Source organism: Notamacropus eugenii, chromosome 3 (assembly GCF_028372415.1).
Source record: "Notamacropus eugenii isolate mMacEug1 chromosome 3, mMacEug1.pri_v2, whole genome shotgun sequence".
Taxonomy (NCBI): domain Eukaryota; kingdom Metazoa; phylum Chordata; class Mammalia; order Diprotodontia; family Macropodidae; genus Notamacropus; species Notamacropus eugenii.
In genome coordinates, this window is record NC_092874.1 from 425,688,703 (window position 1) to 425,760,791 (window position 72,089).

The following is a 72,089-nucleotide window of genomic DNA, read 5'->3' on the forward strand; positions in this document are numbered from 1 at the left end:
GGAGGATTTACTGTTTGAGGGGATAGGGGAGTGACAATGGTTATACCCACAGGACTGAAACTACTCTCTGAAAGGTGAGCAATGATCTAATTGCCAAATGCTATGGCTGTTTTTGGTCCTCATCCTTCCTGACCTCCTTGAAGCATCCAACTCTATTGAATAGCTTCTTCTTTTTCTCTCTTCCCTTAACTTCCAAGACATCACACTCTTCTGATCCTCCTTCCTAATAACTCTTTCTCTGCCCCCTTTGTTGGATCCTCACTCCCTTCACAACCTTAAGTGTCTGTCCTCCAGGGCTTCTCTCTCTACCCTCTCTGCCTTGGTAATCTCATTCACACTTAAGCTTCAGCTCTCTTCAGCATGTATATGGATAACTCCTTAAACAATATCTTTAGTCCTTCCCTCCCAAGTTCAGATTCACACAAGGGAGCTCAAATTCAATGTGTCCCAAACTGTGCCTGACATCTTTAATTATTCACAGAAGTCTCATTTACAAATGGCTCCTCCTTTCTATTCCCCTTTGCTGGCATAAAATAGGTCCTCATTACCACCAGCTTGTCAGAACAGTAACTAGGAGGAGACAGCTGGGGCTTAACCCCAGGGTAATGAATTCAAAGGTTGCTGGCAGCTCTTGTAGTCCTTCAAACAGAGAGCAACAATAGAGTTTAGCTTCTAGTTAGGCAAGGTAAGTTTCCCTTCTGCCCTCCCTCCTCCCTAATCTCTAATGAGGGTGAGCCACCTACCCCATGGCATGAAAATTCCTGGTTAGATTCTACTGCCTCAACTATTGCAATGGCTGCTTAACAGGTCTTTCAGCTTCTCCTTCAGTCACTCTTAAGTCATCCTTCCTACCACGACTGTTAGATTCAGCTTCCTTATGCATTAGTCTAGGTATGCCTCTTTTCTGCTCAGTACTATGCAATGGTCTTCCACTTCTTCCCTGGGGAAGTTCCAACTTAAAGTGCCCCCCCCCCCCACCTCTAGTGCTGCTCTATTGTTCCAGCCTTTATTCATGGAGGAGGAGGAAGAAGGAGAAGAAGGAAGGAGGAGGAAGAAGGAAATGAAGGAGAAGAAGGAGGAGAAGAAGGAGGAGGAGGAGGAGAAGGTGTTTTGCTGGGGGAAAGAAACACAGGAAGGAGAAGGAAAAGAAGAAGGAGGAGGAGGAGGAGGAGAAGAAGGTGTTTTGTGGGGGGAAGAAACACAGGAAGGAGTAGGAAAAGAAGAAGAAGGAAGAGGAGGAGAAGGAGGAGGAGGAGAAGGAGAAGAAGGAGGAGGAAGAAAAGAAGAAGAAGAAGGTGTTTTGTGGGGGGAAAGAAACACAGGAAGGAGAAGGAAAAGAAGGAGGAGGACAAGGAAGAATAAGAAGGAGAAGAAGAAGAAGAAGAAGAAGAAGAAGAAGAAGAAGAAGAAGAAGAAGAAGAAGAAGAAAGTGTTTTGTGCAGGAGGGGAAGAAACACAGAACTGATAAACACAATGATTGCCTATGAATCTAAAGAATTGGTGAGGAAGAATTCTTCCAACCCCATGACAAAGAGGTGATGGACTATATATACAGAATGAGACAGTTTTGCACATGACCGATCTAGGAATTTATTTTTTAAGACCATGGATATTTGTTACAAGGATTTTGTTTTTTTCTGTTCTTTGTTCTTTTTTCTTTTTAATGTGTGTGTTGGGGGGAGTAGGAGCAAGAAAAAGAAATACTTTTGAAGTGAAAAAAATTTTTTTTAAAGGAGACAGAACTCTGTTCCAGTCCTATCTCCGTGAAGTCTTCCCTTACAGCCCCAGCCAGAATATCTTCCCCTTTAAGAGGGAATACCTATAATGTTAATTGTTGTATCAAACCATTTAGGCATTTAATCATAGACTTTTTTCTGACCTAATAACTGCCTTTAAGTAACTGAAAGGCTGTCATGTGGAAGAAGGATTAGCCATGCTTTGCTTGGCCCCAGAGGGCAGAATTTAGAAGCAGTGGGTGGAAGTTGCTGAAAAGCAGATTTAAACTTGATGTCAGAAAAAGCTTCCTTATAATTAGAACTGCCTAAAAGTAGAATGAGTTGCCTTGGGAGTCTAGGGATTCCCCCATTACTGGAGGTCAAGTGGAAGCTGAATGACCACTTAGAAAGCACTTAATAAGTGTTTTTGAATTAAATTAAAGTAGATGTGGCAGTAGTGGGAATTTCCGCTTAGGCACCAGATGGATCAGCTGTGCTTCTGAGGTTCCTTCCAACTATCTGATACTATGACTTCCCCTAAACAGATTGTAAGTTAGGATAGGTTAAGGATGGTGCCTGTGTCATATTTCTTTTGTGCCTTGGTGTCTAACACATGGTCAAAACTCAAAAATTTCTTACATTTAGCCTAGCCTCAACCACAGACTAATATAAATTAGGGTTCAGGAAAGCTAACACCTACTCCTGGATCTACTACTTAGTAGCATCATGATTTTGGGTCTCAGTTTCATCTCCAAAATGAGGAGCATCAGAGTAGACAATCTCTGAAATACTTTTCAATCCTAGAGTCCTCAAAAGCCTCAGTTAAGCCCATGAGACAAAAATCTCTGGTTTATGGCAGACATCCATAAGTATTGCTACTAGTAAACCTGTTACTAATATTTCAATTAATGTGATTAATCTTTTCCTGAAACAGTCCTAAATACCTAAACTACATCAGTAAAACAGGATAACACACTATAGAGAAGAAATTTTAGAAACAGTGGAAACAGGACTCTTATTAAAGGTGACATTAATTTTTTTATAATTTTTGTGATGGTTTTAAATACTATGATTCTTGAGAACATATTAGTCAAAGTGACTGCAGATATTATCTGGTAGCATCCTCTCTGGGCACACCCTCTCAGCCTGCAATCCCACTTGCAGGTTGGTCCACAGAGGGATAACTGACTACTCTTTTTAAGGGTTCTAAGGCTCCTTCTACTACTGTTACTCAAGAGCCCCCATTGATGTGCTTCCCACTAACAATCAGCTAGTAGATTTAGCTTTTACAAAGTGTGAGGAATGATTAAAACTTTTGTTTCCACAGAAATTATGTAATACTGATACAAATATGTGACTGATGCCTAAACTGGGAAGAGCCAAAACTGAGGAAAAAAAAATTGTAGACCAATTTCCCTAATGAATATAGATGCAAAAACTTTAAATAAGATATTAGCCATAAGATTACAGCAACTTATCAAGAGAAAAATACAATTTGATCAGGTAGGATTTATACCAGGAATGTAAGGCTGGTTTAATGTCAGGAACACTATCAATATTATTGATCATATCAACCACAAGACTAACAGAAACCATATGACTTTTTCAATAGACGCAGAAACAGCTTTTGACAAAATACAACACCCATTCCCATCGAAAACATTGGAGAGCATTGGAACAAATGAAGCCTTTCTCAAAATAATAGTAATATCTACTTAAAACCATCAGCAAACATTACATGTAATGGAGATAAGCTAGACACATTTCCAATAAGATCAGGGGTGAAATAAGAATATTCATTATCACTAACTGTTATTCAAGATGGTACTAGAAATGTTAGCTTTAGCAATAAGAGAAGAAAAAGAAGTTGAAGGAATTAGAATAGGCAAAGATAACTAAGTTATCACTCTTTGGAGACAATATGATGATATACTTACAGAATTCTAGAGAATCAAATAAAAAACTACTTGAAATAATAAACAACTTTGGCAAATTTGCAGGAGACAAAATAAACTCACATAAATCATCTGCATTTCTATATATTACTAACAAAGCCCAATAGCAAGATATAGAAAGAGAAATTCCACTTAAAGTTGTGGTAGACACTATAAAATATTTGCAAGTTTACCTACCAAAAGAAGCCCAGGAAATATATAAATATAATTACAAAATACTTTTCACCCAAATAAAATCAGATCTAAATAATTGGAAAAACATCAGTTGCTTGTGGGTAGGCTGAGCTAATATTATAAAAATGACAATTCTACCTAAATTAATTTACTTGTGCAGTACCATAGCAATCAAGCTACCAAAAAAAATTTTATAGAGCTAGAAAAACAATATCAGAATTCATCTGGAAGAACAAAAGGTCCAGAATATTAAGGGAATTAATGAAAAGAAATACTAGGGAAGGTGACCTAGCCATACCAGATCTCAAATTATATTATAAAGCAGCAAGCATCAAAACCACTTGGTGCTAGCTAAGAAACAGATGGATAGATCAGTGGAACAGGTTAGGTTCACAAGACACAGTAGCCAAAGAATATAGCAGCCTGCTGTTTGACAAACCTCAGGACCCTAGCTTCTGGGATAAGAACTCACTGCTTGACAAATACTACTGAGAAAACTGGAAAATAATGTGGTGGAAAGTGGGCATAGACCAATGCTTCCCACCATATACCAAAATAAAGTCCAAATGAGTACACAATTTGGGTATAAAGGCTAATACTATAAACAAATTAGGGGAGCAAGAAATAGTGTATTTGTCAGATTTATGGAAAATGGAGAAATTTATGATCAAACAAGAGATAGAAAACATTATGAAATGCAAAATGGATAATTTTGATTACATTAAATTGAAAAGTTTTTGCACAAACAAAGCCAATACAACCAAGATTAGGAGAGAAACAGAAAATTGGAAAAGAATTTATATAACTAGTATCTGTGATAAAGGCCTCATTTCTAAAATATGTAGAGAATTGAATCAGATTTACAAGAATGTAAGTCATTCCCCAATTGATAAATGGTCAAAGGACATGAACAAGCAGTTTTCAGAGGAAGAAATTAAAGCTAACTATAGTCATATGAAAAACTGCTCTAAATCCCTATTGATAAAGAGATGCAAATCAAAATAATTCTGAGGTACCTCATCGCACCTATCAGATTAGCTAACATGACAAAACTGGAAAATGATAAATGTTGGAGAAGATGTGGGAGAGTTGGAACACTAATTCATTATTGGTTGTGAACTGATCTAACCATTCTGGAGAGCAATTTGGAACTATGCCCAAAGGGCTATAAAAATGTGCATACCCTTTGACCCAGCAATACTGCTTCTAGGACTGTATCCCAAAGAGATCATAAAAATGGGAAAAGGTCCCACATGTACAAAAATATTTACAGTATCTCTTTTTGTGGTTGCCAAGAACTGGAAATCGAGGGGATGTCCATCAATTGGGGAATGACTGAACAAGTTGTGGTATATGAATGTAATGAAATACTATTGTGCTATAAGAAATGATGAATAGTCAGACTTCAGAAAAACCTAGAAAGGTTTATATGAACTGATGCTGAGTGAAATGATCAGATCCAGGAGAATATTATACACAGCAACAGCCACAGTGTTTGAGGACTGTTTCTGATAGACTAAGCCCTTCACAGCAATGCAAGGACCTAAAATATTTCCAAAGGACTCTTGAGGCAAAATGCCATCCACATCCAGAAAAAGAACTATGGAATCAGTACATAGAATGACGCAGACTATTTTCTCTTGTGTTATGTTTTGTTTTGTTTTGGTTTTTCTCATGGTTTTTCCCATTTGTTTTAATTCTTCTAAGCAACATGACTAATGTGAAAATGTGTTTAATAAGAATGTATGTGTATAACCCATATAAGACTGCAAGCCATCTCAGGGAGGAAGGAGAGGGGGAGGAGGAGAAAATTTAAAACTTATGCAATTGTTGAAAACTGAAAACAAATAAATTAATTAAATTTTTAAAAATAAAAAAATTAAAAAAGAAATGATGAAGTGGTGGACTTCAGAAAAACCTGGAAAGACTTATATGAACTGATGCTGAGTAAAACAGAGCAGAACCAGGAGAATATTATACACAGTAACAACCACAGTGTGTGAGGACTGTTTATAATAGATTTAGCCTTTCACAGCAATGCAAGGACCTAAAACATTTCCAAAGAACTCTTGATGCAAAATGCCATCCACATCCAGAGAAAGAACTGTGGAGTTGGAACTCAGAATGAAGCAGACTGTTTTCTATTTTGTTATGTTTTGTTTTGTTTTTTTCTCATGGTTTCTCCCATTTGTTTTAATTCTTCTAAGCAACGTGACTAATGTGAAAATGTGTTTAATAAGAATGTATGTATAGAACCCATATAAGACTGCATGCCATCATGGGAAGGGAGGGGAGAGGGAGGGGTAGAAAAATTTAAAACTTATGGAAGTGATTGTTGAAAACTGAAAACAGAGAAATTAACTATTAACAACAAACAAAGAAATTACATATTACATGACTTATGAAATCTAGGGGATCCATACATACCAGAAAGTCTTTTGACTTGCAGCTAATACATGAAAATAAATTGTGAGGAAAGCAGTGGGGGATGTTGCTGAAATATTTTCACTCATCAGGCTAGTCATCATGCCTAAGAGAATTTTCTGCTAATGACTATTGAGAATGAGACATTTAAACAGGGACACTAACAATATAGATTAGCACTAGATTATCTTCCAGTAGAAGAAGAAATTGAGAAATATAGCAGAAAATTTTTTTCCATGAATTCAGAATAACAATCAGCAGAATGGGAGACATAAGGAAGGAGCTATGTCTCACACAGAAGATAACAGGTAAAGCAGGATCCAACTGGTTTTATCCTGTTTTGAAGCTAGAAGCCCATTAAGTAGAATAAAAGTTAAGTCTTGATTGGACTATTCATGGGTAATGAGCTCCTGAATATTAACTTTTCCTCTGGGAGGACTAAAGTTTCATTTTAATGATCATGTATTGCATGTAGCAGAAGGGGGGACAGATCAAAAGAAACTGTGTAATAGACGTATTGGAAAGTTGTACAACCTGTATTACCCAACCAATGGGGAGACAGGGGCGGGACTTTTCATTGGGGTATCAGTTTTTAAGGCTTGCTTTTGTTTCTGTAGGATATGTCTATTTTAAGAGACAACCACTGAAGCAATAAACTTATCTTTTATCTTCATCCCTCCCAAGCCTGAATGAGTTATTTCTCACAAAAGTAATGTGCTAAGATGATATTGTAAGAATTGTTAGTCTGAAATATTTCTCACAAAAGTCTGGGGTCCATTCCCTCTACCACACATATGCAGAGGTGCATGGGAAGAATAGGCTTGAACAGAGTACACCAGAAGTGAGGCATACATGTCAGGTGCACATACGGCAAAAGGATAACTCACAACTTCTAGAACTTTATGGCTAAGAAGTCCATTTTTGAATCCACTGTCTTTATTAAACTGCTTTCTATTTGGGTGACTGTCTCAGAATCTGTATCACTCTATTCCCATCTATATATGTCATCTTCTATTAGTCCATTTTCTTTGATCTCAGGTGGATGAACTATCTGCTACTGGTCCATGTTCTCTAATGACATGATCAGTAGAGGGAATCGGGGGAGGAGTGCGAAACAGCTTGACTCCCATTCTGAAAATGAAATCTTCAGTTCCTGACCTTGGAGTCCTCTACTAATAGACCAATTCACTGCTTGCCTGGCCAACTACTGAAATTCCTCTATTTAAAGCCCCCAGAGAATCATGGTTAGGTTGTTTGGTTAACCAATTTACTGTTCCCTTTTTGATACAAACAAAGAGGTTCACAATTCATAAAAAGATCATAGAATATGATCTTGGTTCCATATTCAAAATTTCATCTTGCCTTTACATTATACTAATATATTAGCTAAAATGTCTTTGCACTTTACAATATACTAATTACAATATACTAATTACATTATACTAATAATACTAATACTTTACACTATGCTAAATTACACTACACTATATCTGGTAGGGAATGCGAAGTCTCTTCCTTTATATTTCCCAAACCTGTACCTCTACTCTGGCCATTTCTTTCTCTTCTAACCTCCAGATTCACATTCCCAACCATCATTAAGACATTCTACTCCAAGAGTGGGGAACCCATAGCCTTGAGGCCACCTGTGGCCTTCTAGGTCCTCAAGTGTGGTCCTTTGACTGAATCTGAACTTCACAGAATAAATCCCCTTAATAAAAGGATTTGTTCTGTAAAACTTGGACTCAGTCTAAAAGCCACACCCAAGGACTGAGAGGTCACAGTTTCCCCACCCTTGTTCTACCCTAATGTCTCATTGGATCATCATGCTCAACATCTCAATATTAAAGATGCAGCACTGTACAGTAGAAAGAACAGTAGATTTGGAGTCAGAAGACCTGGCTTTGAATCCTGCCTCTGTTATTCTCTGTGTGGCCTTGGACAAATTACTACCTGGATCTCAGTTACCATATCTGTAAAATGGGAGTATTGGATTAGGAAGGTTTTAAGGTTTCTTCTAACTTTAAACTTAGGATCCTATGAAATCCCCTCCTCAAAACTTATCTTTCTCAAACCTATTCTTTCTTTTTCTTTCACTATTTCTGTTTTTAAAATTAAATTAAATTTTATTTTCAGATCAGCATTCTGTCCCTCTCATCTTATCCCTTTCCCATAACAAAACAAGAAAACTAAACCCTTGTTACAAACATGTATGGTAAAGCAAAACAAATTCTCACATTGGCCATGTCCCTTCCCCCAAACCCGGAAAAAAAAACAAAACATGCCTTAATCTCACCATCTCTATTAATGGCACTGCTAACTTCTTATCACTCAGGCTTGGAAGCATCAGGCAGGAAACATCAATGATTTATAGAATCCCAGAATCTGAGAGCTGTAGGAACTTCAGGGATCAACTACTTCAACCATGCCTGAACAAAAATTCCTCCTATAACGTTCTCAACAAATAGTGATCCAGCTTTTTCTTGAAAACCTACAGTAAGGAAGAACCCACCACTACTAAGGCAACTGACTAGACTTTGTTGTAGCGCTGATCCTTAAGAAATTTCCTCTGGTATCAAGCCTAAATCTTTCTCTTTACATCTTCTACCCATTGCTTCGAGTTCTGCCCATGAGGCCCAACCCTCGGACACTAACTGTGTGACCTCAGGACAAGTCTCTTAGACTTTGTTTGCCTCAGTTTCCTCATCGTTGAAATGGAGCTAATAATAGAACCCGCCTCTGAGGGATGTTGTGAGGATAGAAAGATAATATTTATGAAACACTGCAAACCTTAAAATGATACATGAATGCTAGCTAGCATTGTTATTAATATTATTATTAAGGAGAAAAAATTCTCTTTCTCTTTTTCTTTCTTCCTTCTTTTCTTTCTTTATTCCTTTCCCTTCCTCCCTCTCTCCCTCCCTCCCTCCCTCCCTTCCTCCCTTCCTCCCTCCCTCCCTCCCTTCCTCCCTCCCTCCCTCCCTTCCTCCCTCCCTTCCTTCCTTCCTCCCTCCCTTCCTTCCTTCCTTCCTTCTTTCCTTCCTTCCTTCCTTCCCCTTATCTTGCCCATGCTTGAACTGCAGTCCAATCTCACTGCTAATAAGCATGGAAGTTTTGGCCAACTCCATTTCCAACTTGGGCCAGTTGACTTCTCTTTAGGAAGCTAGATATTATAAACTCTTGGGGGTCACCATATTGGTGACAGATTGAGTACAGATGCCCAGCTGAGTTAGCCTACTGAAGCATGGAGCTCAAGCAATCCACAAACCTCAGCCTCTTCCAGCAGCAGGAATTCCAGGTATGTGCCGCTGCGAGGGCCATGTAAGCAAGGTGACGGTGATATTTCTCTTTTTTTCTGGGTGTAATATTTTTATTTAAAATTTTGAGTTCCAAATTCTATCCACCCCTCCCTTCCCCCCTTCCTGAGACAGTAAACACTTGGATATAGGTTATACATGTGCAATTATGTAAAACATTTCCTTATTAGTCATTTTGTACAAGAAGACTCTAATAAAAGAAGAAAGAAAGAAAGTGAAACATAGCAAGCTTCAGTCTGTATTCAATCAATGTCAGTTCTTTCTGGAGGTGGATAGTATGCTTCATACTTCATATTAGTCCTTTGAAATTGTCTTGGATCATTGCATTGCTTAGAATCACTAAGTCATTCACAGTTCTTCATTGAGCAATATTACAGTTACTATGCACAGTGTTCTGGTTCTGTTCGCTTTACTGTGCATCAGTTCATGGGAGTCTTTCCAGATTTTTCTGAAATCATCCTGCTTGTCAGTTCTTATAGCACAATAATATGGCATTACAATCATATATCACAGCTTGTTTAGCTATTCCCCAATTGATGGGCATCCCTTCAATTTCCAATTCTCACACAAAAAGAGCTACTATAAATATTTTTGTACAAATAGGTCCTTTTTCTCTTTTTTTGTATGGCTTTAGGATTTAGACCTATATTTCAATATAACTGGTTTCCTTTGTAATTTTATGTATTTAATTTTATGCATTCAAAAACATGATTCTGAAAAGGACTCTATGGTTTCTACCAGATTGCAAAAGAAGTGCAATAAGAGCTCCTTTTCTATTCTATCCTCCTCATTTTGCAGAGAAGGAAACTGAGACTCAGAAGGGATGACAACTCACTGAGGATCATAGAAGTATTGCTTCCAAGTATAGATTGGACTAGAATATTTCTGAGGTCCTTTCCAACTCTGAAATTCTGTGACAATGACCTCAAGTATCCTCCCTGTTCTACTTGGATCAGTGGTCCTCACCTTCCGTGTTCTTACAGAGAACTACCCAACCTTCCATCTCATGTTGGATGATCTTCAATTTCTGATTTAAAGAATAAATATTAGCAGCATGGATGAACCTTACTATTAAGGAAGCAGTCTGTGGCAGCCACAGGCTGACAGTTTAGTCAGGAAGTTGGAGAGAGTGTTTGTCCTCACACAGTCTGTGAGGTTTCTAGCTTAAGCTTATTATGTCATTCCTGGCAAATAGGGTGAGGGCTCCATCTGAAATCCTTTATTCTTTCAGCACATGCTTTCTGGGTGCTTATTATGGGCACAGCACTGTGTTAGGCAGAGTGAAAGATACAAATAAATAAGAATATGAAGAGATTTGGGAATCATTTGTCAAGGGATGATAGTTGAAGTAAAGGGAATCGATTGACATTGTCAAGGGAGAGAGTGTAAAGAGAGAAGAAAAGAAGACAAAAGACTATAGAAGGTCAATAAAAAGGAGGAGGGAAAGAAGGGAAACTACCAAAGAAGAAAACAGAAAAATAAGCCAGAGGTGGGTGGAAGACCAGGAAAATAAAGTGTCCCAGAAATCAACGGAGGAATAAATTTTAAGAAGGAAGGACAGGGTGGGGTTAACAAAGTTAAAAGAAGCAAAAGTCAATAATGCATAATAAACATTGTTGATACTTCAAGATCCCACAGGTCCTGGATAAATTCCTTTTTCCATCAGAATAGGAGCTGAGCAAACCTACTTAGAGGCAGGAGGAAAGAATCCAATGGAGCCTGGGGATTGAACATACCAGAGAAAAACAGGGATAACTGAAGAATAAAGAAAGAGGCCAGGGAGGCTGAGATCGAACTATGAGGAAAGACTGGCTTTGCAGACAGTTGTATGCCTTAATCTTCATATACGCAGACCTTATTTGCCTCAATAAGAGTATAAGCTCATAACAGCTAGCACGTATACTAACACTTTAAGGCTGGCCAAGTGCTTTACAAATACAATCTCACTCTATCCTCACAACAGGGTAATAACAATAATATAATATAATAATAGCAGTTGCTATCATGAATGCCATTTTCCAGGTCTGGAAACTGAGGCAGAGTTGTTAAATGATTTGCCTGGGATCAGATGCAGCTAGTGTCCGAGGCAAAATGTGAGCTCGTCTTCCAGACCCCAGGTCTGTCCAGCGGCCCCAGGGAGCTCACTCTTAGTCCTCTGCTATCCCATATATCACCTTATACCTGGTAGAAGTATCTCTAAGCAGCAGGTGAGGATGACCTGTAGGAAAAGTCCCCTGACCGCCCCCTCCCCCAATAAGCGGGTCAGGTTTCACATGCAGCAGGTGGAGAGCCAGGTGGAGGTGGTTTCCTGGGTGATCAGGGAGTGACAGCTTATGAAGAGGAGGGGAAACGACTTGGGGACCACCCTAGCGTCCGAGGGCTCCTCTGGGACGCCGTGACCTTGCTTCAGACGTCAGTTCTCATATTCTTTATAGGGACGGCTGGGAGGGGGGAGGAGAGGAGCGGGGGAGGGGCGATGCCGGCGGGGCAGATGCAGATGATGTCAATAAGCATTGATTAGAAAAACCAAACAGACCCCGCGCACCCGCGGTTGCCCTAGGTGGGCAATGGGCATCCCCTGGTCATCGGCCTGTCCAGTAGAGATGGAGTAAATGCACAGAGTGAGGACTTGGGAGTCCGTGGGCATTATTCCACAGGGGCCTCACAACAGCCCCTGTAGGGGTTATTACTCCCATTTTACAGATGACGAAACTGAAGCTCGGAGATGCCGGGGAACTGACTAATCTCCTGCCCCTCCTCCACCTCCTGGCCCCGCCCCAGGGTAGCGCGCTTACGTAAGGAGGGAGACGCCTGCGCCACACCCTCCGACGCTGGGCGAGGGAGGGAGGGGGTGATGGGAGGGGATCGGAGGGGCGGGGCAGGAGAGAGTTCTCGCCCGTACTGCGCATGCCTCGTGTTTAGGCACCGCCCCTTCGGGTTCGGCCTCCGTGAAGAGCCGCCATTCTATCTCTAGCGGGGGTGATAATGGGTCGGGCCAAGGTGGGGTGGGAGGGGTGATAGGGAGATCCGCGAGCTCCACATTCTCTGAGCCTCGAGGCGTTCCCAGCTCCGGAGACGACGAAAGAAAGAATCGTTGCCTTCGGAAGGCATTTCCTCCTGGGGAGGGAGGGACCTCTCCGTACGGCCTGGACGGCATCAGCCTTACGCCATTTCCGGCATGTGTTCCGGCTGATGTGGCGGACGCTGCGGGGAGAGGGGGAAGGGAGGGAGCGAGCTGCTCTGCTGCCCCCTGGTGGCGGCACTCGGGACTCCAGCCGCAAGTTCTCCTAAATGAGCATTTCTGAGCATCACTGCCTGTCCCCTCCCGCTCTGCCCAGCCTAGGGCATCCTTAGCAGCTGGGGTGACCCTGGACGGGCTGGAAGGAGCAGTAGTAGACTGGAACCAGGGGGGGGGCCTTGGACAAAATCTGGCCCAGGGATTCTTAACTTTTATGGTGCCATGGACCGCTTTGGCAGTCTGGTCCCCTTTGCAGAAAAGTTTATTTATTTTTAAGAAAACAGTTTTTAAATGCATAAAATAAAAGCACATAGAAAATCAATTACATTGAAATGTAGTTATCAAAACTATATTCAAAACAAAAAGACACAAGTTTATGGACTTGCAGCTCAAGAACCCTTGGTCTGGTTCAACCACATTATTTTTATGAAAGAGAAAACAAGCTCGGAGAGGAGGAATGACTTACCTGGTATGCCATTGCTTGTCAGAGAATCATGACTGCACGTGCACCATTTATAATCTAAGGACTGGAAGGCTCTTTATATATGTTACATCATTTGGTCAGCAATCCTAACCCATTATGCAGATGGGAAAACTTGCCCAATGTCATCCAACCATTGTTCTTCATTTTTCAAGAGGACTAATGATATCAGGGGGGTGATATATTAACTTGGCACTGAATTGAATTTAAGTGGAGCAGAAATATACAGTCATGAGCTTCCTTCTTTCAGAGTCATGGAAGTCTAGTGACGATGAAAGTCAAGATCACTGGACACGGCTCATGATGCAGTGGATTACCTTGGTGTCTTCTGTATTTGACCAGGCTCTCAGTACTTCACAGAACCTGCTTCAACCATCTTCTTAGCTGTTGGAACAAATTGTTGTCATCAGTTCATTCCAGTGAGGGAAGACTTCACATGCTTGGGATAGCCATCCTCTAAGTCATAAACTTGAGGCCTGTTGGCTGCCATCAAGCTGACTCAGCCCATCTACCAAGATGGTTTTACAAGGGTGGGGCAATTACACATGCTATAGCATAGCTTATTGGGGCCACAGGTGAGAGTTGGGTGACAGGTGGACACCAAAGGTGGATGAGCAGCCCTGAAAAAGACTCAGCAAACTCCCTCACCAGAGGTGCTAGGTCTATCTAAAGAAATGGCTGAAGTGGTTTGTGAACTCAAGTCTTCCTGAATCCTATTCCTGCATTCTGTCCAGGCTACCACTCATAGATAATTTTAAGCTGGAAGAGACCTTAGAAGTATAGTCTTAACTCCCATCATTTTATTGGTGAGGAAACTGAGGCCCAGAATGTCCAAGATCCAGATAGAAAGTAGCAGTCAGAATTTGAAAACATATCCTCATGGCTGCAATCTTGTGTATGCTCTAGTTCATCCCTTTTTCCTTTTGGAAAGTCTGCTCTATCATTTGTGTCTGTTATAATTCTTATCTGTTAAATCTGTTGTAGGGGAAGAAAGGGATACAGAGAGGATGTTCTTACTTATGTGACCTGACATTGTGGTAGTGTATTTCATTCAATTATTTATTGAACACCTATAAAATGTACTGGGGGCTCTTTGGCTTCTACGGCAATGGGAAAGCCAGTGGAAGGTAGAAAGAATAAAAATGCATTTTTTAAAAAAATGAATCTTTAACACACTAGTTGTATGGATAAAACCTATTTTCAATTCTAGAGGGTAGAATGCAATAATTTCTTTAACAGGAAAAAGTCTGCCTTAGGTATTTGTATGGTAACAATTACTTTTCATCACCTATCTTTTAGAGCAACAGAGAACTTTTTACTGTTATTAATTTTTAAGTGTAAGTTTCTTGAGCAAAGTATGGCTTTTTTTACCTTTACATCACCTCTTTGGAGAGGGGTCCCTAGTGAAGTATCCTATGGATCTGTGCTGTTTAACCCTTTATCTAAACAACTTGGTTAAAGGCTTACATGTTATGCTAAAGAAATTTTAACACATGAATAATGGAGCCAGGATCTGTAAAATCTAGATCATTGGGACATTTATTCCCATTACATTTCATTTTATGGTCTTACACTTGATTTTTTTATTAGTATTTTATTTTTTCCCAATTATATGTAAAGACATTTTTTAGCATTCATTTTTATAAGATTTTGAATTCTAAATTTTTCTTCCTTCCTCTCTCCCCTTCTCCCTTCCTAAAATGGTAAGCAATTAGATATGTTATATATGAGCAATCATGTAAAACATATTTCCATATTAGTCACAGTTGTGAAAGAAGAAACAGACCAAAAGCAAAAAACAAACCTCAAAAAAATTTAAATAAGTGAAATAAATATGCTTCAATCTGCATTCAGAGTCCTTTAGTTCTTTATCAGGATGTGGATAGTATTTACCATCGAGTCCTTTGTACTTGTCTTAGATCACTGTGTTGCTGAGAAGATCTAAGTCATTCGTTGTTGATCATCATACAGTGTTGTTGATACTGTATACGATGTTTTCCTTGTTCTGTTCATTTCACTTTGCCTCAGGTCATACCAGTCTTTCCAGGTTTTTCTGAAATCCTCCTGCTCATCATTTCTTGTTGCACAGTAGTATTTCATTACAATCATATGTCACAGCTTATTCAGCTATTCCCTGATTGATGGGCATATATAAATGCTAGCTATTATTGCGATGTTGTGGATGATGAACTTCTTGATGGCCTTGTCCTTGGGCACTCAGCAGGAGCAGTTGGTGCAGCAGATGGGCTGTACTTGGCCTTGGCATTTCTTGGCTCGCCAGTTGTTCCTCCTCTTCTTGGTCATCTTGGAAGCCAGGAACAAAAAAAAGCTCTCTTGACTTTATATATTCCCAAAAGAATGCTCCAGCTGTCCTGTCTTTTGGTTATTGCTTGCTCATAGCAGCTTGGGGGCCCAATGAATAGAGCACTGGGCCTGGAGTAAAAAAGATCAGAGTTCAAGTCCAGCCTCAGTTTCCTCAACTGTAAAGTGGGACTAATAATAGAATTTACCTCCTAAGGTTGCTTTAGTGTCAAATGAGAAAATAGAAGTAAAGTCCTTTGCAAGTGGTAATGTGCTATAAAAATGCTTGCTATTACTATTATTGTAATGTGACTGGTTCAGTTCTTTTCCAGTCATATATCTCTGATTGTATCCTTTACATTTTTTTTTGTGAACTGTGTCTTACTGGTAACATATGACAGCCTATTCATATTCAGCATATGTTATTCCCTTTAGGTGACCTGTCCCTTTGTTCCTAGGGCATCCTTGATAAAAGTGTGAAAATGGAACTCTCAGCTGAACTCGAGAGAACACAAGAATCTACTCTGTTTATTGTTTACTGTCAACAAGCATTTGATTCTATAGAGCAAAGTGCTACTTTAACAACTCTCTTTCAACCAAGTGTCTCCCAAGCAACAGGCACTTATTAAGTGCCTACTATGTGCCAAGCACTGTTTAAGTCACAGATGATGCAAAAAAAGCAAAAGGAGGGCGCATTGTAATGGGGGAAGACAATATCCCTAAAGTAAAGTAGCTGAAAAGGGGAAGTGGGATGAGTAAAGCATAAGAGCAAAACATCAAAGTCCAGAAAGTCAGAAGCAGGTTCAGGAAAGGAATGAGGACTGGCTGGGTGGAGCCCCTCTCCAAAGTAGAGGCCCTCTGGGGAAACCTGTGGGTGAAAAAGGGCCAATCTGGTGGAGGAATGTTCCTTGGGTGAAATTGTTGCAGGTACTGGTATTTGTTCCATGTTGAAGAGGCCTCCTTGAGATGAGGCAGCAGAGCCAGGAGGGGGATACGTTTTAAGCCTTTTAAAACAGTACAAGATTCCTTGAAAGATGTAGCATCAGTGTCTTAAGGCCACAAAGAAAGCATGTATGACCTTAGGTTGCATTAAGAGAAGAAAATTGTTCTGCATGAGGGAGGTGATAGTCTTACACTATCCCTCCCAAGTCAGACCAGATCTGGAGTCTAACGTCCTGGGAACCACATTTCCAAAAGAAGGTTTATAAGCTACAAAGCTTCTGCTGAGGCCAACCAGGATGAGGAACGGTCATGATGCTACATTACCAATTCATATTAGTGGAAGTAAACAAGATACTTAGCCTGGAAAAAATAAAACTTAGAGGAGGAAATCATAGGTGTCTTCTAATATTTGAAGTAAGACTGAAATGGAATAACAATTATCCTTGTTCTCATTGGTCCCAGAGGAGAAAATGGGGGCACAAGGGATGCTAGAGTAGTGAAGGTTATTGCTCAGTGCAAAGAAAACTTCCTAATCATTAGAGCAATCCAAAAGTAGAATGACCTGCCTCCGCAGAGAATCATGTTAGAGGTTTTTAAGCAAAGACGGGATGGTCACTTACTTGTTGGAAATCTTATAGAAGGGGTCCTTGGTCTGACCCTGTGAGTTTGTGATTTTCATATCAGGCTACTTTATTCAGTGTGGGGGACATTCTGCCCACTTAGTAAATATGTATTTGCCTGGATTCATACTGGCTTGCTTGTTTAAAATGGAAAGGTGGTATATGTTGGGCAAGTGTCTAAAGAAAAAGTAGGAATGCCATTGTTTGGGGCTTCTCTAATAGGGTGAGGGCCTGATGCTAGTTACACTCTAGACTGTCTCTCCCCTTTTCTTCTCACCCTACCCCATGCCAATATAGTTACACAGATTAAATCTGGTAAAAAGTAAGCATCAAAGAAAGCAGAGAAGCCAGAGGACCAGCATGAGTGGGGAAAGAGACAGGACAAGTCTATCTGATTTGCAGAGAGAGTGTTTCATTTATTCTTTGTATCTCCAGTACCTGCAACAGTACCTGGCACATAAATACTTAATAAATGTTTGCTGAATTGAATTAAATTTTGATCACTGCCTACAGGCTTTATGTCTATACTTTATTTGGTTACTGCTGTTTGTCCTTATTCTCAAAGACTATGATATCAGGAAGGTGACGTCAGGAAATGCAGATGAATTGGGTTTAAGTGAGGCAGGGCTGTGCAAAGTCACTAGCCTCACTTTCTCCTCTGGAGCCATCAGGGTCCAGTGGCCAGATATGGATCAGGATACCTGGAGATGACCCAGGATGCAGTGGTCTTTTCAAGCTAAGGTCTTTAACTCTTACTTGGAAGGCCTTCTGAGCAAAGGAGTGATAAGAGTAGAGCAGTCCTTTAGGAAGGCATTCAACATAGACTAGAAAGAGGGAGAGACTAGGGATAGGGTTAGTAAGGTATTATAATGGGACAAGTGATGAGGTATGGGAAGGGAGGGGATTAAACAAGAAGAGGGAGGAGTAAAAAATGACTGAGGTTTCCAGTCGGAGTTACTGGGATGATGGTGATACCAATAGAAATAGGAAAGTTAGGAGGTAAAACAGGTTGTGGGGTAAGGGAGGAATGACGGAGTCTGTTTTGGATATTTTCCATTGGTTTCAGCAGAGTATATGAAGTTGTTAAGGGCGATATTTAGAGCAAAAACTAAAGGCAGAGAAATTCCACACCTAGAGAATGGATGAGAAACCAGCAAAAGAGTTTGACAAGGAGCTGTTGGAGAGAGGAGAAACCCAAGGCTTCACAGAAGCCAAGAGAAAAGAGCATCGGAAAGGAGGGTATTGTTGTTCACTCAACATGCATTTAAGTATCGACAGTGTACAAAGTATGGGAGATATGACACAGGCCTTGCTCTGAAGGAGCTTATAATCTAGTAGGAAGGAAAGATGCATGCAAATACCTAGGAAGCAAGGGAGGGATAAATGCAAAGCAGAGGTTCAGACCTAATGCTGTGTGTGTTCGTTCGTTGCTGAAGAAGACCATGCCATCAGAGAAATGATGACATGACTTGCACTTGACTTTGTCTTGAGTGAGGGAGGGCTGTGCAGGTCACCAGCCTCACTTCTCCTCCAGAGCTATCTGAATCCAGTGACCAGATATTCACCAGGATGACTGGAGATGACCCAGGATGAGGCAATTGGGGTTAAGTGGCTTGCCCAAGGTCACACAGCTAGTGAGTGTCAAGTGTCTGAGGTGAGGTTTGAACTCAGGTTCTCCTGACTCCTGCACTGGTGCTCTATCCACTGCACCACCTAGCTGCTCCAAAGACCAAATGCTAGGAGAAGTTTGAATAGAGAGGAGGAGATAGTGATTGTAAAGCTTGATGGAAGAAATTGTACTAGAGTTGGGACTCATTTGGTAGAATATGGGAAATCACAAAAGGCTTTAGGCATAGGAGTGAAATGATCAAATGAGTATATTGGGAGGATTATATGTGAAGGAGGATGAATTGGAGAAGGGACAGAAAGGGCTTGCATCCATCCAAGCACACAGAGAGTCAAAGACCTACCAGTGGTGACCTTCCCCAAAGACCTGTCTAGTCTCTGGCTTTTAAAGCTGCTGTGTGTGTGTGTGTGTGTGTGTGTGTGTGTGTGTGTGTGTGTGTGTGTGTGTGTGTGTGTGTGTGTGTGTGTGCTCTTCCATGACACTGCTCCTTTACTCTCTTTTGTCTTCATGTTGTTTTTCTTCTGGCAGCTTTCTCTCAGCTACCATTCCACTGGTGCTGGCTTCTGCCATTTTCTAGCAGATGGTACTCATCACCTATTCCAGGGGACCAGCTGGCCAGCCCAGGTGGATAGGTCACCCTGGGGCCTTTGACTACCTGAACATGTGTATGTATCATAAACTCACCATTCAACCAAAGGGTCTTTTTTTTTTTTTTAAAAGAAAAAGACAGCTTTGTTTTGTTATTTTCAAGTTATCTGTAAAATTAAGGAAGAGACAGAATTGGCTGCTTCTGGTGCAGGCACTGACTGAGGGAGAAGGAAATATTATAGTCTGCTATATTTAGTACGGGAGAGACGAACATATTTGTAAGCAGAAGGAAAGGAATGAAAAAAGGGGGGGATTGAATATGTATGAGAGAGAGGACATAAGTGAGAGAAAAAAGTCACAGGGGAGAATGGGATTAATTTAAGGGCAGTTAGGAGATTTAGTCTTGGTAAGGAATAAGGATCTACTTATGCTCTGAGGCTGAAGGTAAGGAGAAGATGGGTGTGAATATAAAGTTTCAGAGGGATTGAGAGGGTTCCAGTGAGGTGATTTCTGCTTTCTCAGGAAACTAGAAGGTGAGATCATTAACTGAGAATGAAAGGGATTAATTTAATTTCTCTTCCCTCCTTTCCCTTCTTTCCCATGTCCCTCCTTAAAGAAAGCAATATTGAACAGCTCTGGCTCTGGAATGAGAGAACCTGGGTTCAAATCCTACCTTTGATGTTTCCTGGGTAACCCTAAGCAATCATTTAGCTTTTGTGGACCTCTGTTTACTTATCTGTAAAATGAAAGGGTTGGCCTTTTCAGAGGTTCTTTCAAGATTTAGAATCCCATAACTAATTTGTCCAATTTTTAGTCATCTTTCAAGATCAAGCTCATGCAGTTTCTAACTTTCCCTGTTCCCTTAGGAGGATATCAGCTATCCCTTCTGAGCTTTCACCTCTCATCTCCTATCACAGTTTTCATGCATATGACTTGTTTACCAGACTAGAAGCATCACGCGGGCAGATAACACCTTTTTCTTTACTGCCTCCTCCCACAATAACATGGGGCCTTGAACACAGTAGTGATTCACTGGAGTTTAGTGAAAGAAAAAGTCAGAGCACCTGAGTTTGAATTCCAGCTCTGTGAGACCATGGACCCCTTTGAGCCTCAGTTTCTTCATTAGTTAAATATTTAACAGTTTTATTGTTTACATACGAAGGATGGATTGTCAGTCTACAGGCTCTCAAAAAATGCTTGCTATACACCAGGCACCGAGTTAAACACTGGGAATATAAGCACAAACAAAAAGAAAGGCAGTCCTGCCCCCAAGGGACTTACATTCTTTTAAAAATATTTAAATAAATTTTTATTACTGCCTTCTGTTTCACTCCATCATAGTTATCCCAAGTATCCCCATCCTGCCCCATCCCTGAGAGCCATCCCATATAACAAATAGTAGTTTTTTTTAAGAGGAAAAGAGATCAGCACCACTAATCAATCCACTGGCAGCCTACATTCTTCCAGGGGAAAATATGTAAAAAGAAGCTATAAGTGAGGAGGGGGAAGAGGCACCAGGAAGCGGCATTATGAAGTCCAGGTTGTAGGCTTGTGAGAAATGAAGAGATGGCTGGCCTGAACTTCCTCCTTAAATGGAGGTTCTGGGAGGAGCCACCCAATCCAAAGCAAGGGTGAAAGGGGTGCAGGGTACGTCTAAGGTATGAGTTCCAGAGCTGAAGTGATCTTGGACAGACTAGAGTCATAGACTCTCAAATGACAATAAGAAAATTAGCATCTTCTTACAAGGCTGGTGTGCAGAAACCACTCCATAAAAGTGAGTTCCTTTTGTTTACAAAAGGTGCTTAATAGGTATTTGTTGACTGAATGAATGTCACTCATCATCTTTGTCACTCTGCTGCTCAGAATTCTTCATAAGTACAAGATGGGAAACCAGTTTGTCTGGACAGAAGTTTGTCTGAAAAAGATCCAATGTTTTTAGTGGACTTCAGACTCAGGATGAGTTAACAGATTAAGTTGGCAGATGGAAAAACTCCTCTGATCTTAGCCAGCCTGCATTACCCAAAGGATAGTACTCAGCACGAAACTGGCCATCCCATGGTGCTCTATCCTAGTAAGATTTCACCTAGAGTCATGAGTTCAGATTTTTTTACCACATCTTAGGAAGAGGACCTTGATAAGCTGAAGAGTGGCAAAGGGTCTCAGGCTGATTCAACTGAAGGAACTGGGCATTTTTAGCCTGGAGAAGAAAAGTCTTGGGAGGTTTGGGGGGATAGGGGTGAGGAATGGGGGGCACATGATATAGCTTTCTTCAAGTGTTTGTGGAAGAGGGATTAGGCTTGTTTTAGGGTAGATCTAGTGGAAATAATGAAAGTGACAGAGAGATTTAAACAAAAACGTCCCAACTGGAGCTATTTTAAACTGTAGTAAATGACTCTTGTAGCTAGGGGGCTGCCATCACTGGAGAGCATCAGGTAAAGCCTAGATGTCTACTTGCTGGGGTTGTTGTAGCCGGATTCTCAGTTAGATACCAGGTTGAACCAGATGGCTCCTCAGGTCAACACATCCAAGCCAAAAAGCATTGATTAAACACCTTCCATGGGTCAGGAATTGTATTACACGTTGGGCTATAAAGAAAGACAAACCAAACCACTCAACAATCCCTGCCTTCAAAGCATTCACAGACCAATGAAGGAGATGATGGTGTGAGTGTTAGTCCTTTATTGCCGAAGACGACCATGCATCAGAGAAATGATGACATGACTTGCACTTGACTTTGTTTGGAGTGAGGGAGGGCAACAAACAAGTTATGACCAAACAAGACATACTAGAGATCAATTGGGAGATTATCAATAGAGGGAAGGTGTTATCATTAAGCTGGTTCTGAAAAGGCTTCTTGCAGAAGATTGGGTTTTACTTGGGACCCCAAGAAAGTCTGGGAAGCCACTGAGATGAGGAGGCAGAGTTTCAGGTGTGGTGGACAGCCAGTGAAAATGCATGTAATCAGGAGATGCAGTATCTTGATTAAGGAATGGTAAGTAAGGTCCTCCAACTCTGAGATTCAGTGATTCCTCCAAGATACGTGGAAATTTAACTGCAGGGATGACAATCCTCACCTGTAGCCACCGGGCAACACTAAATTTTACTGTACCCAAATTTTATGTGGGTGCTTATCCTCCCAGGCTATAGGTTTTTAGGAAACAGCCCTAGCTCAGGGAAGCTTCCAGGCTTAATTAATTAGTCTCTTCAAGAACTTATCCCCACATCAAAGTATATCCTTGGCAGCTAATTGTAGCTCCATGCTCAGACAGGTTTGGGGACATCCTAAATTTCACCATCCAACACTTATGTGACATACCAAGGCAGTCCTTTAGGCCCCGCCAAGCCCTTGTAGGGGTGGGGCCACATAAGTACTCCCAGACCCTGCAGATTTCCCTGACTCCCGGCTAGGAATTTGCAGGCAGTTACAATTCATCATTGCCCACCTCCCAGATCGTAGTAAGCCATGAACTGCATTAATGAGTCTGCAAAAATGAAGATTTGAGAGAGATCTCCAAATATGAAATACTGCATAAACTGACATGCGTTGGTCTTATTGATGTGTTGTTGCGAACTGTTTCTCCCCCTTCTCTTTCTTTTATTGCAAGAGATGACTTGCTGAAGAGGGGAAGAAAGGAGGATAGATTCCAGAATAAAGGTAAACCCCCCCTCCCAGAAGATATGGATAAGTTTTTTTTTTAAAAAGAGACCTCAGTTTGGAGTCCGAAGAACTAGGCTGAAATCCTGGCTGTGCCACCGTGACTATGGGGAAATCCTCTGAATTTTCTGTGCCTCAGTTTCCTTCTCTGTAAAAGAGGCCTTTGGAGTACACTCAGATGGCATGTGTATAGCTCCTTGGGCGAGTTTATATATATATGTACATGTATATAATCCATATCTCTGCACACACACAAACGTACATGTGTATGTGTGTCTATATGTGCATATACGCAGGTATGTATAGATGCATGTATATACATATATAACAGAGGTTCCTTTCGTTTTATCCTCAGAACAACCCGGAGACGGAAGCGCAGTTACGATCCCCATTTTACAGATCTGGAAACTGAGGCACGGCTCAGTGAAGTGACTCGTCCAGGGTCCGAGGCCTGTCTGTCCCCAGGTCCAGCTCCGCCTCGGACCCTCTGCTACTCACGTGAAGGGTGCGGTCGCCTCAGTTTCTCCATTTGAAAAGTGGAGCTAAAGATGTCTGAAGCGCGCCGCCTCACAGGCTGCTCTGAGGAAAGCGGGGTGCCAAGTCGCTTCTTAACCGCAGGAGTGTTAAGGATTATTAGTTTTCTTCAGGCGCCCGCCAGCGATGCCCCAGTTGCCTAGGAGACGGGGTCCTCCGCAGAGCCCATCCCACCCATCCCACCGCTCCCTTCCTGTGGGCGCCGCCATCTTGCGGCTCCGCCTCCCGCCCAAGGGGCGGGGCCTCTGCTCCGGGGCCTGCTCTCGCCTTCTGCGCCTGCGCCCGCGCCTGCGCTTGGAGGGTCTACTGGGTCCGCGGTCATGGAGGCGCCCGCCGCCCGCCTGCTGGTGCTGCTCTGGGCCGTGGGGGCGGCCCGCGGAGCCGCCGCCTCGGAGACGCAGCTGGTGAACGAGGACGTGAAGCGCACGGTGGACCTGAGCAGCCACCTGGCCAAGGTGACGGCCGATGTGCTGCTGGCGCACCCGGGCGGCTCGGCCGCGCCCGCCTCCTCCTTCGTGCTGGCGCTGGAGCCGGTGCTCGAGGCCCGGCTGGCCCACCTCGGGGTGCAGGTGAGCCGGGGGGACGGACGGAGGGAGCGGGGCGAGCGGCCGCCCTCCCGCGGCCCCCCCGCCCCCGCCCCTTACCTGCGCGGCCCCCCCTCCGCGGGCTCCCCAGACCCCCTCCCCTCCGCGGGCCGCCGCGGACTTCCGCGTGCGACCTGCCCGCCTGCCGCGGACTGACACGTAAGCACAAGGCCGGGGGCGCCGCGCTCGCGCCGGCCTCCGGGGACCTTGGCCTTGCCCCCGAGCCGCTCCCCGGGAGCCCCTCCGAGACCACCCCCACATCTGCGCGTTCTTCCCGGGACCCTGGGAGCGTCTGGGGGGCAGGGCCTGACTCGGCCCGGCACACAGTGGTGCTTAATAAATGCTGCCGAACGGCCGTGACGTCGCGGACGTGGTCTGGCAGCCGGTGCAGTCTGAGGACACTAAAGCAGCAGCGTGTGGACGATGGTGTCCGTCATGTAGCGCTGCGGAGCTCGCAGGCGGACTCTTCCCATCCCCGCAGTAATAACGGGAGGTGGGGGCTGAGGGAAAAGCGGTTACGTGACTGGTCCAAGGTCGTACTGAGTACGAGGTCAGGCTGGAATTAGACCGTCCTCTGCGAGGGGGGGGAGCTGCTTTTTCTTTTATTTACTTTTGGTTTTGGGAAAAGAGTCAGGGTGCTCTTGGTTTTGGTGTACACTGTTATCACCGTAGCATTTAGTAAGTGACTTCTATTAGGAGCGGGTAATTTGGTCTCTAACTTAGACACCAAAATCTGTAAAATTACATTTATAGACTTGTAGAGTCTGTTGGCGTAAGATTTGACTTGTGAATTCTTTTCATGAAGTGCAGAGTAGGAAAGACATGATTTAGATAAATTTTGGAGTTGAATTGCTCTCCAAGTACTAGTTTCTGAAATATGAGCAAAAGATCTGTTTAAATGGGTGCTGATTTCTTTTTATAGGGAAAATAATTTTTTTTTTTTTACAAAGTCCAAGCCTCATTAAAGAAGGGCGTTTTATATTATTAGGGAGCAAGTTGTCTAAGAGTATGTAGCTGAAGGATAGTTGTAAACCAGGTTTATGTAGGCAGAGGTTAGTTTCATTGGTCTCTGAGGCCTCCAGTCTTCCTTGTCTGCATTTACTCAGAATCAGTAGTCTTCTACAACTTGTGAGAATCATGGCAGGGCTCATGGCAAAGCCTGTTTTTAGGCTGGGGCCATTCAGCACCATGGACTGCTTACTACTTTCCAGAAACTTTGGTGTAAACTTGGATTGCAGTTAACATGATTGTTGCAAGCGGTTAGTCTCTTGCTCCATTTATACTTTGTACAGTTTTAGAACTGAAATAAGCCGAAAAGTTCATTTAAATCTCCTAATTTTGCCAGTTAGAAAATGAAAGTCCATGAAGATGAGGTAAATGTGTATGGTGGCAGAGCTGGAATCAGAGCTCCAGCCTCCGTACCTCCAGTCTGTTGTTATCTGCTACACTTCTACGGCCCCATCGCTGCTTTCCCCTCAAGCTTCACTTGTCTGTGCTGCTTTGTCCTCATTTTAATTCCCAGAGGGTGCAGTCTTGGAAAAGAACTTGTGGCTTGCAGGAATTAGCATTCTTCTTGTATGCCCTGATGTGGTGTCTTGAGGCTGTTTTGTCTGCCTGTGGGAATCTTGAAGCTATAAAAGCAAGTCAAGAAGTATTGAAAGTATCTACTGATGGATCAGGCACAGTGGTAAGCTCTGAAGATATAGCAAAGGCAAAAAAGAGCCTCTTCCCTCAAGGAGTTCCCATTCTAATAGGGGTACACGGAAGATGAACCCAGAGTGCAGATTGAAAGTTGTTACTTTTGATGTTATAAATCAAATGAAAATGGATTCAGAATTTGTGACCTGAAAAGCATAAGAAATAACTGTGTTCTGTTACAGTTAAAGGGAGAAGAGGAGGAAGAAAATCATTTGGAAGTACGAGAAATAAAACTTAAAGGCAAAAGGTAAGCAGTCCGATGAGCATTTATTTAATTTTGTTTATAAGCAGCTTCTTAAATTTCTGTATTCACCTCCTTCCTTCCTGGGTCCAATTAGCATTTTCCCTTGAGGCTATTTTGGTTGCTGTTTTCCCATTGTTGTCTCAGTTTACAACTTGGTCTTCTTTACAGTAGCTTTTTGTGGTCAGATTCTTTTTGATGTTGTTTGTTCATTTTCCCAGCCTATTTCTTGACTTTGAACTTTATGTTAAAGTTGGACTTTGCTTGGTGGTGTGGGAAGTGGGGAGGCACTGTCCCAAACTTGAGGCTTTTTTGTGCTGCTGTTTTTGGAGATAGTTTTGAGGGTCTACAGGTTGTTAGTGCTTCCAAGGTTATGTGATCCTGGGAGAGGAATGGTCTCTAGTTTCCTAGTCTTGGCTCTGGTCTTTACCAAGGAAGAGACCCTGATTCCCTGTAGCTGCTCCTCTCTGCTTTGGTACTGTGAGCAGGACCCCTGCTCTCTTGTGACCAACCCCCAGTACTCCTCTCTGTAATGGAACTGTGACCCAGAATTGCCTATGGGCAATAGAGTTGCTAATCAGCTCCAGTGAAGGGTCTCCTGCAATCTCTTTCTGACCAGTTTTCTGACCCCCTTACTGTCTCTGGGCTGAGAACTCCTATAGCTGCTGTTGCCACCACCCCTCGGTGTGTGTGGGTTCCAAACAGACATCCACCACAACATTACAGATTTCTCCTGCCAACCCCTTTAGTTTTCATAGGCTGAAAAAAATTTCTCACCCTGACTTTTTGTTGGCTCTGCTGCTCTTAAATTTGATTTAGGGGAATGTTGGGAGAATTCAGTTGGGTAGCTGCCCTAATCTTCCATCTTTCCCCTTTCCCTTGGTCACTGTTTTGCCAAACCCCAACCCTGGATTACTCTTATCACCCTCTTCCTTGACTCCTACCCACAAGCTGTTGAATCTAATTGGAGGAAGTCAGGAGATTGTGCTGATTGAGTCCACTAAATTGACACTGTTTAATTTCACCTGAGCTCTCACCATAGCAAGGTAGTCCTGCTGTCTCATTGACTCCGTTATATTTGACACTGTTGATCACTTTCCTGGTTAGTCTCTTTTCTCTGGGTTTTTGTGACGCTCATTCCTCTTGATTCTCTTTCTGCGTGTCTGACCATTCTTTCCGCTTCTCCTTTGCCAGATTGTCATCTTTGTCATGCCCCCAAAATGTGAGTGCCTGTTGAGGCTTTGCCCTGGGTCCTCTTCTTTTTTGTTTTTTCTTTTCTCTATGCTGTCTCCCTTGATGATCTCATCAGCTCCCATGGGTTCAGTTATTATTTCTATTCAGATGATTTTCAGATCTCTGTGTAATCTAGCCCCACTCTTTTACCTCCAACTACCTATTAGAAATTTTCCAATTGAATGTCCTATATGTACCTCATAACTCACAATGTCCAAAACAGAGCTGATCATTCCCCCTCCCCTCCCCCCATCCACACTTCCCCATTACTCTCGAGGGAACTGCATCCTCCCAGGCTCCTGGGTTCTGAGTCTTTCTCATCTTACATAGCTGACCTGCTGCCAGGTTTTGTTTTTTCTAACCTCACAGGATCCCTCACATACACACCCTTTTCTCTCCTCATCTAGCCATCTGTCTAATTCACGTCTTTATTACCTCTTGCTTAGACTGTTGTAGTAACCTCTGAATCATTTATCTTGCCTCTACCCTCTTCTCATGTCAATCTATTATCTACTCAGCTGCCAGAGTCTAGATTTGACTACGTTACATTCCGGTCAGTAGATTCCAGTGGCTTTCTCTTACCTTCAGGATCTCTTTTAAAAGCTCTTTACAGCCTACCCCCTTCCCACATTTTCAGTACAATCTTCCTTTTCTCCCTTCTGCACATTCCGTAGTTCAGTGATAATGGCCTGCTGGCCGTTTCTCACACATGGTGCTCCATCTTCCATCTCTGCTTTTGTGCTGGCTTTCCCCCATGTCTGGAATGTTCTCCCTCTTTGCTTCCATCTCTTGATATCCCCAACTTCTTTCAGGATTAAGATCCCATGCCACCTTCAGCAGGAGGCCTTCTATGTTTTATGTATCATTGATATGCTTAATTATTCGTATGTTGTTTTCCTCATTAGTATGTAAGCTCCTTGGGGCCTGTGTAAGGAGTGTGGTTCTGTTGTTGCTTTCCCTTGTGTCCTAGGACTATGTCTGGCACATAGTAGGCATTTAATACATGCTTGCTGATTGGCTGGGCTCTAGTCCAGCCTCTGCCTTGTCCCCACTCTGGACAACTCTCTTAACCTCGTAGCTCTCTAAGACTTTGAGTTATAGGAAGTTCTTTAGTGGGCACTTTCCACACCCATGAAGTCACAGGTTACAAAAGGTTTTCATCTTTTCACCACCTTGTGAAGGAAGGTAGTTGGATGGATATTATCATCACCATCTTCTACTGAGGAAACTGAGGCCCAGTTTGGTGAAGGTACTTGTTTCTATAGTCAAATGGTTAGTATGTACAAGACCTGGTAGACTTTTATCATCGCCCATTGCCCTTCCATTACAACATACTGCCTTCATTAAGAAGTCCCTTTCATTTGTTGATTTGTGACAAGGAATTCCCAAACCAATAGGTTGAAATCAATCAGTAGAATTTTTTTTTAACCTGGATTGACTTGTATTACTTTATAATTTTAATAAAGTATTGTTATTTCTCATATTTTATTTTTCACTGACTGATTAGCCAGAAATGAATTACACTTATAATCTACCCTAAAGTGAAGAAAAAACAAGTCCAGATAATAATTGTGCTTTGGTGATATCTATAAAGGTCAAGGAATTATAAGAAAAGTATTTCTGTCTTACCTCTACTTGGTTTTATTTCTTTGCACCTACAAGGTTTGGTCATCAGTGTATCTTTGAACAAAAGATGAAATTTCCCTGAGTATATTGCTATTTTTTTTTTTTGTAAGAAAAATAGCTGCTATCATCATCATCACCTTCATCACTATTCTGGAATATTGTATTCTAAATGCTCTACTCTTTTTTAGTCATGGCTACTAAATTATGTGTGATCCTGACTGTAAGCTCATCTACCAAATTATAAGAGGATTGAAATCTATGTAGGTGGGATGAGTGTCTACAGTGATTGCAGTTAGGTCTTTGGAAGATCTTTTTTTGCAAGATGATCCTGTAACTTGGAACTGCTAGAGCTTTTATGCTTTTTAATCCTTTCTTTATTTCTTTTGCAGTGGGAGATTATTCACAGTGAAGCTTCCCTATTCCTTAGCTGGAGGTGCCAGGATCCGAGTGGTCATTGAGACAGTCTTCACCCATGCTCTGCAGCCATATCCAACTCAGATCACCCAATCAGAAAAACAGTTTGTGGTTTTTGAGGGGAACCATTATTTCTATTCACCCTACCCAACTAAGACACAGACTATGCGTGTGAAGCTGGCCTCCCGAAATGTTGAAAGCTATACCAAGCTTGGCAATCCTACCCGCTCTGAAGACGTGCTGGATTATGGTCCCTTCAAAGACATTCCTCCCTTCAGTCAGGTAAATTTTTTAGCCTAAGCCTGCTTCAGAGATAACAGAAGCAGAGTGTGTTACTACTTATAGATTGACCACCCACAGGAGTGGAATGGAATGAAATAATCATGGATTACCAATGTGCCCTTGCTAGGCACTGTGTTAAGCACTTTACAGATATCATAGTTTATCCTCACGACAACCCTGGGAGGTAGATGCTGTTATTGCTGCCTTTTACAATTGGGGAAACTGGGGCAGACAGAGATGACTTGTCCAGGGTCACACAACCAGTGAGTGTCAGATTGAATTTGTACTCAGGTCTTTGAGACTCTAGGCCCAATGCTTTATCTATCCACTGTGCCACTACCTGCCCGATAATAGAACATATCACTTGCCCATAAAAATCCCCTTTATCCTTTTTTACCTAAAACTAAAAGTATTTGTTCTTCTTTCTTTGACAGGATCCATTTAAAGTGCATTATGAGAACAACAGCCCTTTCCTGACCATCACTAGCATGACCCGGGTCATTGAAGTCTCTCACTGGGGCAATATTGCCGTAGAGGAAACGGTAGACTTAAAACATACCGGTGCTATCCTCAAAGGGCCCTTTTCCCGTTACGACTATCAAAGACAGGCAGACAGTGGAATTTCCTCCATCAGGTCTTTCAAGGTGAGTTGCTTCTACCTCTGATATTGTTGTTGTCCAGTTTATCTGCCTTTTCTCTTTGAGTCCCAGCTAAATATCACACTACAGTTGTTGAGTGGCTGGTTAGTTAATGGCCACTGAAGGTAATGGTGGAGGGTAGGGGAGGCTTTAATTCTAGCAGGAGGGTGGTTCGTGCATGTGCAGGAGGTCTTACAACTATTCAGATTCCTGAAGAGAAAGTGTAAAGAGTGAGCATAATGAAAGCAGGGCAGGGCATGTGGGCTCTGACAGTCTGGGTGAATTCAACAAATGTGAATTTATTCCTGATTTGGCAGTGCTGAACTTTCCAGATCATGTTTTATTTTATTATTCTTGTCCTTCATTATTTGGTACCTCTATTCGGGCTTTTCAGGCTAAATTTCACCTTTGCTAAATTAAGTCATAATTGAAAAATGTTTTCTGTGTTGGTGTCCTTTAGTTTGCTTCACAGGGTAGTGCCTATGCTTTTAATTCTTGTTTTTCATTAAAAATTATTCTTGATGCCTTTTTTAAAATCACATTTCCAAATATATCCCCCTCAGCCCAACAAGTAACAAAGATTTTAAAAAGAAAAGAAATTCAACAAAAGTGACCAAAATGCTTAGACAGTATATGCAATATTCCTTACCCATAGTCCCTCACCTCTGCAATGAAAGGACGAATGTTAGTATACTTTTGACTTGATGTTAGCCAAACCATCCCTCAGGAGTCATTCAGTTTTCCCGCATTCTCCCTAATTCTGAGCACTATGCCTATCATCCTGCCAACACTAGAAGGCTGAAGTCCTTCAAAAGAGCACCTTTTTCTTAGAGATAATTGGCTTGGTGGGTCTACCTAGTTTGGGGGCATGGCATTGGATTTTCTTAGGTTTGTGAGATTACTTAGGAAGCTTTGGATATACTTTGTTAGTCAGGTTCTGAGGCTGAATAGAGCCTGAAATTCGTAGAAGAGGAGGGGGGGGGAATTTCTTCATGTTCCTGTAGCTTTGCTGTGCCTTCTGTAGTGTAACTCTAGTTACAGATCGACAAGTTCAGGTGTTACAGGTGAAGTTCTGACATTAACATGGTGCGTGCCACATAGGAGGCACTTAATAAATATTTGTTGACTTGTTGACAAATGCCAGAGCTTTTGTATGAGGATTCACAGAGTTTAATCTTTGGCATTTACTTCTAAATGTAATTTCTTTGTAGACAGATCCTTTGGTCATTCAGTGTCACTCAGACCCTGAAGGAATTGTATATGATCCAACTCTTGGTTGTGAGCCTTTCATGGAATGTCTTTGGCAAATTTTTATCCATTCCTGTATGTGTTGTCTCCTCTTAAAGTGGGATCACTTTGAGAGCTAAGACTCTTGTTTGTGTCTCTAGTGCTTAATATGGTGATTTTTTTTTATTCCTTTGTCAAGAGTGTAGGATGTATAAGCATTTTCCTAGGCATTTGGATACAAAGATTAAAATGACAGTCCTTGCCTTTAAGAGATGACTATTTAATACTTCACTGCAGTGAAAATCTCAGTATAACAAAAAAGGTTTTCAAGACTGATCAGTGGCCTGTTTACTTCAAGTGGTATTCAGGCCATGAAATTCTGGTGCAGCCAAAGAATTCGCAGCAACCTTTGCACTTCTGTCATGGTGGAGCTGAACAATAAACTTCTTGGACCTTAACTCAAAGACAGAAAATATATAGAGACTGATCTGCATTAGGGAAATAATTCATTAATTGAAGTCTCATGGCATCAATGTAAGAATGTAGTTTTATTGCAAAGAACAGATTTCAAAAATGCAAGTAATTATAGTGACCATGTTTGGAGAACCTCTTTCCCTTCATTACACAGATGGGGGACTGTAAGTGTGAAAAATTGAATATATTTTAAAATAGTGTGATGGTTAGTTTTGGTGAATTGGTTTTTAAAAAAAAAAAAATGTCATTAGCTTTCCAGATAAAGGAAGATATCTAGAAATGGTGATTTAAAAATAATAGCAATAGAAGTAATTTTAAAAGATGTTTTATTTACACAATAATTACAAGTTATCCAAATGGATTTAGTTTTACATATTTTCTTTTTTAAATAGAGTTACATGTAAGCTGTTTTAAGAAATCTAGAATTTTATGATTTTTGCCTGTTAGAAGCAGGGAAAACATAAACAGAAGACATAATTGGCATAATAAAAGAAAAGAAATATGTTTTCTAGGTAGCATCCTCTGTATCATTGAGAGCAGCTTTAGAAAACATTCATTTTCAGGAACAGAGACTCTGTGCTATAAAGGACAAAAGGCACACTCAGGTCAGAATGCAAATTTTACTTTATGTATCCTTATTTCATCAATTGTATCATAGTTGATGCTTTTGATGTTTCTCTTGGAGACTAAAATGTTGCCAAGATTGAGGTGAGCTCTCTGCTGTCCTTTTAGTTTCTTTTTAAGTTTGTTGTACTTTTAAAATATAAGTTGATTTTATTCACATGTTGCAGCAGATAGAATAATGTAAAGTATAGGTGAAGAAGCTCTAGCAGTCTGAGATTATATGTGCACTGGCCACCATATTACAGGAGAGCAATGTTGGTCAGATTCCCAGTTCCTCAGGAAGCATGGATGCAGATTCCAGCTCTCCCACTAACTCACTTTGTGCAAATCTCGTTTCTCTGAGCCTCAGGTCACTTCTGTTAAGTGAAGGAGTTGGCCTAGGTGATCACTAAAATGTTCAATAGCTCTCAAATTCTTTGTGATCCTGTGAATCCACAAGAACATTGCTATTCCCAACACCAGAAATTCTTCTGTATGCTGCAACACTTGTTTCCAGCATTGAGTCCTCAATGTGCTCTTTATTTTGTGGGAAATAAAATCAAGTAGGAGTATTATCACCTTCATTTTTATTTTGCATATATCTGCAATTTACAAATTCAGTGTAGGTTCAGCATAGATTCTCAGTGACATAAAGTGGTTGATAACATTTTTCCTCCTATTATGGCCTTTCATTTTACTTTCCTTGAGATTATACTTAGGCACTCAAAAATAGCAGTCCTTAGTGGACTTGAAATGCCATCAACAAATACCTTCAGTAAAATAACTGATGTGACCTTCGGTGGCATTAAAAGAGGCAGTCAATTGACAAGAGTTTATTAGGCATTTGTAGCATATCAAGCACGGCTACACTGTACAGAATGAGAATGGGTGCTACCCTGGTCAGACCACATTTGTAGTGTTGTCTTCGTTTTGATCACCCATGTTTCAGGAAGGGCACCGTTGATCAAGCCGGAGAGGGTCCAGAGCAGGACACTGGGGAAATGAAAGCGACAGTGTAAATGGAGGGGAAAGGGCTGTCACATAGAACAGATTAGGCTGAACCAAGAAATAGGTACAAGTTGCAAAGAGATGTCAAGAAAAATTTCCTAACAGAACTGTCCAAAAGGGAAATGAGCCATCTCAGGGGTGTTTCTGCCTTATTAAAAATCTTCAAGGAGAGTCCACAAGAAGATGACCACTTGTGGGATAAGTTGGGATTAAATGGCCTTTGAGATCTCTTTCAGCTTTTCAGATTCTCTGACTTTATCTGTTTGATTTCATAAGGAGTGTCTGATAAATAGTAAAGTACTTTGATTCTGAGTACTTTAAGATCCTCAGGTATTAGTTGCTTTTTCTTTTATAAGTTTTTCTTTGATATTTTTGTTTCTTCCATTATCTTAGTTATCTCAAGTATCTCTCTCCTTCCCCCTCCAAGAAAGTCACCCCATGTGACAAATGATATTTTTTAGAGAGAAAAATCAGCACAGTTGATAGACACATTGAAAAAGTCTTTGACCACGTGTCCAGGCTTAACATCTGTGGGCCTTCCGCCTTCCCAGAGGAATGAATCGAATGAGGGGATCCTCCCACATCTCTTCGTTGGAGTTGTGCTTGATCTGCATTGTTTTTGTTACATTCACTTTGTTCATGTTGTATACATTCACTATATGTATTCATTTCTTGCCTCTGCTCACTTCACTCTGCATCAGTTCATGGAGATCTGGCCATGCTTCTCTGTATTCATCACAGTCATTCTTTCTTACAGCACAGTCATATTCCGGGCCACAGTTTATTTAGCAGTTCCCCAGCTGATGGGCATCAGTTGTTCCCAATTTTTAACTGTCGCAAAAAGTGCATCTATAAATATTTGAATGTATGGGGATATTCTTATCAGTGACTTCCTTGGGGCAGAAACCCAGTCATGAAGTCCCCCTTCAGAGGGTATAGGCAGTTTAGTCACATCATTTGTGTAATTCCAGTTGGTTCCCAAAAGGAGTGTACCCTTCGTATCAGTGTGCCCGTCTTTCCACACTCCTCCTCCAACGCTGACTATTGCCATCTTTGCCATTTTGCAGGGTACAAGGTGAAACCGAAAATAGGGCTGTTTGGATAGGCATTTTTCTCATTATCACTCATCTGGAGCATTTCTTTCATGTGGTCGCATGTACTTTGGAGCTCTTCTTTTGAGAACTGTTCGTATCCATTGGGACGGCTATTTTATGTTTATCTGTTGTTTATATAATTTAGATGCCAAACCCTTATCACAGAAATTTGATACAAAAGTTTTTCCCACTTGGCCATGTGTCTCTGCAGAAGCGTTTCAGTTTCAAGTAATAAAAGTTATTCAAAGTTAGTTGCTTTTTTCATAAAGAACTTCAGTTATTTCTTAGTAAAGTCACAACAATATTAAGGCTCCATCTGTCATGATTCTGGTTTTTACATTTTTACATTTTTTTCTTCTTTTTATGGACAGCAAGAAGCTACTGTACATATCGTGTTTCGCTTTGTTTTAAAAACAAGTAATTGTTACTGTTTTTGAAAATAATCTTTGGGGAAATAATCTGATTATCAGCATGCCCCAATGTAAGCATTTTACTCATAAAAAGATATCATTCAAATATTAAGAAAATGTCCCATGTCTGTCCCCCTTATATTTATTTTCCTCTGAGGATCTGAATGTTGTGTAGTCATAGGACAGAGTAATCAAACAGGTATTGCACCAGAGGTGGTATATAAAAGTTTGATTTCAAGATCCAAAGCACTAGATGACTACAAATCCAAGCCTCTGAGTCTCTCTAAAGTGGACAGTCAAAATGTTTTATCAGTGTAACTATGTGGGAGCTTACTAAACTATTTCTACTTTTTTGTGTTTATATGCATATATTTTAAATATAATTTACTACTTATTTATAGATTCTGCCTCCCTGTACCTTCCAAGTAAAGCTCAAACTTCTTTGTCTGACATTTAAGGCGTTCCACAATCTGATCCAGCCTGCCTTTCTAGCCTTATCTGATACTACTCCTTATATAGTACTATAAGCTTTAGCCATACTTACTACTATTCTCTTGTCTTTTGAACATGCCTTATACTTTCCTGCCTTAGTTTATGTTCTTCCCTTTGCTTGGACTGCCTTCTGTCCCTCTCAGTGCCACTGAAGATTAAAGCCCATTTCAAATACTGCCTCCTCCATGATTTTTTCATATATATGTACCCTCTGTGGGTAACAGTCTTCTGTAGTATTTTCTTTTTTCTCCCTCACTTCCCATATTTCCTTATAATATTTTGCATTCTAGTTATATCCTTCTTTATTTCCTTACTAGTCTGCAGTTTCAAGTAACAGGTCTTAAGTAAATGCTTTGTTTCTCTCCAACTCAAAAAAATACTCTACATAAAACAGATGCTTAATAAATATTTATGTGAATAAAGGACAGAGCAAGGTTTATGTCCACAGTTTTAAGGGACTTTCTTTTCTTTTACAGACCATACTCCCTGCTGCTGCTCAAGATGTTTATTATAGGGATGAGATTGGAAATGTCTCTACCAGCCACCTTCTCATACTGGATGACTCTGTGGAGATGGAAATCCGCCCCCGCTTTCCACTCTTTGGTGGATGGAAGACCCATTACATTATTGGCTACAACCTTCCAAGCTATGAGTACCTTTATAACCTAGGTCAGTAGTAATTTGTCAAGGAGAAACCTGAATTTGGCTTTACTCCTGAATAGTCTGTCTACCATTAGTTAATTCTCTTGTGGTAGATGTCCATTATTTTGTTTCCCAGGGAGAGTTGTGGTGAATCTGTGTCCAGTTAAGAGAGTTAGGCCTGTGACTCTTTGATCTTCCAGGTGACCAGTATGCCTTGAAGATGAGGTTTGTGGACCATGTGTTTGATGAACAAGTAACAGATTCTCTGACTGTGAAGATAATACTTCCAGAAGGGGCTAAGTAAGTGTGGCTGTTGACCTTCTTTCCCATGTGCTTTAGCTTTCCTTTCTGACTCTTTCCATAGCTTCAAAAGAAGTCCTCATGAAAGACTGAGAATAGGTATGCTGTTAACCTGTGAGTTGGAGATAACCTCCAAGCATCTTGTGTATAAGAGGCTTGGGCTGGATGTTTGAAGACAATCTCTTCTCTATTTCCCAGGAACATTCAAGTGGACAGTCCTTATGAGATTAGCCGAGCCCCAGATGAGTTACACTATACCTACCTGGATACGTTTGGCCGCACAGTGATTGTTGCCCATAAGAACAACTTGGTGGAGCAACATATCCAAGACATTGTGGTGAGTGGTTCTCAATCTCCTCCTGGCCCCCTTCACACTCCTTTACTAACTTGTTTGCAGAGTGTAACTATATTGAACTGGTGTTGTGGTATGTAGCTGTTAGAGATGGGGCTTTGTGCCTCATGTGTGCCTTTTTTCTTTTTAAAGGTTGGAACTCAGTTGGCTCTCCCTGGGTAATTCCCTGCAACTGTGGAGACAAGTTCTTTTTCTCAAAGGCCCTGGATCCATTACCCATAGTAACAGCCCTTCTCTATTTCTCCTCTCAGGTACATTACACATTCAACAAGATTCTCATGTTGCAAGAACCCCTATTGGTGGTTGCAGCCTTTTATATCTTGTTCTTTACAGTGATCATCTATGTGAGGCTGGACTTTTCAATCACAAAGGTATGTTACTTTCTTCTTAGGGGACAGGGGGTGGAAACCCAGAAGCCCCACCACTCCACACAGATTTTCTGAGTTTTAAACACATTCTATCTCCTTCCCTCCTCCCCTCCCTTTTGAAAACTCTGTTGATCCTTTATGATTTAAGTCTTCTTTGTATAGAGTGAGGTGTTATTCTTTTCCTGACCTAACTGTGTGCTCCATAGAGCACACTCTTGTGGTTAGACTTGGAATCTACACATTCTAGAACGTGATTAGCTACAGGCCATTTGGAGAACAGGTGTTGTTTGGCTCATGTGTTGGAGTAAACTCTTTGGAAGGTTCACTTCCTGAAGTGGAACACCTTTATTTCAGAGTTCACTCAGGATTAGTCACATTGATTCATTTTAAATGAACATATAGGAGACTGTTTTGTAACCATTATAAGGGGAAATTGAATTATTTATCAGAAGGTTTTTTACTGGGCAGAGAAGCTGAGAAAAAGAATTAACTGTTTATAGATCATTCAGGTCCTTTTGGAAGGGAACAGTCTCCCTTATTTTGAGGGGGATGTCTTAAGAATTGACAGTCTTGTCAATTCTCTGAAGTACTTGGCTAATATTAAGTATAAACTAATAAACTTTCTTAATTCTTCTGCTTGGATTTCGACTGCCATATCCAGTTTCACTTTTCATTATTCTATATCCTTGTTATGTTTTTTTTTCTTTCCTGTTTCAACATCCTATTTAATTTCCTATTAACTTTGATTTCATCTTGCTTCCAAGGGTCACTTTGAATGAGTAGCATATTGGTTTATATTGTTGTTCCAGAGGGATTTTGCTTTGATTGTTTTTAACTTTATCCACTTTTTATCTAATAACTAATAAGCTTTCTTCAAGTCATTATCTATTTCCTATAACCACAAATGAGACTTGGTTTGTATAGGCCCTAACTACACATGCCTGTTCTCAGTCATTCTCTGTGTGAAATTCTGTAGCATCTATTTAACATCATATGAACATCCTTATATTGCTTTTGGATACGTACATTAATGATTTGTGGGGGATGATGAGGACAGGGAATATGTGATGGCCAGGCATTGTGCCAGAAGAAGACATTTTTAGGTACCAAGACCCTGTTTTTATGTATGTAGTTGGTTAGTCATGTGCTGCCAAAATAAGAAGTGAAAGTCCCACATCTTCTCAATAAGACCAAACCTCAGTGAAGGGCAACTCTCTTCAGTTGTTACGATTTTCAGATTTCTTGCATTCGTAGTGGTTTCTCTGTCATTGGACTCTTGGGATAATTTTCTGGAAGTTGAAATGTTCTTGGGGACAGGACGTTTCTTTATGACTTCCTAGAAATAGTTTTTCTTCTTCAGATAGCTGTTATTCATGAATGCTATTTGTGGGATCAAGATCAAGATGAACTTAGCCTTCCTGACCTTTTAAATGGCAGGTGTGTCTTCCCTCTGTAGGATCCAGCTGCTGAAGCCAGGATGAAGGTGGCTTGCATCACTGAGCAGGTTTTAACTCTGGTCAACAAGAGATTAGGTCTGTACCGTCACTTTGATGAAGCTGTCAACAAGTACAAGCAATCACGCGATGTGTCCACTCTCAACAGTGGCAAGAAGACCTTGGAAATGGAGCATAAATCCTTGACTAATGAGATTGCATCTCTGCAGTCCAGACTGAAGACTGAGGGCTCTGATCTTTGTGACAAAGTAAGAGATGTGGGCAGCTCTTTCTTGTTCTAGACAGGTGGCATCATGGAATATGCCTGGTGACCATTGCCCAAGTGTTTTGTTATTTGAAGTACACCACTGCCTTAGCAGCATCAGTAACTGTATTCCACTTGTAAAAGAGCCATGCTAAAGCAGGTGCATAGCTCAGAGAGCTATGAGAGCAGAAGGAGCACTGACTTTGGAGTCCCTAGGACCTAGCTTGTATGTTAGATGTGCATGTACCCTCTGACCATTACTTTTCTCATCTTTAGAATGAAGAAAATACTTTATTTACAAGATTGCTACACCCAAGTTAGACTATGTCAATCAGAGGAGACCAAGTGGATAGAGTGCTAGGCCTGGAGTTGGGAAGGTCTAAGTTCAAATCTCACCTCAGACACTTATTAATTGTGTGATCCTGGCCAAGTCATTTAATGTCTGCCTGTTTCCTCAACTGTAAAATAGTAAATGCACCTGCCTAACAGAGCTGTTGCAAGGATCAGATAAGATAATATTTGTTAAAGCACTATAAGTTACAAAGTAGTGTGTAAATGTAAGTTTTTAAGGAAAGTACTTTGTAAACTTTAGTGCAAATAAATGTAATTAAATGTCTCTGTGATGATAGCATTTAGAAGGAAACTGGGCATTGTTTCTTTTCCTTGACATATTAGACATTAGGAGTCCTAAGATACGTTAACTGAAATAGGTCTATGTGTTATCTCAGACTCCTGCTTTTCTGTAGGCCTCTTTAGCATCCATTCTTCCTCTTGCCTTTTCCAGGTCAGTGATGTCCAGAAACTAGACAGTCAGGTGAAAGATCTTGTGCTGAAATCATCGTTGGAGGCTGAGCGGCTGGTGGCTGGCAAGCTCAAGAAAGACGCTTATATTGAGAATGAGAAGGCTCTTTCCAGCAGACGCCAGGAGCTGGTCACCAAAATTGACAACATCCTGGATGCTCTGTAACCTGTGGCACTGCCTTTGCTACCTAGATGCTGCGAGAGCAAAGTGCTGGCATTCACCCTCTGAGCTCAGAGCAGCCAGGCCTTGGGGGCAGTGGAGAGGCATTTGGAATGGTGGGAAGGATGGTGGCTGCCAAATTTTGCAAGTATTGTATGGATTTGTAAACATCGGTTCCTGAGCCTTTGTTGTCCCTAGGATCAGTCACTTCTGGCTGAGGGTACTAGGAGGCTTGTTCTTTGAAAAACCTTTCCTGTGTTTGTTTGTACAGACATACACACACACACACTCACACTCACACTCTCTCTCTCTCTCTCTCTTTGTATTTGGAGGAAAGGAATTTGAGTTTGTACTTTTTTACTCCTCACATTCAGCAAATGCTTATTAAATGCCTGTTGTGTGCAAAGCCCTCTGCTGAGTATTGGAGGAGATATACACAAGGCCTAGCATTATACTTGGAGTTTTTTAAACACTTTGATCTCTACCCTCCTAGCTTTAGATGTTTTGGGTTTTTGTTGTTGTTGTTTTTTTTAACTTGTGTGAGACCAAACTGAAATAAACCAGGGACTGTGAATGTTTACTAAATTGTCTTTTTATTGTTTCTCATTCTAAACTTGGAATTGGTAAAGCATCTTAAGCTCCCCATTGTTGTAGAGTATAGATTAGAATGGGGGAGAGAGGAAGACTTTTTTTAAGAAAGAGACCTTTCATAATACAAGCTTTATAGAGGGCATAAAAATTTACTATGGAGGATGATGGTTCTTGGGTGATTGGAGGGCTACAAACCTGTCTAGTGCCTTTGGAAAGCTCCTCTCTCCCTCTTGTTCCTCTGCCTTTCTCAGCTTCTTTAACCTGAGTAAACCTTTGGGCAACCGCTTATGACTCCTGGCTTCAGTGGATGGAGAATAGGGGAGAGGGAAGCTTGGACTAGGGGATCATAGGTTATTTAAACTGAAAGAGAGCTTAGCAGTAATGGGAGCCTCCTTACTTTAGCCTGAATTGACACATAAGTGGTTGGTTGTCTGGTTGGTGGCCTCTTAGAAAGTGGGACTTGTGGAGATGATCAGTCATTGTCAGGGATTAAGCTTTCCTTGTGTGTCACTTGTTTATACTGCTCTTAATATGCATTCACTTAGCATATGGTAAGAAATAACTAGGCCAGAATGGATGGATTGATTTCTTCTAGGTGTCTGATACATAATAATACTGAGGTAATAGCATTCTGGCCTCTGGCTTGTATTCAACCTAGAAAATTATTATTGTGTTGTAGTTCCTGGGCTATCTAATTCACAGTTAAGCCTGGAAAGATTTAAGGGTAAAAAGCCTGTCAGTAATAATTGATCAACTAATGTGTGTTATTATGAAGGGCATTGATTGGTGCCCTTTATCTAATTCTGGCTTCAGCCTTCTCAGCTTCTTTTTCCTTCTCTTTTATTCTTGCTTCACTTTTCCCCTTTCACTTTATTCTTTTCATCCCTTCATTCTCTGATGCGTGACTTTAACTAATTATAATTCCCCTGTCTTATTTTGAAAAGCAAGTGAATTGAACATTTTAGATTTCTCTTCAGGATAAAGTGTGGCCTAATATATAAGAATGCACCAGTCATTGATCCATGAAGGGTTAGGGGGTGGGGGGATGGACCCAGGAGCAACCTTCATAGACAAGGAACTGGCCACCCTTGTTACTACCAAGCAACTGTTGGACAAGTAAGCCCAAGAGCCCCCAGGAAATCAAGACTGCCCCAGACCCAGCCACCTAAATGCCACAGTAGTTCCCGCCCCCCCATACTCCCTTATTCACATCCCTCTGAATCTTTCTCCACCAGCATCCCACTCTAAAGCTATCCACCCCTTCCACTGTGCTCTCTGCAATGCCTGTGCCTTTCTTGCCTCTGTCTTGTACTCATTGAGACTTGGCTCCCTCCAGCTTCCCTGGCCACCCTCCTCTCCCCCACCTCTGCTGCCTTGCAGCTTCAAAACCTGTTCTTCAATTTCATTGCAATCTCTAAACTCTCCACCTTTCTGGGTTCTCCCAGGCTGCACTGGCCACTCTGCCCTGCTTCCCCAGTGACCCCTTGGTTAACTAGTCCAACCCTATACTGTCCTCTCGAGGCCTTTGCCCCTTATCCTATGGAAGATCTTGTCCTGTCAAGCCTCCACCTTGTATTTCTCCTGCTGTCTGCTGCAAACGTAGATGGAGAAAATCATGAAGCTGGACTGACTGGCTCTACTACATACTTAGGTTACATAATTTTGACTAGCCCTCACAGTGGGAAAGCACCTTTTATTCCTCCCTGATTGACTCACTGTCCCACTCAATGCAGTAGTTTTTCCAAACCTCCTCAAACCCCTCATGGCTCCTCCCCCCACCACCCTTTCATCAGAGAACCTTTCCTCATATTTCACCCAAAAAACACGGGTTCCTTTGCTCCCTACCTTGTGTCACCACACTCAGCTCCCTTCTTCCACTTTCTTCACTTCAGCTCAGGAGAAACATGCACAAGTGATCGTGTAGCACCCTGTTTTTCTCTCTAGCATCCCCACTGTTAACTAATCTTCAATATCTCCTCGTCTTCTGGCTGCTTCCCTATGTCCCCCATCCTCATTGTCTGTTTCTGCTGTCATCCTACTTCTCCATTTTGTGGCCACACTCATTGAAAAGGCCTGGTACAGTCAGTGTCTTCGCTTGCTTTCCCCTCATCATCCTCAGTCACCAGTGCTTGAGACCAGATGTCGCCCTCATCTCACCCTCACTCCTCTTTTCCATATCCAGTCACTTGTCAAGTCTGGCTGTTTGGCCTTTTGTATCATCTCTCATCGACTCCTCTCCTCTGATATTGCCCTCACCCTGGTGCCAGCCCTATGACCTCCTGTCTGGCGGGCCTCTCCCTCCTCTGTTCACCTGCCAGTTTGAACTTCCTAAGCCTTTCACTCCCCCAATTCAGTCAACTTTGGGGGCTCTCTGACCCCCAAGATCAAATACAAGCTTCTCTGGCTCTTAAAGCCCTTCCTGCCTTTCCACGTTCATTCCAGTGACACCTCCTATGTGTTCCTTGGACGGAGCATCTTCCCCTAGTCCCTCATGCTTAGAATGTCTCCCTCCTCATCTCTGCCTGCTGGCTTCCTAGGCTCCTTCAGGTCTTGGTTAAAAACACCTGCAGAAGGGCCTCCTTCATCCTAGGGCCCTCCCTTAGAGCTTGTCTCCTCTCTCTCTTTCTCCCTTTCCCTCCCTCCCTCTCCATATATACACACGGCATATACATGAAAGGTCCTATTGAACTATACGGTGGAGATGATCTCCAATACACCGGGCAGAGGTTGTGTTTTATGGATTGCACGGTGGTCTGCATGTGGTCTCCCCGTCATGCCGGGAGCTCCTTGACAACTGGCACTGTCAGTGGCACACAGTAGGTGCTTAATCAATGTGGACTTACTGAAGACCCAGAGAAGAAGGTTCTCACCCCCAGTCCTTGGTACCATCACTGCCAAATAAGATACCTTCCTCGGTGGAGGTGACGTTAAGGAAGACGCCTCACCGCGCCTCGCTGCCGCCGGGCCTGGAGCAGCCGAGCCTTCCATGCCCTGTTTCTGCTCTGGCCCCGGGCTCCGAGGGTCTTCCCCTCCCGGACGTTCGGTGAAGGCGCGCGAGGCCCTCTGGCCCCCAGTCTTACTGAGAGGCCTGGGCCGAGGCGGGCCTACAAAGGCCCAGGTCTGCCGGAGGGCGCGAGCCCAGCCTCGGCCCAGTTCCCTCGGAGCGGTCGGCCCGCGACGTCCCTGCGGCCCAAGTCCTTATCCTTCTGGATTACCCCTCGCCCCGGTTCTTCGGGTACCCCCAGGCGCCTCTGAATGTCCGCCCCCCAACCCCCCCGGGCTTTTTGGGTCCCGGACGTGAGTCTCACGGGAGCGCCCCGCCCCCACCCCCGCTGCTTCGGGGCCGGGGCGGCGAGCGGCCGCAGGGCTGCTCCCGGGGCTCCGCAGCGATTCTGTGGGGTCCAGGGCCTTGGCCCCTCAGCTCCGGGCCCTCGCTCCTCCACCGCCCCGGAACCGGGAGCCGCTAGCAGCGCGCCGCCAGCGGCCGGACCGACTGCGCAGGCTCCGCGGAGACAGAGGGACGCGTGCGCCCCCGCCGGGCATCCTTCCTGCTTGTGTGTCCAGGTGGGAGGCTGCGCGCACCTGGCGGCCTCGTCTGGGCTGCGGCAGGAGGACGTCCCGGGGCAGCGGGGCCCTTGGAGCGCGCCGCGCCCCAGGGGGCCCGCAGCGAGCGCAGCGGGCCGGGCCTGCCCAGCCCGGGGTCTCCTGCCCAGCCCTCGCCCGCCCTTCCCGGGAGCCTCCCGCCCCGGCCCAGCCTGCGGCCGTCCCTAGCGTCCGCATCCTCCGGCCGGGCGTTCCAGAGCGCAGCCTAGAACCTGGCACGTGCTGGGGACTCAGCCACTCTCTGAGCTTGGCCGCAGGTGACCCGCAGACCTCCACCGCTAGCTCCAAACAGTGAACTTTAATGTGAAAAGAGGGACCCCTTCCGGGTCTGAAATGTTAGGGTTCTCCTCTGGGCTCGGCCCGGACAGCGTGTCCACTTTCACAGCTTTTCCACTATAAGCGTAAAAATCCGAGATCCCTGAATCCGTTCGCGATGAGCGACACCCTGAGATCGGACTGAAGCACGCAGTTTAACTTCTCAAATGGCTCCTTTTTTAGGGAGAGTCTTTATTCAAGCACGCCCCTGGAGATTCTCTACCCTGTCCCCAATCTGCCTAGGACCCTTGGGGTCCAGTCTGCCCACAACAGTGCCAGGGAAAAACCCACCGTCTGCTCCGCAGATGGCGAAGTCTGTGCCCTTGAGCTGAGAGAGGACGCGTGAGTCCCACACTGGGGGCATCCAGGCTGCCCTGTGAATGAAGGGGGGCGGCCGTTCAGGTTGGAGAAACACTGTAATGTGGGTGATGAGGAGTGTCTGCCTGGGGAGTGAGGGACCACCCTGGACCATTAGGGTTTGGCTTAGACCATAAGTGAAGCTGTTATGTGGCTGGCAGAACCCCAACACATAGGAAGCGGGAATTTGCTTGCCCCTTCCTGGCTTATCAGTGTGCCCTCCCCAGAGCTAACGAAATCCATTCTGTCTCTCACATCTCTTGTGGAGGACTGAGTCCTCTGGTATCCTAGGAATGGAATTTAAGAGCACCTGGAGGGTACCATGTACTTTGACTTGCCACTAGGGGGTGATGTGACAAGCCATGCTTTCCTCCATGGCCACATCTTTGGGGAGCCTGACCCCATGGCTCTGACCCTATGGACCAGGCCTGAACAGGGGTGGGGGAAGGGCACGCAATGAATCCTTTAACCCCCCCAAACCCCCAATCAAGGGAAAAACAAAATTAAATAACGAGAAGTGCTAGAGAGTCACTTTTTCCTCTCTAATTTGTCTTTGAGGCTGACATGAGAGAAAACCCCAAATTTCCGAGTGTGCCCGTCACAGTTTTACCACAGTATCCTGGCGGGGCATCTGGTGCGGAGCTGATAGTGCAGGGGGCCCAGGGCCGAAGCCCTGCCGGAAACCTAGTGCTGCCAGCGGTTGGGGGGACGATGGCTGAGACAGGAAGCTCCCCATGGCTAAGGGAAGAGGGCTCTGGGGTTGGGTGACAGAGAGGCTGTGTGAAGCCTCTAGTTTAGGAACCAGAATGCCCCCACTACCTTCTTGGATCTATTTTTTAGTACCCTTGGAGCTACCTTCTCTTCCTGACTCAGCCACTTAGCAAGGCCTGGGCGCCATTTTGGACTTAGACCATCATGGAGGCCTGGGTAAGCTTGTATGATTCCAGGCTTTGGGAATCAGTGTTGTGTCCAATGGTAATATTTTCCTGATTGAGTGGTGGAGGCTTCCTAGGTGAGATGGTGGTTCCTGGAGACACTAGGCATCCAGCACAGAAACAACAGCAGCTAACATAACTCTTGAGAGTTTGGAGAATCAGCTGTTGAGGAAAATTCTTCACTTCAAGAAAGGTCCTGAGTGGCCCCAACATGTAGCTTTCTAGTGTCATGGAAAAGCTTGCTGCTTTCCATGGCAGGATTGTGTGTGTGTGTGTGTGTGTGTGTATGTGTGTGTGTAGGCAGAAGTCAGTGTCACCTAGAAAAAATGAAATTCCATCATCTTCATTTCCAGACTATCCTTTCTAACTTGTCTATTGCCTTCAATAATATTTTAGTCACTGAAGACTCCTAAATTTAGAATCATTTTAGAATCTCCTCTTCTTTGTTCTCTATCATCCATCAATTACAAAGTCCTATTAATTTTCTTCAGAAATATTTCAAATGATTGTTTTTTTAATCTCTCGTCCTATCTCTACCATCCTGGCTCTCACTCTGATGTGCATAGATTACAGTGACAGATTCTTAGCTGATATCATTTTTGTCCATTCATTCTCCACACTATGCCTAGAATACTCTCCCAAAAATATAGTTTTCATGATGTTGGTCCCTAAACACACATTGGATCAATTCTAAACACCATAGTCTTTCATTCAAAGCTCATCCAATATTTCACTACCACTTCCCCGCCCCCCCAAATCCTATAATGACTATTGCTGTTTTGTTGTGTCCAATGTCCAACTCTTTGTGACCCCATCTGGAGTTTTCTTGGCAAAGATATTGATGTGATTTGCCATTTCCTTCTCCAGCTCATTTTACAGATGAGGAAACTGAGGCAAACAGGGTGAAGTGACTTGTCCAGGGTCACACAACTAGTAATGCTTCTGAGGTCAGATTGGAATTCAGGAAGTCTTCTTGATGCCAGGTCAGGCACTCTAACCATAGCACTACAAAACTCCTATAATGCCTGTACACAGGTGGCTTATAGATGTTGCTCACGATGTCTTCTTTCCTCTGGAAGGCATTTCTTCCTCTCAGTCAATCTAGATCCTAGCTCCTTCAAAACTCAGATCAAGCCTTTCCTTCTTTAAGAAGCCTCCATAAGACTACTCCATCATATTAGGTCCCTGCTTGTGATTTGTCTCATGTGTTTTGTCCTTCAAACTCAACTATAAATATCTTAAAGGCAAAGGTCTTACTGTTTGAATTCCCCACATCACTTACTACAAGGCTTGAGAAGTCTCTAATAGTTCAATGAATGAATGAATGGATGAGCAGAGGAATAAGATGGCTTTGGTCCGGACTGACCATTCATCCAGGTCATATTGTACTCATAGCCTGGTGCTGGGAACTTTGGAGTGTTTCCACCCAGAGCCGTGGGAGGACAGAGAGTGACTGAAACCTGCATCCTCTTCCCCAGCCTGGCACACCATTATCTAGATATTTCTGAGGTCTTACCATCTTTAGGACAGTTTTATTCCTTTCTTCATAACTGCGCCAAGCCTAGGGTGAAGGAAGATAGGATAATTGGAGAAGCTTTGTCCTTGGAGAAACTCCATTCTCTGGGTTTCCTGGTATATCCCCCTTCTCCCCCATATACCTTTGAGGACAAAGGTCAAGATATAAATGAAAAAGTTAGGGTATCAGGAGCCAGAAACTCTGGAATTGTGGGTCAGCTCTCTGCACAACCTTGGGTTTGCCAGGTGGAGACAGCAGGTTCTGTGCCCTTGTGGGCACTAGATGGCTCTCTAACCTTATGAAATCCACAACATGTGGCCCGATTGAAATAAAAAGAAGCTGGTTCGAGGTAGGGAATTGATGGCTGCCTTGGGTGAAACAATGTGGACTAGAACCTTTTCTAACCCAGCCAGACCAACAGAGATCGGGAAATGCCCCAAGCCCCATCTTGCTACTGTTTCCTTCATTAGACTCATCAGAAGAATCATTATCCCACTTTCAGAGGTGGTAAGGCATTAAGGACTTGCTCAAAGTCATTCAACAAATGAGCAGTAAAGCCAAGACATCCCATGCTCCAACTCTTAGTCCTAAGCCACTCAATCCATTTCGGGTTTCCCTGATTTAGAAGCAACACCAATCAATCAACAAACATTTACCAAACACCTACTATGTGGCAGGCACCAAGAATAGGCAGAGCTAGGGCTAAATGAGACAAAAGAGAGTCTGAGAAGCAGACATAAATTGGGTTGAGGAAAGTCAAGAGGGGAAATTTCATCTGAATTGTCCATCTTGTCTTAAATCATTTCAGTCAATCAAGGAGTTCAGGTAGGGTAGGAAGTAGCATGGTTGGAGAAGAGATACAATAGAGGGATCTCTTAGCATAGGGACGTCATTGCTTCTGGGGATTCTACGTGGGAACCGAATCAAGATGGGTAGTTTGGGTTGCTTGTCTAAAGCAGAGGTATAAACCTTATTGCCCCCTTAAGCTATGGCAACAAAATTCCTTAGTTTGACTTAAGTCAGATTAAAATGTAATTGGAAAATGTTTAATAAATAAAAGTACAATGCAACATAGATAATGTTAACTTACGGTTTTCTAAGTTAATATGTGCCCAACAGAGATCAGTTTCTATTTGAGTCTGATACCACTGGAAGGACAAATCCAAACAGAAGGAATTCAGGAAGGAGCCAGATGTCTTTGTAGGGTATTTATATGAAACTTTAGTTATTGCTATGACATAGGATATAGACTCTATCCCAGAAGCAATATGTTATAAACAAAATAATGTGGAAGTAATAGGTTGCCACTTATTCTATATACAGTATCAATTCTGTATTAATTATATGGCATTGTGCTACATATACACTGTGGGATAGGGAATATATACACATATACATATATACATAATGCATAGGTGTATACATATATGTATATGTGTATACATATATACGTACATACACACATGTCCTATGCTACATTGTCTCTTCTCAAGGAAGCTGTAGTCGGGAAGGTAAGACATATATGTCGGGGAAAATAAAAGAAAATGAATTAATACCACCTTGCAAAAGAGCAGATTAGTGTGTCACAGAACAGATAGAAGGGTCCACAGGAAATGTTTGTCTCTAACAGTCTAACATCATTATTGGGCTTCGGCTGTGTGCAGCACTGTTTTGAGTCAGTCACTGGAATGGGGTATCCAGAGATCGGCAGAGCAATTGAGACTTTCTGTCCTTAAGTTACTAACATCCCCTCCCCTAACATCTGACAGTAGTGGTGAGAGATGGAAGATGAAATCTCACCTCCTTCAGTTGGATGTGCATTTCAATAAACAGGCTTCAATTTGCCTACTGTGTTATAGTCATTCTAGGTGTGGGCTACAAAAAAAAAAGAGAAACAATTGTTTACCTTCAAGGAGTTTATATTTTTCTGGGTGGGGTGGAGGGGTGGGGAAGGGAGAGGAATGCAACATGTACCCAGATAAATAAATACAAAGTTTTAAAGTACGATTATTTGCAAAGAATCTGACATCAAATATCTCAGAACCTCAGAGCAACCCTATGAGCCAGGTGCTGAAGATACCATTATTCCCATTTTCTGAGAGGTTGAGTGCTTTGCCCTTGGTCGTTGCTCCGTGTCAGAGACACTATCCAAGGATGTACAGAACCAAAACAAAATAAACAGTCCTTGACCTCCAGGAGTTTCTATTTCACTGGAGGAATAGAGAGTTACACAGATTAAGTAAACAATTATGTAAATTCATACCTCACTGTCCTTGGGTTATTCTGATTTTGGCAGGATGAACATTTTAAGTATTGGAATGAGTTGCTCAATAAGGGAGACTTCTTTTGTAGAAATCCATCTGATTAACTGTGACCTATTCAAGAACAGACACCTCCATATATGTGATATACATGTGCTCTAACAGGTACCTTTTAGTCTGTCTGTTCTATTCATTGTCCCTCATATATTCTTGCATGTTGATTTCCACTCCTGAACTTTTGCTTGTGGGGTAGCTAGGTGACACAGTGGAGAGAGTGCCAGGCCTGCAATCAGGAAGACTCATCTTCCTGAGTTCGAATATGGCCTCAGACACTTGTTGGGCAAGTCACTTCACCCTGTTTGCCTCTGTTTCCTCATCTGTAAAACAAGCTGGAGAAGGGGAAATGGCTAACTGCTCCAGTATTTCTGCCAAAAGCATCAAATGGGGTCATGAAGAATCAGACATAATTGAAAAACAACTGAAAAAAAAGAAACCTTTGCTTATACTGTTGCTTTTACCTAAAATACCCTCCTCTATCCTTTCTTCCTAGCCAAATCCTATTTACTGAAGGCCCAGCTCAAGTCCCAACTTCTCCATGAAGCTTTCCTCAATTTGATCTCTGCTAAACTCTATTTCTTATTCCTTCCTGAAATACTGAATAGCCATAGTCATAGAATCATAGACTATTAGAGCCAGAAGGGCCCTTGGAAACCCCTTAATCCAATATTTTCTCTTTATAGATGATAAAATAGAGGCCCAGGGAGATAAAATGATTAGATAAAATGATAGAACCAGAACCTAGGTCTCCTGATCCCCGTTCCAATGCCCCTTCCTCTAGAACAGGTCTTCTTAAACTTTTTCCACTGGTGATCCCTTCAGCAATTCTTAAACTGTGGATCGCGATATGGGGTCCCCATATCGTGACCCACAGTTAAAGAAGTACTGTTCTAGAACATATTTTCCTTTTTACCTGTATTGCACAATTTAGGATTTTATTTTAGATGAACTTTTCCCCTTCCTTGGTGATTTCTTGTACATAAATCTCACCTACTCATCTATAATGTAAGTTTCTTGAGGGCAAAGATTATGTCTCCTACTTCTCTTGTATCCCCTAATAGCATCTAGTTGGATTTATTCTTAGGTATACAGTAGGTGTTCAATATATGCTTGGTGAATGAATGGACTAAGGAGTAAATGTTATGGTATAGTGGAAGACCTATCATATGGCAGGAGGGTGAACTAGATCAATTATTCCTCAACTCAAAATATGCTCATGAATCTGTAAAGTGGATAAACCCTTCCTTCTGGACAATTTCAGCCCCAGAAAGCTGTCCATAGGTCAGGAGGCAGGGACTGGGAGCCATAGAGGACAAAGCTGGGTGTGGGAAGACAGGGACACCCAGAGAAGGAGAGAGTGAAAGTGGAGATGTCTGTTTATTGGTAGTGGTTTCTTCCTTTATTTTTTAAAGTTTTAAGAAGGATGGCTCTATGGTTGGAAAAGTTTTCCTGAATAATAAAAAAGAAATTGCTAATAACTAACAGGTGAAAAATATTGTCTTGGATCTCTGAGATGTCCACTAGCTCTAGGCTCAGGATCCTTTAATCCCAGCTCTTGTCAAATCCAGTGTACAGTCTCTGGATGGGAAAGAAGAGTATGATTACAAAGGAAGAGAATACTAGAAATAAGGGAGACTACTTAAAGAGTCAGAGCTTCCTTTTCATTGCTCTTGATTAAGCAGCAGGACCTAGGCATTGAATGCCAGGGCTGACATAGCAATGAAAACTTAGTTTTGTTCAAAAGGTCTGAGTAAGTTTCGTGTTAAGTTTTCCCTGCTTTGCAATCTTCACCTTAAATGGAAGTGAACCAAGAAATGAAGTGACTTCCTAGTCAATCTTAACTCATAACTTATCAACTTGCCTATTCCTGAGAGTCCTTGACCCTGGGCAATAGTGGAGATGATTTATTGAAAGGCACAAAATGAGGCTGTATGGAGCCTGAAGCTGCCCACCTCAGAAGCAGAGCTAAAGGTTGTCTAAGCTGTTTGGAGCGGTTCTCACCATGGCAATTCCTATCATCCCATTTTTCGACCCCCTCTTCTCTACTTCTGTTCTGGGGCATCGGGAACTGGGAGTCAGTGTGGATGGTTGGGTAGAGAGCTGACAGGGTCAGAGCATAAAGAATCTGTCTTTTGTTTCTCAGGAACCTCACCTCAGCGTATCTCTAACAGAGGTCTCTTCAGACTTTCCTTTTTTCCAGATGCAGTCTCTCTCCTGTTACCTCTTGTCAGGGGATGAGGTTTGGGGAGGGTAAGAGGTTGCACATTAATCTCCCAGGCACTGGCCTCCTGATCAGGGTGGCGCTTATCATGGTTCCGTTCATGTCAGCTGGGCCTTCCGGAGCCCCTGTATAGAGGGTTGGCAGCAGCCTCACAATGCTCTCTGTTCTCAGCAGCCTCCTCTGCCCCCCCAGGCCTTGGGCTCAGTTCTTTACCACATCAGGATACAGAACATTGCATGAATTCCGGTCTTAATGGAATTATTTCAGAATTTTGGTCAACCGCAAGCTCTGGGTGTTTCACAAACTATCTATCACTGCTGTGTGGTGTGGGCAGGGGCTGGGCCCTGGGCATTTAACGGATGCAGAAAAGCTCCCACTGTCCACTGTCTGTGGGGGTTGCCCCCACCTACCTCCACCCTGGGAGGCTGCAGGTGCTCAGCTTCTCTGTTGGGAAGCACTGTCTCTCTTGGGCAGCCTTAGTGAGTGGGCAGTCCCTGGAAGGCATGTGGAATTTGTTCTAATTCTCAGAAGAGGTAGCTCTATGGGGCTTTACTTTGGCCTTGAAGGTCTTAAGAAGAGACAAGAAGACTCCTAGGCCCATGTCTTCACATCACCACCTTCCCTGGCTTTCTCTGCCTGTATCTAAGACTGAGCTTGGGAACATTTACTACCTGGAGGCCCCGATGGAAGAATATGGTCTAAACGGGCAGGACCTGACTCCCTGCTTTGATTCTGACCACTGTTTTCTAGAAGCACCAGGAGGGACTTCAAATCTATTCAACTACCTCATGGCATTGCTTCAATTTAAAGCTGTGGTTGAGAGACCTTGAAGAAGACTGAAATGACCACAGAGATTGGACTGCCTGACAACTGTTCCCTTTCTGTCTGAACTGGGGAGAAGTGCCCTGTGGACCAGAAGTGATTAGGGGTTTGACTCTGGCTTGAATGTGATAGAGAGGCCTGGGTTGGCACAGGATCTCCAGTTTCCTACGAAGGGGCCCTGGGGCTCAGGGCTGACTCAGGAAGAAGCTTCTTACAAAATCATCAAATCTGCTCTTAAAGAGCTGTGGGATTTATTGAGGCAAGAAGTCCCTAAACCCTGTATAAGATCAACCTAGTCCTTCTTACGGAGCTCATGAGAGAATATGGGCTGCTGCCTCAGTGTAGGAAAACAGCTGCTTTCCTTGGAATAATTGATAGGGAGGAGGAGGAGATGAGGCCATTAGTTCACATGTGCCATGAACTCATGGTTTAAGCTTGTAAGGTCTACACACTCTTCAGCATCTCCAGGACAGGCAACCCAGTTATGCTGAGAGTTTAATTCAATTTGAAATTAGCAAACATTTATTAAGCACCTACCACAAGCATAAGTGAGGACATCTTGTGCTGTGTGTTGTGGGCAGGGGCTGGGCCCTTGGCATTTAACGGATGCAGAAAGGCACCCCATCTTGTCATTGCTCCTCTGTGAGAATGAATGATGAGCAACATTGTTGTCATCAACAACAAAAACCACATGCCACACACACACACACACACACACACACACACACACACACACACACACACACACACTGAAAGAATGAAGTAAATGATGATCAAGGAATAGGATAAACTGAGTGGATAGACACTTATTGGTATGATTTGAGAAGTGTTGCCTAGATCTCCTTGTCCCTCCCATCACTCCATTCCTCTCTACACTTTCACATTTGCTTCTTCCTAGAGTTTGAAATTCATCCTGGGTTAGAGATCCATTCCTTTTCATGTTCTAGAGACCCCTGTAGAAATTCAAAAGTCCTGGGAAAGCTGAGACTTTAAAGGGTTATCAACCTGAGATCTAGGGAACTTAGTTTTTAGATATTTTGATCATTGATCTTCAATGTTAATGGCTTCAATTCATAATTCTATGTATTTTATGGATTTAAAAGCATTATTCTGAATAAAGGTCTATAGGTTTTGCCAGATGCCCAAAGGGACAATAGCACAAAAATGATTAAAACCCTTGCTTTAAGGATTCATTGCATAGATTGTTTGATACCCTTCAAAGAACTGAGTCTAGCATAGAAACCTGGGGAGGATGTGATCAGGAACAGAGACAAGGGAGCTGAACAAACCCCAAAGATGAGCTAGCTTTGCTATAGGTAGGCCCTGGCAGGAGGCAACAGAAGGAGGTGGTCCCTTCATTTCTGTCATTGTTCTATAATCATGGGCAAGTCAATCTCACTGGATTTCCTCATCTCTAAAATAAGGGGGTTGGGCTAGATGACTTCTGGGGGTCTAATCTATGACTCTATGATACTATGACCTCTGGCTCCTTTATCCCCCTCCATTTGGCTAGCATTATCTTCCTTGTGTGACTGAATATAACTTTTGTTGTTCGGTTGATTCGGTCATGTCTAACTCTTTGTGATCCCATTTGGAATTTTCTTGGCAAAGATACTGGAGTTGTTTTACAGATGAAGAAACTGAGGCAAGCAGGGTTAAGTGACATGCCCAGAGACACATAGCTAGCAGTTTGTGAGGCTGGATTTGAACTCTTGACTCCATTGCTTTCTCTCTGTCTATTGTGCCGCCTAGCTGCCCATCTAAATCTTAGTGACAATGCAGTATAGTGGAAAGATCACTAGATCTGGAATTAGAAGACTTGGGTTCTCCATTTATTAGTTTGCATGATAGTGAGCAGGCTATTTTACCTACATGTCCCTCAGTTTCCTCATCTGTAAAATGGGAGTTATAACAACTGCCCTGCCTACTTTACCGTATGGTCCTGAAGAGAAAGTATGTTTGTTTGTCGAATGTTCTGCCCATGAAGTTTTTGTTAATTCAAGAGTGGATGTTGCTACAGTATGCTTTTCCTTTTTAATTTCAAGGGAACATCTGACAAGTTGATTTGGGACTATTTTCTGAGAGCAGGTATTGGTTAGGAGTTGAAGTGTGGTGGCCATGGTCCTTTGTTGGAAAGCTGGGCTTAGCCTTTGCCTAAATAAACAATGTGTGGTAGGTGGCATGATGGATATATTGCTTGGCCTAGAGTTAGGAAGACTCATCTTCCTGAGATCAAATCTGACCTCAGACACTTACTAGCTGTATGACCCTGGGCAAGTCACTCAACCCTGTTTGCCTCAGTTTCCTCATTGGTAAAATGAACTGAAAAGGAAATAGCAAATCAGTCCAGCATCTTCTCCCAGGAAACTCCAAATGGCATCAAGAAGAGTCAGACATGACTGAAACAACTGAACGACAGTAATATAAAAATGAAATCTATCCCAAGTAGGAAAGCCCAGTCCTAGGCATTGTTTTCCTCCTTATAATTGTTAAACATCTAAAACACCAGGATGGATCCTTCAACTCTCTTTGTGTCATGGTTCCCTGGACAGTTGATTTGTACAATGATATTTTTAAATGCATAAGATAAAATAAATAGGATTACAAAGGAAACCAATTATGTTAGAGTACAGTTATCAAAACATTAAAAAAACAAATCCAAGGCCCCCAGGCTAAGAATCTATGTTTTAAGTTACCTGAAGCTCAGAACTTTGATGCTTCTGTTGACCTGTCTTGAACCTCAAACCACTGCCCTGTCAGGCTGCTTTTGCTAATGTCCTCATGGAGGCTGAGCAATGACTCATGGGGAACTTGCCAAGGTGAACCCTGGTAATGCCATCTCCAGCCTCATATCTACCATACAAAAGAATTTCACTCTGGAAGTTGAGTCAGTTCAGAGGAATAGAGCTGTCCTAAGGGCAATCACCTGAAAATGCACATAGAGTTTATCTTTAGGTCCATCCTCTTTATGTACACCTTAATTAGTAATAGCTGGAACTACACAGCAATTTAAAGTTTACCAAGTGCTTTACTGGAGTTTTCTCACTTGATCTTCACAACGAGTCTGTGGGGTAGATGCTATTATTAGGCTGAGAAGTTAAATGACTTGTGTAGGTTCACGCCTAGTAAGTGTCTGAGGCATTATTCAAACTCAGTTTTTCTTGACTTCATGTCCACCACTCTATCCACTGTACCACCTAGCTGATTATTCTATCCTAGGAAGATATTTTATTTCCAATCCCTGTCAATTAATCTCCGTTCCAGTGTTAATTTATAGAGACCAATTTGTGAGAGACAAAGTCTATCATACAATCCTTATGGATAAGATGAAGGTTTGTGAGGCAGATCAGAGTATAGTTAAGTAGATTCAGAACTGGTTAAGTGACTGACTCAGAGAGAAGTCATTAATGGAGCAGTATTAACATGGATAGAAGTCTTTAATGGACCACCCCAGGGATTTATCTTTGGCCCTGTGCTTTTTCATGTTTTTATCAATGACTTCAGTGAAGGCATAGTTAGTATACTTATCAAAGATACTGATAGCAATCAATGCTGGTGACAATCAGTTATCACATTGGATCATGTTAGACAGGGTTATGATCCAGCAAGATTTCAAAAGGATAGGAGAGTGGGGCAAATCTATTTAAATAAAATTAAATATAAATGCAAAGTCTAACACTTGGGTTTTCAAAAAATCAACCTAAGTGAGAGAAATAGTTGGACAGTTATTCAAGTGAGTGAGATCTGTAAATTTTAGTGGAGGAATTCATTCATTAACATAAATGAATATCATGACATGAAAACCAAAAACATTAGATAAATCCTAGGCATCATTAAAAGAGGCATAGTGATCATTTCACAGGCAAGGACAGTCCCTCTGAACATATCTGGAGCATTACATTCAATTCTGGGAGTCACATTTTAAGGAAGCGGTTGACAGTTTGGAAGGCATCCAGAGGAAGCCAACCAGAATGGCAAAGGGTATGGAGAGCACATCACGTGAAGTTATATTGAAGAAACTAGCATGAGAATGGAAGATTTAGAGGATATGCATTAGCTGTCTTTAAGTATCTGGAGGTCCATCATGTAGAAAAGATATTCTATTTGTTTTTCTGGAACCCAGAAGGCAGAATTAGGAGGAGAAATAGGCAGCTAGGTTGTGGACTTGGAGTCAGGAAGATCTAGGTTCAAATCTGGTGTCAGACACTTACTAACTTGGTGACTCTGGACAGTGCTTGCCTCCATTTATTCATCTGTAAAATGGGGATATTAATAGCACCTACCTCTCAGGGTTGTTGTAAGGATCAAATAGATAATATTTCTAAAGCACTCAGCACAGTGCCTTGCACAGAGTAAGTACTATATAAATGTTAGTTATTATTATTAGAACTAGGAATAAAGGGTGGAAGAGGCAAAGGCAGATTTAAGCTTGATTTACAGAAGAACTTCCTAGAAATTAGAGCTATTCAGAAGTGGACTGGACTGGCAATGGGAATCAATGGGTTCCCCTTCACTTAAGGTCTTCAAGCAAAGTATCGCTGCCCACTTGTTGAGAATGCAGTAGAGGGTTGGCCTAGTGAGTCTGCAGAATCTCTGAGATATCATCTGCCACTGAGACTCTGTGACTTTGAAATCTAATCCCTTCCTTAAATTTATTTCTCTGCCACACACTCTCAATACTTGATGTGTTATTTTTTTTTTAACCGGGCTTGTTTATTTTTATAATGATTTACTTTTAGTTTTCAACATTCACTTCCATAAGATTTTGAGTTTTAAATTTTCTCTACCTCCCTATCCTCCCTCCTCCTCAAGATGGCATGCAATATATAAGTTCTACTTATACATTCATATTAAACATATTTTCACATTAGTCATAATGTAAAGAAGAATTAGAACTAATGGGAGGAATCATGAGAAAGAAGAAACAAAAAGCAACAAAATAAAAGGAGAGCAAATAGTCTGCTTCAATCTGCATTCAGATTTCATATTTCTTTCTCTGAGTGTGGATGGCGTTCTCCATCACAAGTCTTTATGGAGCTGTTTTAGGCCCTTGCATTGCCAAGAAGAGCTGAATCCATCAAAGTCAGTCATCGCACATTGTGGCTGTTACTGTGTACACTGTTCTGGTTCTTCTCATTTCACTCAGCATCAGTTCATATAAGTCTTTCTAGGTTTTTCTGAAGTCTGCCTGCTCATCATTTCTTATAGCAAAATGGTATTCCATTACGTTCAACTTGTTCAGTCATTCCCCAATTGATGGGCATCCCATCAATTTCAAATTCTTTGCCACCACAAAAAGAGCTGCTATAAATATTTTTTGTACATGTGGATAATTTTCCTGTTTTTATGCTCTCTTTGGGTTACAGACCTAGAAGTGGTATTGCTGGGTCAAAGATTTTATAGCCCTTTGGGCATAGTTAACTGGATTTATTTATAAAGGAGAAGAATAAATTTTAAAAAATATGAAAAGGGACAGCTAATCAGAAGAGCACTGAGTAATTTTATCTAGAGTAATCAGGTTGACATACCAGCTTACTATCTGTTTAATCACCTACTTCTATAGTCAAAAGCTATGAACAAATAACTCTCAAAAGAACAATTTCACACTATGAAAATCATGTGAATGGTTGCTCAGATCACTAATAATAAGAGAAATACAAATCAAAACCACCTTGAGGTTTCAAACCTCATACCTAAAAAATTGATAAAGATGAAACAGGATGAAAATTGTAGATGTTAGAGGGACCCTGGAAAAACAGGCATATAATCTTTTCCATATATTTTTATTTCCTTAAATATTTCTGAATTACACGTAAAATAATTTTAACATTCATTTTTAAAAATTTTGAGTTCCAAATTCTCTCCTTTCCCTCTCCTTGAGAAGGCAAGCTATATGATACTTATTATATATGTGAAGCCATGTTGCAAAAGAAAACATACAAAAAACTCCAAGAAAAATAAAGTTAAAAAAGTGTGCTTCAGTCTTTATTTAGTTTATCAGTTCTCTCTTTAGAGGTGGATAGCATTTTTCTTCGTGGAAACTGGAAGTCTAACATCATTGTCTTGGTCAGAGTAGCTAAGTCCTTCACAGTTGTTCGTTGTCACAATGTTGCTGTTACTGTGTACAATGTTCTCTTGGTTTTACTCATTGCACTTTGCATGAATTCATAGAAGTCTTCCCAGGTCATATAACTTTTTAAAAGGAGGGATGGGGAATGTGAATGAGATCTCCTGACAGAAAGGCGATGGAGTCAAGATGCAGAATGAAACATATTTTTTTGCACACAGCTGATGAGAAAATCTGTTTTGCTTGACTGTACGTATTTGTTATAAGACTAGCAAACGTGTTACCATTTATTTCCCCAATGGCAGAGGAAAGATGGGAGGGATAAAAAAAAAATGCTTATTATTTGAAAAACAATTAAGTTTTCAAAATAAAGATCAGCACATGAATGTGCTATTGGTGGAACTGTGATTTTCTCTAATGATTTTCAAAAGCGATTTGGAATTGTGCAAAGTGACTAAAATGCCTATACCTTTTAACTTAGTGGTTTCACTGTTAACAATATACTGCAAGGAAGTCCATGATAAAAAAAAAAAAAGACCCCATTGTTACCAAATTATTTATAATAGCACTTTTTTTTTGCTAGTAGCAAAGAACTGTAAACAATCAAGGAATCAACAAATTTGTATTAAGCACCTACTATGTGCCAGGCACTGGGGATAGAAATATAGAGAATGAAACAATAACTCTTGCCAAGGAATGTACAAAGGAGACAAGAAGTACATATATAAGAATGTTTAGCATATACAGGCAGTGAACAAATACAAATATATACAAAGAAATTAAATGCAAGATAGTTTGGGAGGGAGGTCACTAAGCAGTTGTGGGGAAAGGCTTTATGCAGAAGTGTGTCTTAAGGGAAGAGAGGGATTTTGTGAGGCCAAGGGAGCGAAAGAATACATTCCAGAGATGTGGAATGGCCAGGGCAATGGCTTGGAGATGAGAGATAGAGAAATCGGCAAGTTTGGTGGAATTGCAGAGTGTGGGAGGGGGATTAATGTCCAGTGAGTCTGAAAAGCTTAACAGAGAAGTCTATATTTGATCCTACATATCTAATGAAATTAGAACACCAAAACACTAGGATTGAGTGGGTGAGTGACTTGCTGAATCTGAGCTCATGGAAAATCACTTGGGAAGTTGTATGTTGGATAGACTGGAGTGGGAAGAAGCTTGAGGCAAGGACACCAATGACTGTTACATTGAGTTAGGTGAGAGATGATGAGGGCCTGAATGAAGAGGGTAGCTGTGTAGATGATATTTGAGAGAGCTTGTGAAGGTGGAAATGTCAGGAGTTGGCAACTGATTGGATGGATAGGATGAAGGGAAGTGAGGAATTGAAGAGCATGCCAAGGTTACAAACCTTGGTGACTGGGAGAATGGAGGTGCCTTTGAGAGAAATAGGGAAGTTTGAAAGAGGAATGGATTTTGGGGGAAGAGTAAATGAACTGTTTTCAAAATATTTTTAGGATGTCTAGGAACACAAAAAGTACTGCTACAAATATTTTGTTGTATATAGACAGGTACTTTCTTCTTTTCAGTGACCTTCTTGAGGATATAAGCTTAGCAGTTGAATCTCTGGGCTAAAAGGTATGGACATTTTAGTCACTTTATTTGCATAATTCCAAATTGCTTTCCAAAATGGTTGTGCTGATTCACAGCTCCACTAACAATGCACTAATATTCCCTTCTTCCTTTAACCCCTCCACTATTCTAAACTTTTTTGGTCATCTTTGCTAATTTGCTGGTTTGAAATTTCAGGGTTGTTTTGGTTTGCATTTCTCTCCTTAGAGACCATTTAGTTTATCTACTTCATGTTTTTTTTTTTTTAAAAGAAAGGAGATAGATAGATAGTCAAACAAAACAATTGGATAATTTCCAAGGTATCTCTTTTTACAAGTATGGGTAGTCACACAAACTAACTGATGCATTGGACATATCTGAGATTCAGTTTTAATGGGATTTATATTCCTTCTCCCTTCATTTTGGACATGTAGTAAGTCATTTACCTGCCTACCTCTTTGACCCCATTTGCTTAATAGTTCTTGAATTCAATTAAATTCATCACTGATAAAAAAAAAAAATTGGATGACTTCCAAGAGACTTGTAGGAATTAAAGTGATTAAGCAATCACCTTCTTCATCCTCATCCTCATCCTCATCATTATCTGAAAAGCCTGCATAAAGAGAATTACATAGATCTCACTTTGCGTAGCTTCATAAGTCTATGAGACACATAGATTTGGACAGGCATGCCCAGGGTGAACAGACCACAAAATAAATACTATAAACCAAGGGACTGATAGTCAGCATAGACAGCCTAATGTAGAAGATCAACCAAGGCCTTCTTAACTAGCTTAGGAGAAAATATGCTGACCTTCTCAACCTAGGAAAGTTGTGTTTCTGGAATGGTGGATGGGGGGAGGAGCCAAGCTGTTATCCTTAGGCTTCATGGGCCAGGAATCCCATGAATTTATGGCAGAAACTTGAAAGATTGCCTAAACCGCCTTGGTATGGCTTAGGTTGGGAGTAGAGCCCAGAGGCTGAATATATCCTAAAGGGCGAGTCCAAAACTCACAGTTCCACCAGTGGCTCCTCTATCTCCTATTAGTTTAAGGAAAGATATTACTGTCAGAGAATTTTCAAGGTAACATCAACATTTTCATCAGCTAAAATCTGGGTTCAAATCCTACCTTTTACTACCTGTGTGACCTTAGACAAATCATTTATCATTCCTGAAACTTAGTTTCCTCGAATGTGAAAGGAGGGGGTTGGATTAGAGGGTCTCTGGGTGGAGGACGAACCATCTTGCTCAGTTATTTCTTGACTGAGTTACTCATTCAGCTTTGGTGTGTGTGGAGATTACACATTTGAAGACATGCAGCCCTTTTTTTCTTCTGAGGTCAAGTCTTGCCACTGACATTGTCAGCTACCATGACCAGAAGAAGTCACTTAACCTATCAGCAACTCCCTAGGCAAGCAACTCCCTAGGATTATAACAGAAACAGCATGGTTCAATGGAGGGTGTGCTGAATTTGGAATAAGAGGATCTGGTTCAAATACTAACTATGTCGTTGACTACTCAGCGTAATCTTAGATAACCTCTCTAGCCCTCAGTTTCTTCATCTATAGGGGGATCAGAATAGAGAGAACCTTTAAAATCTCATCCAGTTCTAGATGGAGATCCTAAATTCCAGATGAGTCAGCAATTTATATTGGTATAGGATTTTTCCATAAGGGGAGTTCCCTATACAGATGAAATCATATCTAGACCAATAAATAAATGTGTTAGAAAAGAACCTTAATTCCCAAAGAGCTATTGCCCATTGCTAACGTGAATCTCCAAGGGATCCCTAGTCTTTCTCCTTATTAACTCCTTGATCTCCCCCAAACAGCAGAGGTGAAGGATCCACCAATTATCCCTGGCAGTTTGAGTGAGTTTCCCTTGGATCCAGGGTCTACTTGTTCATTTACTCCTAAACTTGGTCTCTGGCTCTCTTTCAGTTCAGTCTCTGGTCATTTCCACTCCTGGCCACCATCTATTTGCTCCTTTCCTGGTCTCCTTCATTCTCCACTGCCCTGTGCCCCACCTTCCCCATGATTTCTGTTGGTTCTTTATAAGCTGGGTATGCTGAAAATGGCACAAGGGCTTCTGAGGAAAGTAGTTTCTAAAGACAAACCTGGTGTCTTTCTCCATGCCCATTCCTTATACCAGTAAACAGTGGAAGTAGGTGAAATCTTTGTGCTTCTCCCACCCATCCTATCAGTGGTTCTTCTGCTCCTGGAACTATAATCTTTCTCTTTCTAATCCTGTATCCTATTATTATAGGTTCTTTTATTCTAAGAGTTGTCAAGTAACCCAGCTGAACTGATAAAGTTTAAGTTGATTGACTGGCTGGACTATATGCATTTTATTACTGTATGAAATTGAATGGATACTTCAAGTTTCAGAAGAATGACTCTGCAATGTTAGAATTTCCATTTATCTTTAACAGGTCATTTGGGAAATAAATGTGTTTGAGGGAATAGCCTGATGTGTCTCAAATCCTACCATGTAGGCGGTTGCCTCCTCTATCTATGTAGCAAGCTGGCTTCATATAAGAGGCTTTCAACACTGTACTATTGAGACAACCCCAGGATATATGTCTAGGGATTGATGAGCTAGTTACACAGAAAGCTATTTAGCTCTTGTACCTATAACTGGGCAGTGTCCTCCTCCTTCCATTCCTTCCATGCCTACTTATGACAAGGCTTTCCTCATCTGTAAAATGGTGATAGTACTATGTAAACTATTTACCTCCCAAGGTTGTTGGAGGTAAGCACTTTGGACACATCTCCATTTCAGCATGTCCAAAACTAAACGCATTATCCTTTCCCCCAAACTATCTCCTCTTTCACACTTTGCTATTTCTGATGAAGAAACCACCATCCTTCTAGGCTCCTAGGTTAATAACCTCAGCATTATCCTCAATGCCTCACTTCCCCTTAGCCCCATATAGAATCATTCCCCAAATCCTGTTATTTCTATCTTCACAATCTCACCTCTCCTTTGCTTCACTCACACAGCTTCCACCTGAGTTTGATCCCTGATCACCTGTCACAGAGATTATTGCAATAGTCTCTTAACCATGTAGGGTTAATCTGAAATTCCATGAGATTCTCTATGGTGATTGTTTAGAGTTAAAATCATAATATGTTAGGGATTACACAAATCTTAGATGACACCCAAATAGCAAAATCATTTGTTTTAAAAAACAGACTTTCTATTTGGTTTATTCCTTGAGATATAAAGACCACAATATCGGAATAAAAATTATGAGGTTAAAATGAGGCTATACCTGTGTGCATAGTGTGTATTGTCAAGCTATATAATTCTTTCCAACCCTACCACTCAATTGAAACTGCTCTCTCCAAATTTACTAAAGATCTTTTTCATGTCTAAATCCAATGGCCTTTTCTCAGTCCTTATTCCTTAAAATTTTTTTCCCCAATAAATGCAAATCTATTGTCTCTCCTTTTTCTCCTTCCCTCCTTCCACTGAGAGTGGTGGAGAAATAAAAACAAAACTCTTATAACAAATATAAATAGTCAACAAAAAATTCTTGAATTGGCCATGTTTAAAAAATATATTCTTATTTTGTACCCTAAGTCCATTACCCATCAAGAACTGGGTAGTACGTTCATCATTGGTCCTCTGGAATTATGGCTGATAATTATATTTATTAGAGTTCTTAAGTTTTTCAAAGTTGTTTATCTTTACAAAGTTGCTGTTATTTCTTATATTGTTCTTTTGATCTATTCACTTTACTCTGCATCAGTTTACAGAAGTCTTCCCAATTTTCTCTGAAATTGTCCCTTTTGTCATTTTTTATGGCACAATAAAATTTCATCACATTCATATATCATAATTTGTTAACCATTCTCCAACTGATAAGTACTACCTCCCTAGTTTTCAGCTCTTTGTCCCTACAAAAAAAAAGCTACTACAAATATTTTTTGTATATATGGGTTGGTTTCCTCTTTCTTTGATCTCTCTGTGATATAGATTTAATAGTAATATTGTTGGGTCAAAAGGTCTGTTATAATTTAGTGACTTTTGGGATCATGGTTCTAAATCACTTTCTAGAATTCCTGGACCAATTCACAACTGCTCCAAAGGTGCATGAATATGACTACTCTTCTGTAGCTCTTCTAATAGTTCTTATTTTCTTTTTCAGACATCTTTGTCAATCTGATGGATATGGGGTAGAACTCCAGAGCTGCTTTAACCTGCATTTCTCTAATTGTTAGTGGTTTGGCACATTTCAAAAAATGTTGATAGCTTGGATTTCTTCTTTTAGAAACTCTATTTATATAATTTGATGAAGGGAGTGTGGATTCTTTACTTTCCCTTAGTCCTCTCCCCACCCCCATTCAATCAGTCATCAAATCTTCTTGATTTTATACAACTCTCATATTTGTTCCCTATTCTCTAGTCACATGCTCACCATCCTAATTCTGACCCTTATCTGGCTTAGACTATTGTAATAGTCTATTAGTCAGTCTCCCTGCATGGGACCTTTCCTCTCTCTAGTCCCTCCTATACACAAGCACCAAGTTTTCATATATAAGAATTTTCCAGCACTTGGTTGATGAGATGGAGGGATATCTAAGGCGTGACTACTTCTGTACATGGTTGAGACAGACTAGGAAAGTAATCAGGGGAGTTGGGGACATCAAGACCAATGGGGCTTGGTCTTCAAGTTGTGGAAAGATTGGAGTGGAGAACACAGTGGGTCAGGTGCCAAACTTTTCTGGGATAGAGGAATGACCTGGAAGGCCATAGATGATTGTAGCAAGGATCTTGACAGAGTGGAGTGAACTTCAAAGGAAGAGAATCACCAAAGTGACTTTGGGTGACAGCCAAATTGATTTTCCTGAAGCACCCATTTGTCATTTTATTATCCCTTCTCAAGAACCTTCTAGGATAAATACCTACTTCTTTGTTTGCCATTTTACAGCCCTTCACCATCTGGTTCCAGCCTCCCTTTTCAAGCTGATTATGTATAACTCCTTGCTCTCCCACACCCAACCTCACTCTCCCTTCCAGGCAAACTCATCTACTTGTTTGTTATTCCCCATATAGGACATTCCATCTCTTGTCTCCATTAGTTTTCCTGGAATGTTCTCCTTCCTGACCTCCATGTCTTTTCAAGGCTCTGCTCAATGGCTACCTCCTACAAAAGACCTTTCCATATTTTCCCCATAAGTACTGCACCACTCAATTTACCTAGTATGCATTTTGCACATATCTTTTATTGAATTGTTCCCTCCTTCCAATAGAATATAAGCTTCTTGAGGGCAGGGGCTAGCTTATTTTTGTCTGTCCTCAGCAACTAGCCTTGCTCAGTATATAGCAGGCACTTAATAAGTGCTTGTTGAATTGAGATGCATTGAATTGAAACTTGGCAATGATTCTCTAGACATAGCATACAAGACGGAATCATTTGGTCCAATCATCACATTTACAGATGAGGAAACTGAGACCCAGGGAAGTCAAGTGATTTGCTACAGGCCACCCAGGATAGTAAAAGAGTAGCAGAACTAGGATTTAAAGCCAAACCCTCTGAGAACTCTAGAGCCCAAGTTCTTCTCACTTCATGGGATAAAAGACAGACTTTGGCTTGGTTTTTAAGGTGGACCTTTTTTTGAGTGTGAAACTGGCAAATATTCAGGTCAGAGAAGAGCAGCTGGGCTCTGAGATTGTTTTATTTTTGCCTTTTTGATTATTTTTGGTGAAGTGGGTTTTAAAGAAGGAAATCAAACTCAGACGTTTGTGTGAATGCAACTTTTAACGTTGCACATTTTGTCAAGTCAAGAAATGTTTCTGGGAAAGTTCTCATAGCAATATGACTCTCTTACATTGGATAACAGGGGTGGTTTGAGTTTGCATTAAGGCTTATAAACGGGGCTTTATTTTCCAAAATGTGCAGCGTGTGTGAATGTTTTAAATGAAACTTTACATATAGGTGCAGGAGCCAAATAACTCTGTGGGCAGCTGACCACCATGTTTCACCAGGTTGGCCACCAACTGTGTACATTCCCAGATGTGTCTGTTGCATAGCGATGACCCACATATGCGTAGGGATGACCCAGCATCCTCAGAGAGAGTTGTTGTGTACTAGCTGTTGTTGGAGGGACAGCAGAAAGTTGACCCCCAATAACAGTTGGTCATTATTCTTTAATTATTTGACATTTCAGGGGAAGAACACAGTTGTATTTGAATAAAATGAGAGGATTGTATTAGAAGATCTCTAAGGATCCTCCAAGGTCTAATTCCCATGTTTCCTGCTTTAGAGGTACTTATTTTAAGGAACCTACCAGGTTAAAGTCAGTAGGTTAGTTACCAAGTGTTGCTCAAGCATGCCACCATGACAATGGTAGGATTTCTTGTAAACTCCTGCTGACTTTTCCAGGGTCTAAAGTGTTTCCAGGGGGTGGAGATGGGAGTGGGAAAGCTTATCTAAGGCAGTAGATCACGATTTGCATGACAAAATGAAGGCTTCATGACCTCTTTATATTAGTATTACAGTGAGCATTTCTGTTCAGTTACTAGCAGGATTAGATGATCTTTGGGGTCCCTTCCAATTCTGCAGTTCTGTGAAGGGAAACCAGTACCCTGACCCAGCTAAGGTCCCTTCTAGCTCTGGATTTAAGAACCTATATCTATGTGTTCTTGGACAAGTCATTTCCCTCCATGGGCCTCAGTTTCCTCATTTGTAAAAAGAAGGGAACTGAGCTAGATTATCTCTGAGGTTCATTGCACCTCCAGAGCGAAGATCCCATAGTATTCGCTTCCCCTGGTCCGAGGCCACTACAGCTCTGACCACAAGGCGGCGGCAAAGGTCCAAGGACGGGCTGCCTAGCGCAGGGACCAGAAAGCAGAGGCGGTCTCAGCGCATCATCCCTGCTGGAGTCCAAGCCAATTTCCCACGAGTAGTCCCGAGCCCTGAATCCAGTGACGTCACCGCAGCCCCAGTTATACCGTGAAGACAGCATTCCTGCCCCCCAGTCCCTATCAAAGGCAGAGGCTTCTGTGGACTGATCTCAGGCATGCAGCCCACTTCCAGGGGCAGGAAGGTCATGGACCAGAGGGAGCTTAGCATCCCATGTCTGAGACCTTAGAGGGCATATCTAGAGAATCTTAGAAAGCAACATGTTTTGTGCGATGGACCCCTCCCTCTGTCTGGTAAAGCTTGGGGATGCCTACTAAGAATTTTTTTAAATTTATTTTTTAATCATACTGGAAAGAAATGCTGAATTTCAGTTGGAAGTTGCTAAATATAAAGATATAGTTTTTTTCTCATCCAAGTTCCCCCATCTACCCACTGACCCCTTTTAAATACCTTTGATATAATTATTTTGCAGAGGAGGAGACCCAGGAGTTCACACAAATAGTAAGACGCAGAGATGGAATTCAAAATCAGTTTCTATGACTGCAGTTTAAGAGCTTTTCCCACTGAGCCACCAGGTTTGGGTTCCCAGACTTTCTAGATGAAGGAGTGAGAGAGGTTGGTTTTGCAAGAGACTGAGTTCTGTTAGATTTCTTTCTTGCTCACCTTATAGGAGGGACAGAGTTGGAAGGGATTGTAGAGAGAAGGAGGATAGTAGTAACAAGAGGTGCTATTTGTACTTCTCATTAAAGTTTTCAGGGTGCTTTTCATATTCTCACTTGAATCTCACAATAACTTTGTGAAGTAGACTAGAAGAGGAATAGAAATTGAACCTGTGAGTTCCTTGGTTTAGGAAACTCCCAGTGAGGAAACTCCACCAAGGCAGATGAGCAACTTCTCTGACATTTGTAGTCTTAGAGAGTTGCCTAGACTAGTGGCTCCCAACTGTGAACCCCTTTTAACAGCAACAAATTATGTTGTGAAATTCCAAGGTAATTTAATATACTGTTGTTATATTGATAATGCTTCTTTAAAATATTTTTATTTATTTTGTGAACTATTTCCCAATTATATTTAAATTTTTTAACATTGTTTTTTAAAATGTTGAGTTCCAAATACTCTCCCTCTTGCCCACCCCTCCCCCATCTCTTTAGAAAGCAAGCAATATGCTCATATTTTTTTTCTTTACAATTATTTACTGTTTAAGGCATCATGAAAAAATTTTAAGACTCCTAAATGTTTTTTTCTTTTTCAATTACACATCAAAACAATTTTAGCATTCATTTTTACAAATTTTGAGTTCCAATTTCTCTCGCTCCTTTCCTCCCCTGTCCCCTCATTGAGGAGTCAAACAATTTGTTATGGGTTATACATGTACAATTATGCAAAACATATTTCCATGTTTGTCATGTTGTGAAAGAAATCACAGACCAAAATACCCCCATAAAAATAGTATGCTTTGATCTGCATTCAGATTCCCATCAGTGGATAACATTTTTCATAAGTCCTTCAAGATTGTCTTAGATCATTGTACTGCTAACAGTAGCTAAGTTGATCTTTCACGGTTGATTTTGTGCTGTGTAACTGCTAGTACTGTGGTATTGCTATTCACTTTACTTTGCATCAGTTCCTCTAAGTCTTTCCAGGTTTTTCTGAGAGCATCCTGCTCATCATTTCTTATGGCACAATAGTATTCCTACACAATCATATCCTACAACTTGTTTAACCATTCCACAATTGATGGGCATCCCTTCAATTTCCAATTCTTTGCCACCACAAAAAGACCTGCTATAAATATTTTTGTATATATAGGTCCTTTTCCTTTTTTTAATTTACAAAACATTCCTTAGCATAAATCCCTTCAGTTAGGACTTCTGGCTTAGAATATTGAGCAGTTACATGACTTGCCCAGAGTCACATAGCCAGTGTCCCTCAAAGGTAGGGCATGAATTCAGGTCTTCCTGGATTTAAGGTCTGCTCTCCTTTCATTATGCTAGGCCTCTCTGAAAAGTAGGCCCTATGTGTATTTTTAATAGCATTTTATTTTTTTCCCCCAATTATATGTCAGGAAATTTTTTAGCATCCATTTTTACTAGATTTTGAGTTCCAATTTTTTCTCCTCTCCCTCCCCTCCCCTCTTCTGAAAATAGTAGGCAGTTTGATATAGTTTATACATTCACTATCATGTAAAAATGTTTCCATATTAGTCACAGTTGTGACAGAAGAAAAAGATCAAAAGAGAAAAAACCATGAGAAAGAATAAAGTAAATGAAAAAAATATGCTTCGATCTGCATTTAGAGTCCATCAGTTTTTTATCTGGATGTGGACAGAATTTTCTTTTGTGAGTCATTTGTCCTTATCTTGGATCACTGAGCTGCTGACAAGAGCTGAGTCATTCATAGTTGATCATCACACAATGTCACTGATACTGTGTACAGTATTTTCCTGGTTTGTCTCATTTCACTTTGCATCAATTCATACAAGTTTTTCCATGTGTTTCTGAAATCTGCCTGTCCATCATTGCTTGTTGCACAGAACTGTTTCATTACATTCATATACCACAGCTTATTCAGCCATTTCCCAATTGATGGGCATCCCCTCAATTTCCAATATTTTGTCACCACAAAAAGAGCTGCTATAAATATTTTTGCACATGGGGGTCCTTTCCCCTTTTTTAATGATCTTTTTGGGATATAGATCTAGAAGTGGTATTGCTGGATATGCTCAACGGGCAACCAGTCTGTGCATACCCTATATGTATCTCTGTTGATGTAGTTGTTCAGTTATTTTTTAGTCATGTCTGACTCTTTGTAACCCCATTTGGGGTTTTCTTGGCAAAATGCTGGAGTAGTATGTCATTGTTGAGGCAAACAGCATTAAGTGACTTGCCCAGGATCACACAGCTAGTACATGTCTGAGGCCAGATTTGAACTCAGGAAGATGAATCTTCTTGACTCCAGGTCTGGTGCTCTATCCACTGTGCCATCCAGCTGTCCCCTACATATTTTTACACTCATTTTGAAGGTGAAAAAACTGACTCAGAGAAACAAAGCAATTTGACTGTGGTTACACAGGTAGAAAAATGTAAGGAGGTGAGATTTGAAATGAGTTCTTCCCTATGGCCAAAAGGCCAAAAAATTGTGCATACCCTTTGACCTAGCAATACCATTTCTAGGTCGGTATCCCAAAGGGGTCATAAAAAAATGAGAAAAGGACCCACATATACAAAAATATTTATAGCAGCTCTTTTTGTGGTGGCCAATAATTGGAAATTGAGGGGATGCCCATCAACTGGGAACGGCTGAACAAGTTATGGTATATGAATGTAACGGAACACTATTATTCCAGGAGAAATGATGAGTAAGTGGATTTCAGGAAAACCTGGAAAGACTTATATGAACTGATACTGAATGAAGTGAACAGAACCAGGAGAACATTGTACACAGTAACAGCCACACTGTGATAACTAACTTTGATAGACTTGCCTTATCTATACAATGCAAGAATCTAAGACAACTCCAAAGGACTCATAATGGAAATGCTCTCCACATTCAGAGACAGAACACTGGAGTCTGAATGAAGATTGAAATATATTATTTGCTCTCTTTTTTGTTGTTGTTTCTTCTTTCTTATGGTTCTTCTCATTGGTTCTAATTCTTCTTTACAACATGACTAATATGAAAATATGTTTAATATGAATATATGTGTAGAGCTTATATCAGATTGCATGCCATCTTGGGGAGGGGGGAGGACAGGGAAGGGGAGAAAATTTGGTACTCAAAATCTTATGGAAGTGAATGTTGAAAACTAAAAATAAATTTAATTCAAAAAAAGAAAAGAGTTCTTCTGAATTCTAAGTTATGCCTGTTTCCCCCTATACCAGGCTACTTCCCTTCCACTCTTCACCGCCAACTCACCCTTGGTAGGAAAGAAACTCCTTTAGGGCAGGGATTGTCTTCCTTCTGAATTCTATCCATGGGACTTGGCATGCAGTAGCAATTAGTCAATGTTTATCGATGAATGAATCGACTTTCTCAGTCCTAGGTCATCTACAGATAAAAAAAGGAAAACTCAGAAAATATCCAGTGATTTGTTTAAGATTACATAGCTAGCAAGCATCAGACCTGAGACTGGAAGTCAGGCACTCTGACTCCACATCAGACATTCCCTCCTTTTCCACATCCTACTTGTTTTATCATTCATAAGTACAGTTTTTTTTTTCAGATGAGAAAGTCTCTATAAATACTTTGCAAACATTATATAAATGCTACTGATTATCACTTTTTTTCTGAGTTTCTTCTTTAAGGCAGGTCCTAAGCTTGGAGCTGTGGGAGACACAAAGCTAGGTGATGACAGCTACTGTTTGTATTGTGATCTTTCCATACATTGTGTCATTTGGTCCTCATGATAAAGGCTCTACAATGTAGTAGGGAAAGCTCTGAGCTTGGAATGTGGAAGATGGCATTGTGGTATAGGGGGAAAAAGAATCTCCTGACTCTGGAGATGGAGTATCCAAGTTCATATCCTGCTTCTGCTACTACCTGAGTGACCCTGGATAAAAATCTTCCTGGACCTCAGTTTCCTTATCTGTAAAAGGAAGGAGTTGAATGAGAAGGCCTCTCGAAGTCCTTTCAATTCTATGTCCATGATCCTAAGACCTGAGTTTGAACCCCAGCTCTGCCACCTATGAACTGTGTGACTGTGGGCGAGTGACTTTGTCTTTCTTGGCTTAGTTTCTTTGTTGTTGTGTTTGTCCTTCATTCTCAAAGAAAACCATGACATCAAGATGATGACATGACTTTCAATTGACTTTGATTTGAGCTTCTTTAGTCATACTGTAAAAGAATTGGACTAGAAGATGATGACATGGTGAATAGAGTGCTAGGGACTAGATGTCAGTGTGGTATATGGAGTGCTGGATTTGGGACTAGATGACAAAATTGTGGTACAAATGCTAGATTTGCGACTAGATGTCAGTGTGGTATATGCAGTGCTAGATTTGGGA

The 72,089-nt window shown here is 41.6% G+C and overlaps 1 protein-coding gene across 1 annotated transcript; it reads left to right on the top strand.

The window, feature by feature from the left end:
* Positions 1-23,777: 23,777 nt before the first annotated feature.
* On the top strand, positions 23,778-40,498 carry RPN1 (ribophorin I). The gene is made up of 10 exons (XM_072598304.1): positions 23,778-24,137; positions 26,033-26,097; positions 29,340-29,646; positions 30,081-30,290; positions 36,069-36,261; positions 36,435-36,534; positions 36,733-36,871; positions 37,138-37,257; positions 38,711-38,956; positions 39,737-40,498. The coding sequence occupies exons 1-10, from the start codon at positions 23,889-23,891 to the stop codon at positions 39,917-39,919; spliced, it is 1,812 nt and encodes a 603-aa protein (XP_072454405.1). The 5' UTR covers positions 23,778-23,888; the 3' UTR covers positions 39,920-40,498.
* The last annotated feature ends 31,591 nt before the right edge of the window (positions 40,499-72,089 follow it).

Coding starts and splice junctions, on each gene's coding strand:
- RPN1 (XM_072598304.1), top strand. CDS start 23,889: ATGGAGGCGCCCGCCGCCCGCCTGCTGGTGCTGCTCTGGGCCGTGGGG. Junction 26,098..29,339: donor ATAAAACTTAAAGGCAAAAG/GTAAGCAGTCCG, acceptor TTTCTTTTGCAG/TGGGAGATTATTCACAGTGA. Junction 36,535..36,732: donor ATACTTCCAGAAGGGGCTAA/GTAAGTGTGGCT, acceptor TCTATTTCCCAG/GAACATTCAAGTGGACAGTC.